The sequence below is a fragment of the Tetranychus urticae genome, chromosome 3 (assembly GCF_039701765.1).
Source record: "Tetranychus urticae isolate SD_2017Ah chromosome 3, NJAU_TeUrti_SD_1.0, whole genome shotgun sequence".
Taxonomy (NCBI): Eukaryota; Metazoa; Arthropoda; class Arachnida; order Trombidiformes; family Tetranychidae; genus Tetranychus; species Tetranychus urticae.
Window position 1 is genome coordinate 17355545 of NC_142960.1, and position 71632 is coordinate 17427176.

Consider the following 71632-nt stretch of genomic DNA (forward strand, 5'->3'; position numbering starts at 1 on the left):
AAATCGTGCCTAATTGGCAACCCAACTGAATCGATTTGATTCGTGTAGATACCATTTGCTTTAAAGCTAAATGAGATCTGACTATTGGGTTTAAGTAAATTAATAATTTAATCACTATTTGTGAGGCATATATTTCTACGTTATTGATTTAAATAGGATGCTTAGTGATTGAAGAAATCTGATTATAAAATTTCCATTGAAATTAGGTGATTTATCAATTGTTATAATGATACTTAAACCCCTTGCTAATATGATTGCAATACTCTGATTTATAATTTTAATATATTTTTGAACTAGCTTATGAATTAATTGATAAGGTAAAGGTTAACTGCATTCCTCATGATTTTCATTCGTTAATTGTTTCATCATAATTATTTGCTTTTGCAACTAAACTGTTGCTCGATAATTTGTAAGCTAATAGGCGTAAATGGAATCATAAGATAATTCCGTGTCCGGTATGAAACCACACCAGTTTCAAAATGAATAACTTTATTTTACTATAAATAAAGTCAAATTAATTAGCTATTCATCCACAAAAAATCCCGCGTTTATTTGCTATAGTTCAACAAATAAAGCTCATTACTCCGACTACTTTTCATTTGATTTGTTTCCGTTATAAAATCTGTTTTCAATCGTGAAAAATGAATTTCCTAGTTTTAATTGTTTGTTTGTTTATCAACTTCTCGGATGGATCTGTGATCAATTGTGAAAATGGATGCTTGGACAGGCCAATAATGCTCAGTTCAAAGGGTATATTTAAATTCAAAATATATACATTGGTAACTGACCCCAAATTAAACGGAACTCAATTCACTTTGGAAAGAAGTGGTTCACAAGCAAGAATAGTTAATATCAATCTTAATGATACAAAAAGTTCGCTTACAATAGTTGGTCAATGTAATTTCGGTAATTCGTTGGTTGACGGTTTCATTATTTCAAATAAACAAAAATATCTATTAAGCCCTCCACTGGATAAAAAAAGCAAGAGCATCGGTAACGATAGATGTTCGTGGTTGTTACCTTTGAATGTAACAAACCCAATAACCAAGAATCAATACCCAACTAGAAACGCGACTTATTGGATGCAAGTAGTAGCTGATGGTGACGTTGTTTTGGAGGACAAAGATTTCAGTCTATCATTCACACCATCAACACTTAGAAATCTTCTGACGACTATATTTATGATCTTATTAAGTTGGGTCATCAGCTGAACATTTCATGCTTCTCTAATGGAGTGGAATTGGATTTTATTGACATTTCAACATTGCAAATGTACACTGAAATATTGTTGACATTGTTGCTAACAAAAAGATAAAACAAAATAAAATTGAAAATGTTATTGGTTTTCCGATTTTAAAGAATAAATGATTTATTTTTAAATGCTTTAAATTATGCCAGAGTCTTTATAACAAAACTTATACTATCAAATTTAATTGATACACAGAAAAAATATTTGAAAAATTAATATTGTTACAAACAAAAAAATACTATACAAAAACAAAATCACAAAACAAGATTTGCTTCTTTGGCTAATGAATAGAAAATTGAATCTTTTTTATCCAACAATGCTTCAGGTGTATCAAATTCAGCAACTTTTCCTTTATCAAGAACCAAAACTCTGTCAGAATCCATTATTGTATTTAATCGATGGGCAATCGTTAAAATTGTACAATCTTTGAATTCACTACGAATTGTTTTTTGAATCAGTGAATCAGTTTCCAAATCAATAGCAGCAGTAGCTTCATCGAGAACTATCAATCAAAAAAAATATTGAATTAGATATTGAATCAAATACTTTGAATATGTATAAAATAAGACGAAATACTTACATAAAATTTTTGGTTTTTTAAGCAAAGCTCTTGCTAAACATAAAAGTTGCCTTTGACCAACACTTAAATTTTTACCTTCTTCAGCAATTGAATAATCAAGACCTTCACCGGTATTTGATACAAAATCTTTTAGATGTGCATGAGATAGAGCATCCCATATTTCATTATCAGAATAAATATTAAATGGATCAAGATTAAATCTCAATTTACCACCAAAAAGAACTGGATCTTGAGGTATAATTGCTAGACGAGATCTCAAAGGATGCAGAGGTAAATCACTGATATTGTATTGATCAATAAAAATATTTCCTCCAGCTGGTTCAATTAATCTGAATAATGATAATGTAACTGTTGATTTACCGGCACCAGTTCTACCAACAATTCCAACTTTTTCCTTTGATTTAATATCTGCTGTTATACCTTTTAAAACCAATTCAGTTCCTTCTCTATAACGAGTCTCGTAATTATTAAATTTAATAGATCCTTTTTCAGGCCAAGAATCATCTGGTTTAACTTTAGCTTCATACCAATCAGCTTCACTTTGTATCTTACAGTATTCCAATATTCGTTCAACAGCAACAATATTAGTTTCTAACTCGGACGACATTCGAACCAGCCAATTCAATGTAGCTGTGATGCTCAAGGCATACGAAACAGAAAGACCGACTGTTCCACTATCAAGTTGTTTTCGTGAAAAGACAGCAAATAATGCAGCAAATAATAAAATCATGTTTCCACAGAATTCTAGTCTTATTCCTAGCCATCGATTTGCTATCGCGTTTGGATAATAACAGCATAGATTGTGGTCAACTTTATCTGCTGATTCTTGAATGAATCTATCGGAAACATCAAATGCTCTTATAGTACTAACTCCATTCAAAGTTTCTCCAAAATGTGAGTAAATCGGAGATCGAGTGACAGATTCAAGTCTCTTGAGTTGACGAGATGAGGCGACATAGATACGTTGAATAAATGCATAAACACAACAGATTGGAACGAGAGCAATGATGAAAAGAGGTGTACTGTATGAAATTATCACGAAAGTGGATAGCACTTGAAAGAAACACAATAACCAAGACCTGGAAGTAATGTAATTGAAGATACATTTAGATATATATATCAATCATATGAAAGTTAATTTGAGAAATAGATTATCTTAATCTGATTATTACCTTAGGTTTTGAGGAATAATTGAATCAACGGTATCAATATCTTTTGAAAACCTATTGACAATGCGCCCAGTTGGGGTTGTATCAAAAAATGACATTGGTGAACGAAAAATTTGATACAATAAGTCTCGATGAAAACCAACTGAAGCACGAATAGTACCAACAACGAGTAACCAAGAGCCAATAAAGGTAACAATACCTAAAATTAATAAAAAGAATATGAAATTAATCGTTCAAGAAAACTCGATATTAATAAATAACACGTTACCTTGTCCGAGACCAAGGGCTCCATAAACTTCGAGTCTCATTTTGGTGTGATCTAAGGTATAGTTAGCATTGTCCGAATCACTTGTCCAAGATGATAGCCAAACATTGGAGCCAAGTGAGAAACCATTTGAAGTGATTAAGGAAAGGATTATCATAATGAACCACAAGACGGAAACCATTTTGAAATATTCAAAATAAACTGCCCACCGGACTTTACCGGTTTCAGCTGTTTCAACTTCAATTAACTTTTTATTTTTGTTATCGACTGGAGCTGATGAAGTAGACTCTTTTAGACTTTCCTTTCTGTCTAAGGATTCATTAAACGATTCTTCAATTTCCTCTTGTTCAGCAGCACGATTTGTGAATTGTTCAACTAATTCTGAGAAATCACCTTTCGAATCCATCAGCTCTTTAAATGTACCAGTTTCACTTATTTTACCATTGGTAAGGACATAAATACTATCGACTTTGGATAAAATATCCAATTTGTTTGTGACTAGAACTCGTGTTTTATTCCGAAGAAGTCCACTTTTTGAACTAAGTACATTTTTAAATATATGTTTAGCCACATGAGCATCAACGGCACTCAATGGATCATCTAATATGTACAGATCAGAATCACTGTAACACGCTCTTGCTAAACTAACTCTTTGCTTTTGGCCACCTGAAAGGTTGATACCTTTCTCACCAATTTCAGTTTCATCACCTCCAGGTAAATAAGCTAAATCTGGCCCAAGAGCACAAGCTGCTATTACTTTATCATATTTAGTTTTATCGAAAGGTTTACCAAATAAAATGTTATCTCGTAGTGTTGCATTTTGTATCCAAGCTTGTTGAGCGACATATGCTATCCTTAGTTTACCATTAATATTGATTCGACCTTTGACTTTCTCCATCTCACCTAAAATGGCACTTAATAATGAACTCTTTCCTGAGCCGACTGAACCTACGATAGCCACGAATGAGCCGGTTTTAACTCTTATGTTGATCTTTTGTAATGTTGGTTCATCATTGAGTAATGCAGTAGATATTTCACCATTTTCGTTTACATCAACTTCGACCTTTCTTGGTTTTTTGAATAAAAATCTACGCTTTGTCTTTGCTTCCTTTTTTTCTTCTATTTTCTTTCCCCATTTAAAGCAAGCGTCTTCAACTGAGATTGCATCAATCTCATCATTTCTTGTCACATAAGGATCAAGATCATCATAACTTAAAAAGTTGTTTATTCGCTTGATGGAAACTGATGCCTGATAATGAAAAAAAGATAAAAAAATTAAGATCAAGGTAATTGAATAATTAGACAGCAATAATAGTAAAATCTTAATCTCACCATGATATAAAATGTGATTAATTGAGGTAACATTGTCAGAGGAAATCTCAAAATATTGAATAAAGACAGCGAAACGAATGCTTTTTGAGCTGTCAACGTTTCACCCTGGATCAAAACGTAAGCCGCAAATGTAGTCACAGAAACCATTGTTGGAGCGCAGATCCAAAGAAATGATGATGCACATCCAAGATATGAAATATTTTTCAAATGTTGAAGTTCTTTGTTACGTAAACCAGTTACATGTTGTAAGAATGATTTTTCCCAAGCGTAAAACTTGATAATCTTGATTCCGCTTAAAATTTCGTTCATGAATTTAACTCTTTCATCTTTTTGTTTCATCAATTTGATTTGCATATTACGACTCACACTTGCGATGTATCCATTGAACGGAATCAATAAAATCATGACAAGTAATCCAAATAAAGCAGAATAGCCCAGCTCCAAGTAAAGAAAATAGATCGCCAAGACAATTTGCAATGGCGCTGACCAGATCAAGTTGATAAAGGGAATAAGATCTAAAAATCTTTTAGCATCGACAGCCATTAAGTTGACAATTTCACCAGATGTAACTTCTTTCTTTGCTTTATCACCGAGATTAAGAGATTTCTTGTAGATTGTCGCAGTGAGCGTTGAACTAACTTGCATTCCTGTCATAAACATTCGATAAAAGTAATGGTTCACGAAGATACTTTGGATTGTGGAGACTGCAAACATGGCGAATGCAATAGCGAATCCATGCCAAGCTGGCTCTTTTGGATTTTGAGTAAAATTGATCAGTGATCTGTAGAGAGAGCAGAAATATTAATTATTTGAAAAATTCATTTAAATAAGGAAATGGAAACTAACTTTAGCAATTGCGGAGTCACAAATTGACAAATATCTTGTATTAACTTGAAAAAGGAGCCAACAATGAAGTAAGAACCAAAGATTCTCGCGAAAATTGGTATGAAATTAACTTTCTTGACTTTAACAGCCTCATCGGTTGGAGATTTATCAGTGTTTCCATTCAATTGCAGCTTTTGTGTTGACTTTTTCTTTGCTTTTAGCAAAGCTTCTTCAAATCGTGATTCAAATGGTTTAATGAGATTTTCTGTTTTGAGATCATCACGTAGTTCCCAAAGATCTTTAGTAGTTAAATCTTTTCTCCATCCTAAAATAGCCATTTCATTGAACCACCAAAAAGTCAACTGATTGAGAAATGAAGCTCGATATTCTGGACTGATTTTCTTTTTATGCTCTTGTTCTTGTTTAGTGGATAGTTCGTGGTCTTCTGGGGAGGCAACGGCGTCAGCAAATGATGTGACAATAAAAAGAAGAGCGATAACAATAAAATAAACATTGAATAATACTATTTCTGATGAGGTATATTCTGCAGCATCAACCCAGGTTTGATAATTTATAAGAAATGTGCAAAGTGCTTGTAAAAACATATAGATCCATATCACAGGACTAGTATGTATACCACGAAGTCGTTGATAGTACAAGAAAAGAGTAACCAAAGTCTAGAATAAAAAGAAAACAAAAATTAGTCTAGGAATAACATGAAAAGCTAAAATAAAATTGTATCAATCAAGTAAGCTATTTTAAGTGTCATTAAAATTTATCTCAATCAGCGCAGCTATGATCCATTAACAAGTATGAATTAAGTGCAAGCATTTTGAATCTGTTTTTACTAAGTGATTACTGTGACAACAGAAGAATAATCAAGAAGTTGTCAGAAAAAGCATGCACATAGAAATTTATATGAATTTGAGTCAATTGAGAAATATGATAATACTTATCTCACTTGAGTGCAGATCAATCAAAGAAAAGAATCATGAAAATTGACCTTCTATGAAACATATTTTAGTGTTTTTGAATCAAATCAAGAAGCTCAACTTATCTGACTAAAAATCAGATCAAAAGATTCTAGCTTGACCGCTTGTTAAATACTAATTCTCCATTTTTCAGAATAATTTTGACCACAAATATTATAAATAACTTACAAAAGAAGAAATGTTATGATTTGATTAAAGTACAACTATGGTATTCAAGAAGCTTTTGGTACTCAAAAGCTACCATAATGATCACACTGAATTAGAAAGTAATGATTATTATATGCTAATAAACACCACAAATCTATATTGAATGTAGACTGCTTCTTGAAATTGTACAATAAAACAGTAAATTGAAATATTGCAATCAATTAAAAGTTGAAGTAGAGAAATATATCTGCACTGAGTTTGGTAAGTACTTTGTAACATTTTAAACGGAAAAAAATTATCTCAACTTACAAAAGAAGCAATGTTAAGCAATGGTGCATAAAAATCAGATGGAGTCGGTTGATCTGATGAGTTGAAGTATCGATAGATGATGTTGAATAATTGTAAAGTATTAATAAGTATACAAGAAAGGGATAAAATTAAACGAGAACGATTCTGTTTATTCCAAGGAATCGGTTTCTTTTTTATCCTAGCAGTTCTTGTGAGTTCGTAGACGGAGAATAGCCATAAAAATGTTGTGGGTAACCAGTTAAGTATTGTTTGATGGAAACAACGAGTCAATTTGGGAGCTGTCGAGTTCCATGATAAATTGTAATCCTGTTATCCAATCATTGCCGGTTGTAAATGTACATGTAAAGACAAAAGAAAACAATGAAAATATAGTCTAAATACAGAAGCAGAAAGAGTAAACATAACAGATCAAAATTCTTGGCCCTTTGCCAATGTTTTGGCAAATGAGTAAGGTTAAGTATAATAATAAATTACAAGGTTACAATAATTTTAAAAATATCAAGACTAGAACAAACATTATTTTCTCAATATCGATTTTCGACTGCGTGACAGTTCGAAAAATGTATAAAGATAAACAAGTCGCAAGATTTCCAGCAATTTTGTTAAATCTTACAGGTTTATTTCAATGCGGCATTGCATTATGTAACAAAGGAAAAAAATTTAAAAAAGAGGTAAAGAAAGATCCGAGTTTACATGAACTTACCCAAAAAGGTGAATCACCACAAAGAGATTCAAGGTAGACTTGTTTATGGTCCATAATAGATTAACATGAAAGGATTTGGTTTGATAAATAATTTACGATTGATCCAAGTTTTGATTGTCAACTTAATTGTGAATAACTTCTCAACACAAAACAATCAACACAAACTAATGAGAAAAACTAGATTGAAAAAAAACTGAAATGAGCTTTTAATCGAGCTCCAGACTAACAGATTTGTTTCTGAGAAAAAAAAAGAAAACAAATATTACAGTGCAATACTACAAGCGCCATCTAGCGATCACCCAAAAATATACCGGTAAAAAGCATGTTATGCTTGTTGATGAATTGAATGTAAACACGAACGCGAACTCAACTTTTGAAGGTGACTACGAAATTACTTGAAATATGATGAGTAGAGAATAGAAATCAATTGAATTGTCAGGTAAGTAAAAGGTAATCGATTTGGTTAACAATTCAGTTACCATGGTTAGTACAAAATTTATGTTAAATAATAAACTGAAAGTAACCCTGCAAGTCTAACAATCTTTACTTACTAACCTTGAAAGTTTCTTGTCCTTCTCAATTCAACTATTTCTCTTTACTTTCAACTAATGATCGTTTATTTAACTTTTCAATAATTTCATAGATAATTACAGTGTTGACTCTTGCCAGTGTAAAAAATGTCTCTTTTGTTCGCTTTGGTGAGGCTTCATCAATGTTTCAATGACTATTCAACAACACCAAACAAGGTAGGTTTTTGAGGGAAAAATATTCTGAAGTGATTGTAAATGATGAAATGTCCTGACTTTATTAGTCTCTAATTGATCGTTGATAATATGTTACAGCACTTGAATGAACAGAAAATAATGTAATTAGAGCTTGCTTCAATTAACACTATTTTGCTGGAGACTCATATTACACATGTACTTGATCGAATCAAGCTTAACTTGATTTTTCTTGTTGGTTTCACTCAATCTGGTTTCAAAATGATCTCTCATTTAATCTTGTCTTATTCTTTTATAGTGACAGTCAGGCCACTTGACTTAGGCATTGCCATTGATACTATCCATTGTGCCATCAACACCAGGCCTACGACAACCAGTGATTGCAGGTCAAAGATTAACCGGAAGAAATCTTGAGAATTGGATCGATAATGGAACTTGGTCAACCCATTTTAACCAATTATCTGGAGCGAGATAAAGATAAGATTCAAGTAATATTGAAATGCACCAACAAGATGTCAAAGCAATGAGAGATAATCATAATTGAAGTGTTTTCTATTTTTTGATTGACTGGTAAAGATTTGATCATTTTCATCAATCGTAAAGATGATGATTCGAGTAATTATAATCTGGTAACAAATCATACATTTTAATCATCAGACCATCCCATCTTAACTTTGATTTCTTTGGATGTGTAAGGACAATTGTTGAATATCCGAATCCAATCAAGGTAAATTTCACTTATCTATTAACTTATTGATTACTTATTAACAGGAAACAGAATAGATTAGAGTCAGTGTTGAAGCTAATTATCCTAATTTGATCATTAGATTAGAGGTAGGTTCATAGATGAACCTTTTAAGATCCATGAAAAATATGCCAGACATGATTGACAAACGATCTACAATAACAAAGAAGAAAGCACAAACATCATTTCTTTTAATAACATCTTGAAACATTATCTTGAGTATTTACTTCCAACTGAAATCTTAAACATTTCTCAATTGGTAATTCGAATCTTCACGATAATTATAATTATTATTATTTGTACAATTGTAATCAGATTCTGAAAGTATAGAAAGTATAAAATAAAAGGTAGCAAGTGTTGGAAAATTTAGTTTGCAAGTCATCTTTAGACAAATCGCTTTACCATAGTTTTTTGTTTCTCCTTCATTCATCATTCCGCTATTACAATGAGATCTTTAATTATCATTTGTGCTATTCTGTTCACTGTTCAAAATGTTTCAACTTATCCCAAAGGTTTGTAACATTAATAGACATTTATCTAGACTTCATTTACTAATCAACCTTTGTTTTAATTTATTTAGGTTTAACTGTGTCAAATCCGGCGCCAGTTGTAGCTCCAGCTGTAAGCAATGCAACCAAGTTGAATCTTTCAGTAACACCACCGCCACCATCTCAACCTAAGCTCCGTTCTTCAGCTTCTAGCTCCTCTGTTTCAACAAACGCAGCCAGTTCTGATACTACCTCATGTACTTATCGCCGACAAATGGAAACAAATTCAAACACCCGACTTCCTGGACGATTGATCCCTGAATGTCGACCTGATGGAAAGTTTGCTTCTCTTCAGTGTCACGGTGAAGCTGTTGGTGGTGGTCGATTCTGTCAATGTTGGGACCCTGAAGGTAACATTATTCGAGCTCCTTCCAAGAAAATCAAAGCCTGTGATTGTATTCTTCAACGACACCAAATCACCAGCGAAAAACCTAAACGTAAGTTTATTCACATGTTTTTGATACATTTCAAGCTAACTCGTTTCTCTGTATGATTAGGAGTCGGTCATTTTACCCCTCAATGCGAGGAAAATGGTCACTTTAAGAAATACCAATGTCATGCATCAACTGGACACTGTTGGTGTGTACATCCTACCAATGGAACCCAAATTGGTGAGAAATCTCGAACACTTACTGCTGAAGGTTGCGTCTGATTGAATCGATTATCTGAAGTACCACTCTAAATCAATTACAACTGCCAGCACTAAATGTTTAATTGCCCCAAGTATTAGTGTGCCACCGCTTATTGGCCAGTGAGTGAAACTTAGGTTCAATTTTTCAAATAAACATAGCTTTCACTATTGGCTTCCAAGGCCAGTTGCTATTGATTCTGATGCTCTCTAATATTGATACACTTTCTGTAAATTATGCTTAATCATTTCAATAAAACAGAAAATTGCATTTAAATAAAAAAACTGATATTTTTGTCGAAACCTTCTTGTAAATTTTAGAGGTTCACAGTTTCATCAATCCTTCATTTGAAATCAAAAGCTGATTATATTAATGAGCAAATAATTAATTGCCATTTTATAATAAAAATAAAAAGGTTAATCATTCAAATTCAAACTACGTTATCATTCTTATTTTGGTGAGTAAAATGGATTTAAATTTTGACACATTTTTCCAAAACAATGAGGTAAAGGGTTATTTATACATATGTTATATAATATTCATGTTCAAATATAAAATACGAGATAGAAATCTATTAAATTTTAGGTCAATTGACAGTGTTAATTTCAATTTCCATGTTTAATGGTTCTATCCCAGTTTACGATAACGCCTATGTATGAAAGTCGGAAGAATTAGGTTCAAATAGAAAATAAGCAGAAATTTTAATATCTAACCCACACTTGAATCGATGTTCAACCAAATCAACGACTTTTCATCAAACTCAGCATTATGAATTAGGACTATCTTAAATTTTCAGAATATTGCTCAGACTGGTTTGTCTTCTCAATAGGTTTTGAACCAGGTGGAACAATTTTATTTCAAGTTACATTCGACAGAAGTTGAAAATTTTATCCTCAATAGGACCAATCTACTCAATACCTCAATAAATTAGACATAATAAACGCCAGAACTTAATCTTAAAAACGATAAACGAAAACGAAGTTAAACAAATTCAATTTGAGCTGATTCATCAATCGATTTTCATCTGTAAAAATTGCTTGGAACGACTTGTTACGTATGCTGAGATCGATTCCGTTAAAAACATATAGTTTTCAAATCAGATGAGAGATGGCGCGGTCGGCAATTTTCCAGCTCGATATTTGGATTGAAAAAATTAAAAGATCGCCAACAAGATCAACTGGATACTCGACTGGTAGAAGATCGGTAATGAGAATGGTTTTGAGGCAATCAGAATCAGATTTAACAGTAGCATTATCAGTTGGTGACTGTGTAAATTTAAATGAACTTACTGCTATAACACGTAATTCGCGCTTGAAAAAAGATTTGCTCATGTTTATATTTACTGAAAATTTCAGAGCTCTTTGCATAGCAAATGGATAAATCATTTGGTTTAGCCTGAAATTGAATAACTTTCTCCATGTTCCATATTTTAAACATGAATATTATATAACATGTGTATAAATAACCTTTTACATCATTTTTTTGAGAAAATTTGTCAAAATTTAAATCCATATTACTCATCATATAAAAATGATAACGCACTTATGTAAAATATACCGTTTGAATTTAAATGATTAACCTTTTTATTTTTAATTTGTTTTATTATAAAATGACAATTAATTATCTGATCATTATTTTTATAATTATAATCAGCTTTCCATCTCAAATGAAGGATTGATAAAACTGTGGACTTCTGTACTTGAATTAAATTTGAGATCATTACTTGAAGTTTCCTGTTCATTTCGTAGTTCATTTTGTGGCTGTTGAGCATCAGTAGTGATAATTGTATTAGGATTGTTATTGGAACCTTTTGAAAGTTCAGTTGAATCAATTGTAAATGAAAGCGATGCTGAACTGGACAACGGAGGAAATGAAAATGATTTTGATGAGACATTTGAAGAACCTCTGTCCATTTGTGAAGCCTTGATTGCAGAAAGATACAATTTACGAGTTATTTTTAGATAAGTGGTAGTTTGAATAATTTCAACGGTAAAATCAGGTTTGTAAACAAATGCTGATTCCAATTGTTCATTTGTTGATGTTGTTGAACTTGGTAAAATTTTCAATGCATCCGATCCAAATGAAGTAAATGGTCCACCATAGAAAGTCAATTGCTCTTTACCAGCCGTCACTTGAACACGTCCTTCCAATATCATAACAAAATAATCCGCAGGCTTGTCTCGGGTGTAGATTTGGATGCGAGGCTCTAAAAATAAAACGGAAAATAATAAGTATGAGATTGAGATTGTATAATGCAAAGTAAAATTGAAATAAAAGCTTACCTGGATCATCTCTCTCAGGGTCGTAAACGTGATGGAAATAGATTCTTTGACTTAGAAGACGACGTAAAATTGTTTCAGTGATAAACTGATTAGCGAAAGGAGAGCACGATGAGGATAAAAATTGATAAGTTGCTAGGATCATCTGTGGTGAAATGGCAGTATTATCTTGACAGTGTCTCAAAGATGAAAAGACTGAATTGTCTCGTTCAGATGGACGGAAACGGCGCTGTTTTAAACGATTATCGGTATACACATCAGTTTCATCCACAATTTCAGTTTGTAAAATTTCCTCAATAACATCTTCCAATGTTACTACACCAACAACCTCATAATATGGATCTGTATGATCATCATCATCAAAGAGTCGACGAACAAATGATAAATGTGATTTTCCCTCTTTGAAAGCAGCCAGTGCAATGTCCAGTGTTGTATCTTCCCAGGTATAAATCAGAGGATGACGATAATATTCAATTAGAGTAGTTAATGGCATGTTATCATCAGGATCAACAAAGGCCAAATCTTTAACGTACAAAAGACCAACAATGTTTTTCCTATCATCCTTGTAAATGGGTATTCTTGAGTAACCAGATTTTTCAATACGAGAGACTGTATCAAAGTCAAGACGAGTGGCCAAGGGAAGCATGAAAACGTCTTCAAGGCAGGTCATTATAAGGCCAACAGTCTTCTTTTTCAGTTCCAAAGCTCCAGATATAATGTTAACCTCAGCTGGTTCCAATTGTGAATAATCTCGAGTTATCCTAATGAATTCCATAAGACGTTCCCGATCATAAACTTGGCCAATTTCATCACCCAATGCATAGTCTAAAATCTTTGAAATGGGCCAAGAAAGTGGAGCTGTTAAAGCCATGAATAGATATGTTATCCAAATTGTTTTAGCTCCAACGGCAAGACCATGGCGTGAGCATATAGCTTGAGGTACAATGTCACCAATAATAACAATAAGTATAGTTGATATGGCAATTGCCAGTATACCACTGGTAAGTTGATCAAGAAGAACAGTTAAAGTTGAATTGATGGCCACATTTGACAATAAAATGGTACACAGAAGAAAGTTGCCTCGACGACGAAGTGGCTCAATGGTTTTGGCATAACGCTTTTCATCATCATCACCCTTTAAAGCAATCACTTTCAGCTCATTTTTATCCAAAGACATTAAACCCAAATTTAAACCAGCAAATAATCCAGTTAAACAGAGTAGTACACATATGAGTGTAATTTGTAAACCAAGGGGAAGCAGACGTCCAGTTATTTGAATAGTCAGGTAAGGCTCGGTTCCTTGGTGAATCCAGTCTCCAGGTTTAATGACTGTTGACCGTTGAGATGAAGGATCATCACGGAAAACGACAGTGTAATTACTCTGAATCGGTTGTTCAGTTTCATCTTGATACTCTTCATTTCCCTGTCCTTTGGTAAACAAAGAAAGAGCTTTTCCTTTGATTTTGAACTTTGAATCAGATTGTGTAACTGTGTTCTCGCCATCAACACTACCTTGTGACTTTTTTTGTAAACTTTTAGGATTCAACTTTGCCTGACCAGGGCCAACATTTTTAGCACATAAATACAGAGTATCGGTAGATTTGGGTTCTTTTATAGTAATCAAGGCCATTGTAGAGGTCAAATAAGTTGCTTGCATGGTTTCAAAACGGGATAAATCATTACAATTGGTGTTGGCGGGTGAAGCTACTCGGGTCAATGCAATTAATGTATCATTAGTAAAATTGGTTCCAAAAAGTCTGATTGAAGTTTTGGTGTCTGCATAGATGATGTTGACTCCAAGAGAGTCGACTGAAGCTCGATCATTTTCAACATGAATACCAGTAATAAAAGGTCCCAATGGTATTGAATTGGTGGACACATCAGGCGAGTAAAAGCGTAAAACAGATTCAGACGCAATTGAATTAACAGGTGATTTGGATGATACTTTAAACTTTTTACTGTGATTTGGTAGTGAAGATGAAAATAGTGATTTGTGTAATGAATTGGATTCACATGAGGTTAAAGGTAATTGGCAACAAATTACTAACACTGTTAGGAAAATATAAAGGTTAGTTGAGATGAAAAGATTAAAATTGAAATATTTAGAAACATTATTAATGACATTAATCATATTAAAAGTGACAATATGATGTATGAAAACAGTGAATATGATGATGAATCAAGATGAGATGAGAGATTGATGTTGGATGCCAGTGTTAGGCACTAAGAAAAACAATCAAGTTAGATTGGAATTAGTAAACAGACTAAATAATAATAATAATGGAATCATTTTTTCCACTCAATTGTGCTTCATCTACTAATCAATTTTTTTTGTTTTGTATTTGCTTATCCTCTTTCTATCCCCTTCTCATCCATACCAATCTGATGATCATCATCAGTCTTCTGTGTGTGTGTTTTATCATATAATAATGATTCAATGATTTGCCTTTACCATCCAATGTAACCCCAAACACAAGTAACAAGTCAATTGATTATCAATTGAAAAATAAATACTTGTGATTAAGATAGACAAATCGTTTTCATTTGAAGATGCTATTCTCACCGCAATTATCTTAATCATAATCTGGTGTAATCTACTTTGCTCATCGATTGTCCCATCACCAGTTATAACCTAACCAATTGTACATTTTGTATCAAAATGAACTTCAATTGGAATGCACTTTCAAATCAATTAACCGACGGATTGACCTTTACAGCTTTCAACTCAACCTAACCAAGTTAACCATTTACATGTTTATATTTATGAGAGATGTTTTGATAAAATGATGATGATTCATGATCATTCATTCAGGAAGAGTGTCAATGATGGCATGATAGATTCCTGTTCTAATCTTATTGATGATTACATGAACTTGGTATTTAACCTGACTATCAAACCATTTGCATTGAACAATACAAATTGGTATTCCAGTGTTGTTTAGTTGTTTGTGAATCAGTTGATGACTAACAATGAATTATCAGTAACATTATTGGTGTTTTTATTTTCATCAAATTCTCAATTCTATCTTTCATTTAACACCCTTAGTGCTACTGTTTGGTGTGAACCCAAATCGTGTTATTGAAATACATGGAAAAGTGAAAGATTTATAAAGCAATAGTAAACTGATTCAGCTTGGATCAGTTGTAAACATGTAAGATTAACATTCAAGGTTAGAAGTAAGATTATATTAACAATGGATTAAGTTATTTGGTTAATTAATAGTTTATTAATAATAATTTTAATTGCTCAGAAAATTTGGTTCCGCATAATTTGTATAAGATTAGACTTGTGGAGGCTTGATAGGCAGCAAGATCAAGCCTTCAGTTTTTAGTATCATTTTTGTTTCAATGCGATCAGCTTAACTTGATTTCTTACAAGGATAATTTTCTTGCTTTTAAAGGTAACCTTAAATGATTTCAGCCATTATTGCTCGTATTAAAGGCAGATTAAACATAAAAGGAGTAAAGGCAAGGAATGTCGAGTTAAGAGTCGAGACGTGGTGAACTGGAAACATGAAAATAATAACAAAGAGCCTGAATTTTTCACTGACAGAAATAGTATGTGAGCACCGGAAATCCAATGATTTTTTTAATCCGTCGATGGTTCTCTTGACTTTATCGCAAAATAAGTGATTTTCTGGTTGACCGTCAAAAGTTACATCAGACCAATGAGTTAGATGAAAAAAAGTATCCATAGCTGTAAGAGTAGCATACGAATGTACGCTTTTGGGACATGCTGTTAGTACTGGAACGAAATCAATGTTGAAATTGAGAAAAGGTTTGAATATTCATTATAATTTCATGAATTTGTTTTATTATACCAAATAATTTAAAGGCTGTGAGAACTATCTTAACATTGCTAGTAATTGCTAGGCTGTTGGCCTTATAATGACCTGCCTTGAAGACGTTTATCAGCTTCCCTTTGCCACTAGTCTTGACTTTGATACAGATCCTGAATTCAATGGAAACATTAAGTCATTATCAGCCTATTATTGACAAATGTCAAGAGAAATTACATCTTTAGCAATCTGAAGTGACTACATGCTATCATATGCTACACTCAATAAGTTTTATCAATTTTCAAGATTTCGTTGAAATAATGACTGCATTATGTTTCTTATACACCAGATGGCGCGTACCACGATACATTATCAAAACATTCAATGAGCAACTTTAACAACTCTGCTTGTTTGATTTGTTTAACATTTGAATTGAAATAAGTGAAATTGAATTTTGTTCAACCAATTTAGAGGACCCCTAATAAATTCTCGGAATCAATTTAACACAATAATTAAACGGCTTTTTACAGGGATATTAAAAATTGAAAAAGTTTTGAGGTCGGCCTCTTGTATAATTAATTTCAAATATTTGTCTTTGATGAAAGCAAAATATTTTTGAATAACAATGTTTTTCAAGAAATTATATTTAATGTTGTCCAAGGCTTGATATCGCCGTCCCAACCGATTATCTCTTCAAACGGTAGATCTGGTGCTTTAGAAAATTGAATTTTTAAATCTTCATGGCAAGACAAGATTATCAGCTTAAAAAGCCATATTTTTCAATAAAAGTTATGTATTCATTTAGTACCGGATTCTTGCTATTCAAATGTTCTTGGAAGTAACGATTTATCATTTTCATTATTTTTTGGTCATACTTCAGCTGGATGCAATTTCCTGGCGAGGTCAAAATAAGAGAAGAGAAAGATGAGGGTCAGAGAGAGATTCGATCCCAGGGCTTCTGGATGATAGTCAGTACGTTTTTCCACTTGGCTTAGCGCCTTTAAAGCTGATGGCTAGGTGCGAAAAAAGATTTCCCTCTCTATTGAAAATTGCCTGAAAACTCGGTTATCGGATAATATTTTAAAATTTGGGTTGACTTGTGACTTTAAAATCACAAAATAAGAACCGATATAACAAAATTCCATTTTCTATTCTGTCTTATATTTGAATGAAAAAGGCAAAAACGGTTCTTGCTTTTAACTGTGACTTACAGAGGAAATTTACAGTTACTAGTTCGATCCATCAATACTTAATAAAATCGAGTGAAATAAAAAAGTGAAATTAATTGGAAAACTATTTTACTCAGTTTTCAATGAATGAATGACGGTCTCCATCAACAGTTTTCATCTGATAAAATGCTAAAAATTGACTAACAATTAAAACTCATGAAAGGTTCTCAGCAAGACATTGAGTCTTATTTTTCATTATTTTTATCAACTAGATTGTTCTCTCATCTTTTTAATGTCATTTTTTATCACACTAATTAATCTGGTTAATCACAATAAAATGATTTTCCCATCAGAAGGTGCACAACAAGTTCAAAAACAGGTGAACATTAGTTATTATTAAACCAAAATGGACTGATGATTGTTGACAAAAATAACCTTTATCAAATGACCCAAAGCTGACTCTGTTAACAGCTACAATTTAAAGTGATAAATTGCGCAAATCAACAATAAACAATTTGAATCGGCAAAAAGCGACATTTAAACTTGAAAAAAGGGGTTAAAATGAGTTGAAATTAGTGCAAATTAATTCAACACTTTACTATTTCTTTATGCAATTGAAGTTGTTTTTCTGATGAAATGTATTTTCACTCAAAATTAACTTAAATGCTCACAATTACAATCTAATGACAATATCAATTGATATTCCAATTGAACTGGACAAACTGAACAACAGAATTATCGATAAAACTTTTCCTTCTCAACTAAATTGTAACAGGTTTCCATTGAATAGTAAAGATCCATTTTAATGAAAGTGTAACAATAGAAAGGTCAAGATTAATCACGATGGACAATAGATTATGAATAATACTGAACAGTCTATTATCGATATCGATTGCTATCATTAGTAATCATGATAATTACCCTTCTTTAATTAGATTAAATTATGATTCTAACCTTATCCATCCAAATTGGATGAAATAATAGTCATTTCGAGTTAATAACAACAATTGAAAGTCGCTGTAAAACTACAATAAATAAACTTGATCCAATTCTTGCTCTTTATTGACAAATCTTTCATTAATTTCAGATGTTATTGCACCAAAATAGTGATATTAATTGGTTTCAATCCCAATTAACAGCGAAATTGGTGAAAATTTTCTTCCAATTGAAATATTGTCCACAATTTGTTATAAGGAAAGTAATATTGGATTGAAATGGTGATTTTATTGAAGCAACAGTTTGATGTTTAAACTGAATCTTGATGGTTTCTTGGTAAATGCTGATTCTTGGTGATCCCATGAAAAATTAGTGAGAAACTGAGAGTTTAGAAGATTATTTTTACAGTTTTACAGCAATAAATAAAAGCCTAACCCAAGCAATTAAATCTGGTCAATTTAGGTGAAGCTTTGGCTTGTTTGGGTTATCATTTGGTGAAAGGCTAAACTTACCCGTTTCTGGTTTGAAAGATGAACCAGTCTCAATGTCACTTGAAACACTGGAAATGTTTGAAGCAACAGTTTGATCAGAATTTCATTTTATTTTCGATGTTAATATAAAAATCTATTTCTGTAATTGCTTTGTAGCCAACATTGTAACTTGACATCAATTTTGACACCAAATGAAAAGAAATTGGAATTGAAAGAAATCTTTTCACGGTTTTTTCATGTAAATCAAAGATCACTAATGAATGGTCAATACGTTTAACAAAAGATGAAAATGTAATGAGCTGATGAACACGTTTATTAACAGATTAGTTGATAATGAAAATTTGCGTTTCATCTCAATGTGAGCTTAATCTGGTAAATTTATTCTTAATCTTTAACTTATACAATATTAAAGGTTGCGCTTACAATTTGCGGTATTTTTACACGACAAGCCCGTTGTAGGCTGAAGAACAGGAAAAGTTGACCTGAAACAACTATGTTTGACCAAGAGCCTTAAAAGTCTAATGAGAACGTAAATTCACTTTCACTTGGCACACTCTTCCTGAATGTTGTTGATGAGGTTGTTATTGATGGTGATGGCGATGATGGAAAGAGAAGGTAAAATTGACTGTTCGTTAATCAAAAAACCAATGTAAACATTAAAATTGAAGGCCTGAATTTGGCCTGATCTTGTCTAATCTACAACAAGTATTGAGTTACCAATTTTTTTCCGGTTCAAAGTTGGACAAGATTCACTGAAGGAGGGCTTCGCGATACTCTCATGCTTCCGATTTATTCAACTATTCAACTGAGTTTACCATTAAATATATTATTGGTGATCATCAGGGATTCAACGATTGACTTGCAATCAATGTTGAGATTATTCATCTTGTAAAAAACTCGTGTAATGTTTTCAACTGTTGACTTGAGATGCTTCAAGCTGGTTAAATCAACTAACCAAATCAACTGGTGAGAGATGGATATTGAATAATCAATTAAACAATCAATGTAATCACATTGAAGGCGTTCAACAGTAATGTCCAAATCAAGATTTCAATAAAATTACATTAATTGTTCAAATGTAACCAGCAAGTTCAATGTTTCAACCTTTTCATCATCTTATTAACCCGATAATAATTTAAATTTTAACCTTTTTTTCCACTCAATTTCATTCCATTTCACTCATCTTTACATTTCAATCAATTCCAATCACAATCGATAAATCAATAACTTCAAACTATCATTAAAATTAACCTTAAAATAATGTCCATTGATTAACATGGAAATGACAAAATGTTAAGGTTAATTTGTTAGCCGTAATTCACATATTGAAAGATATAATTAATGGTTTTAAATGGTTGATCAGGGACAAGATGATGGTCATCATTTCCTATTATTTAACAGGCAAGAGTCAGCATTGAAAGCAGATTCAATGAAATCGACAAATTAACAGCAAAAAAGAAGAAAAAAATTAAACATAATTGTTAACAATTAAAAGGTAATTTTTCACCTTAAAGTGAAACCCAAAAGTGAACCCAATCTTTGGTAATAATTAATACCAATTAAATCCATTGTCAGTGAAACCCAAATCCAATGTTAAACCTGAAGACAAGGAAGAAGCTGATTTAATCATTAAACATTTGCTTTTAATCAAAATGCACAAATTGACACTCAACTGGAAACCTTTAATTACACTCCAATGATACTAAACAGTTACAATTAAATGAAACAATTTTCAGTCTTTTTTGCCACAATTTACTCTTGTCCAGCTCGAAGTTAAAAAATGTCAAAATTGTTGATTGTAATCAGTTGATCAATGTTTATCATCAAACATGATCCAAATCGACTCAATTACAATCAAAGATCATTGAGCCTGCAAAAGATATTGATTTTTATTTTTAAATTTAATAATAATTCATCATTTTCATCAGTTAATCAATCTTTGAATCTTTGAGGGAATATAATGAATCTAAATGATTATTAAGAATTGATTATTGATCGAGATTTGGTGATAATTTTTTCTTCTTCTTCTTCTCATATATTTTCATCACTTTCAAATGATTCTCATTATAATTGACATGAAATGTTATTTATTTGTTTAATTAACTCTCATCAAGCTGCCAGCTAATTAAAGTTAAACACTTTTCAATCCATTTGAGTGGTTGATGCGCTTAAATATCGTGATTAACTAAGCGTACTTGGACTGTTGGTACCAATTTAGAAATGATTACAATCAAATGTTGTTATTAGCATTACATTTTCCGATTGAAATCGATGAAAATCGGCGATGAAAAAATTCCTAAGCTAATTTGCCTTTTTTTTCAGTTCACCATTTTTTTTTGTCAACATTTTCAGGCCTTTTACCTTTAAGATGAACAATTAATAAACAGACTTAAAACTTTCCAAATTATTGACCATTAATATGATTATTATTAATATCATTAGTTGAATTGGGTAATTGAACTGAAGCTTATAGTGAAAGTGTATTTTAAGTGGCAATACCAATGATGACCAAGTGAAGATCAACTCTGTAAAGGTTAATCTTAGGCCAGTCTTGCTTCAGGCTTAATTATCATTTGGCCCAATTATTTGGTGCCCTATTTCCTGTTGAACTAAATATATTATTGCTAATAACAGGTAATGAAAGGAAAAAGAAGCTCAAATTAAAAGGTAAGAAAAGACAAAAAGACAAAAAAATGAGAAACTCTTTAGTTGACAATCTTTGGGTTTACATTGGAAACATTGACATGACCAGAAAAGGCTTGAAGTCAATTCTGGTTCAATCGAATTTGAAATTTTCTTTTTTTGGTTCGTCTCTTTGGACCTGTAGATGTGAGGATTGCCGCAAGGTTAAAGATTACCTTTTTGTTTCAATGACATAACTTGCAAGGCCAGGGAATCTTGTGATTGCGATGTGATGGGAAAGCGAAAGATGACGATCAAGAGTGATTTTAAGGTACAGTTAGAGAGAGAGAGAAGAAGAAGGAGAAAGATGAATGATGATGGGGAAGGAGGAGATGAAAGGTAGCTAAAAGGGAGGAGAAAGCGATGATAAGGTAGAGTAAGATGATGATGATGGAGTAAGAATGGAAAGATAAGATGAGTGAATGATAAGGATCAGTTGAGGAGGACTTTTTTCCAGGTAACAATTCACGTTAATGTCTAACCCAGCTTGTTTATTGTCGTCGTTAGTTTCAACAAGAAGGTGAACACGAAAAGATTAATCAACGGCAACAAAACACCAATCCATTGAAAAGTTGTATCATTTCAATTTGAACAACTTTTCTCTTTTTTTTATCATCGAACTTGTCTTTTTTTTAAAATTCATTTTTCACTTGTTTGTTTTGTGATCATCTTTACCCATTGAGTATTGGCCTTTCATCTGTCAACGCTTTACCCATTTACATCATTGTCATCATTTACCCTTTACCCACAATGATAAGGTAAGTTGTTTCATCGATTCTTGAAGACTTTCATGACTTCATGATTTCATGATTTCTCTCTTTTTTCTCGTCTCTTGGTGAACTTGTGAGTTTAATTTGTAGACACAATTAATTAGTGCAAACCCAAGTCAACTAATTGTGCCAATCAAAGTTAATTAGATTAAAGAAGTTGACATTTTTTCCCAAGAATCACATTTTTCACTGTAACACAGTTCATTACAATCTCATGTTTTTTTTGTCTCTAACCGTTAGACTCATTTTTCATGAACCAGACTAACATCAGTCATTAGCTTGAAACCTTTGATATCAAAAGCATTGCTAAAAAGATTGAAAAAATGTTCAGATTTAGATTCGTGTTTCCATTATCGATATTGATTTGGTTTATCAATTGCAACTGATTACCATAATAATTGGGATCGTTCAACTCATTTGGACGATATTTTTCACTCTCCTTTTTTGCCTCTTTACGCTCTTCCGATATCATCGATATCATGAAATTAATATTCTGCTGCTTGATAAACCAATTAATTGATAAAAAAAAGGTTAAAATTAAACTTGCATTTTTACCTTTTCTCATCATTGACTGGCGGCAATCGACAGCCTGGAATCAAATTTATCTCAAACCTTTCCTCTCATTTACTCCTTATAATTAAACTTCAATTAATTATAGTATTGATGAAGACGATTCTTTACCTTTCAAAGGGAAGGTAAAAGGTAGCTAAAAGCCGAAAGGCAATGAAAGCCAAGAATATTAGATTATCTCATCTTTTTTCATTCATTTCATCAACATTTGCGTATCTATTTTAATAACCAGTCAAACAGTTTTCATTACAGTTTAACCTTTCGGCCATTCTTGTCCAGTTTTTATATCTTTTACGATTAAAGGCAACCAGAATTGAATAATGATTCATTTGTGTTTTACTTACAGATTTTCCATATTAATATTGAGCTTTGCCTCGATTGGTCTTTGCTCTGATTACAATGACATTGAAAGACCGCCTCATTCAGGTCCACCTTATGGAACTGATTATTCACCAGAATGTGCTTTAATTGTATCAAGGAGTAAACCCTATTCACCTGACCATGAGCCAATCAAAATGTCCCCTGGACTTCATTATATTTCTAATTATGCTCCAAGGTAAGTTGATAATCCATATTTTTCTTATTTAAACTGAAAGCCTTCAAGTTATTGATTGAAATTTCATCAAGTCAATAATTTACAAATAGCGTAACAATTGTGGTTTTTAACAGCCAATTAATCAGTCAATGTAATAACATTGATCATTTGAACAACATTAGAAACAAAACAATATTAATTATTTTCCGTCAATGAAAATTTTACCAAACACAGTCAATACAAAGGGTAAAACCAATGTTAACCAGTTTTGTAGGTAAACCTTTTAAAATCTGGTTTGGGTTAACAATGGTTCAACTGGTTAATTTGATTAATCATTTAATTGGATGAACCTCTTTAATCAGTTCGTCTACCTGGAGCAACATTTATACATTTATGCTTAAGGAAGATTAATATTGATTATTATTGTCCAGTTTTGGTGTTTTTTGTTGTTGTTGCCAAGCGAGGAGATGAAAAAAGGTTAATTATTGAAGATGATTAATCCATTACTTTAATCTGATGGTTGCATTGGAATGAGTCTTCCGTAAATGAGAAAGTTATTGAAAGTTAGTGAAAATTATGATCATCTTCATTTAATCACTAATAATCATCAACAACAAGGCAAGATTATCTCGAGATGAACTGATTTTTGGTGTTTTTTTCGTTATTAATTTTCAATTTCACCTTATTTTGGTTTTGTTTTCGATGTTCATTCTTGCCTTGCCTCTGCCACTTTCAGCTTTCAGCTTCATTTTCAGCTATAATTCATGTATTGTTGAAGCTTGCGGCTATCAAATAATTATCAATGCTCAGTTTAAACACACAAGATAGATGATAAGTTGGTTGTTAGCGTTGTTTAGAGTCGTATCTGATGGATAATAACTTTCCAAGTAAAACATCCAAGTAATGCATAACCAGTAAAATGAAGATAAACTGAACACACATACACAAAAAAGGAGTTCATCTTGTTATTATAAATACACATTTATTAGTGAAGTTTAACCGTTATTTTTGTAAATAAAAATCACTTCTCCAGGCTGTTGATGAGCCACTTTTTGAATGTTATCATCCATTTATTTGTTCACTATTAATTGTAAGCGATAACTTCCCAATATTGGCCAGTTAGGGGTTTCCTTTAGTCTCATTAGATGCAAATTATGGATCCAAATCATCAAGTATTGTCCATCACTGGATAACTTCATGTTATAGCTTAATTGCGAGCTTTTATTTCCAATGGAATAGTTAATTCAATTTGATCCGTATTTGGTTTCCAATCACTGTTGTGAGTCTGAAAATGAAAAGAAAAAAAGATTCATATTTAGTGAGATTTGAATGCTAATTTTAAATGTGATTACGATATTCAGGCTGAATGACATTTATTAATACTTTGAATTCAACTGTTATTAGAGGTCAAACTGAGAGATTACCATGAGTAATTCATTTTCTGTTCAAACCTAACCTTATTAACTCGGCTTAATACATTTCCTTGGTGGAAACATTTCTGACCTCAAATTTTTTTCTAAAAAAAAGCTATCTTTTGTTTTTTGTTGTTTTTTTGCATCATTTTTGTTCATTTTTTTCACCATTTCTTGCTCTGCATCACCATCTTCAGAATCAAAATTTTGAGGTTCATTCCGGTATTACAATTTCATGATTTTCTAGTCAGTATCTTTAACCTGACAACTAAACAATTTCAATTCACTCCTTTCGTTAATTTAATACATTTTTATACCATATAAATATAAATATACCTTAATGAACATCTCAGCGTGAGCTTGGAAGATGTTGAACAGAAAAAGTATGATTACATTGAATGATATTTATCTGATTGATAAGCAGAAGCTTGGTCAAGATGATAATCAATATTGATTAATCAATTTCTTTTTGCTTTCACAAAACAAAATTGGTATAAATAATGTTATTTTGATTAAACTTCACATCATCAAATCAAAGTTGAGCCAGTTAATTGTTGCATTCATTTTTCAATCAAAATAATATTTTTACTGTTTAATACAAAAATATTTTTTTAATTGAAAAAAAAAATGGAAACAAGCTCAAAATGATGGTTTATACCATTTCATCTGACAATTGGCAGGAATCAAAATGATTTTTGATAACGACAAGTTCGCAATTAACCTTCTTAGATCCGTTTTCACTTGATTTTTCATTAGAGACTGATTGCTCAATTAGATGTGATTTGATGATGGATGAGATGAAAAAATTGTGATTTACTCGAGTCAATGGAAAAGTAAAATGGATCAAAATGAAAATGGTGAAAATAAAGGTGACATTGAGGCCGCTTTTCCAGATCAATGATGTATTGGAAAATACAAAGTTTTTACGTCTAAATGGCCAATCTTTAGACCATTTTTTGATCATTTCACTTTTACTGGGCCAATTAACTGCTCTATCCGATAATTGGCATTTCAAGTAAAAGTGAAATTAACGTGAAATAATCATATTTCACGATTTTCTGGCTAACTTTTCATTTCTTTTCACATTTCACTTTTTCATTAAACGTAAAAAACGTAAATATTAATGACAACTGATATCAATAATACTGTTCGTATGATTGTTAACAGTTTACAATCTCCTTTGGGTTTGGTGTGTTTGTTTGTGTCCTCATGTTGGTGTTGATTCTGATGAGGTCCCATGAAGCCAATCAGTTAAGTTACAGTCAACCATCCGAATCGACGAGTAAAATTGAGAGTCTTCAGAAAAGCTGGTTCATCATGATATTGAGTGTGATAAAGGAGAAGCTGAAAAAGAGAAGAAAAATATTGAAACTCGATTGCATGATGAATGTAATAATAATTGGAAAGAAATTGAAGTGAAAAAAGTGGAAAAAAAGGCAAGAAAACGTTCAGTTGATTATGAGATGATGACAATGTTAACAGATGATTGTTAAAAGGTTAACAAGTTATGATCATTTGGTGGTGAGTAAAGTAAAGCGAACGAAAAAGTTCAATATTCAGACAGAATTTGATCATATTTTTCTTATTAACCATTTAATAACCTTTTTTCATCTTCTTACATGAACTTTTACTTTCCTTTTCTAGGTTTTATTGGCTTCAAAATTGTTATTAGAGGTTTGCATTCCAATAAGAGAGTGAAAAAGAAAATGAAAATTTGTATCATTTTCAGGTCAATCAGATTCAATGGTTGAATAACAATTTTGATGTTTTTTTCACTATAAAAAAAGATTGTTTCAATGAATCTTCAAGAAAAGATTGATTTCTGATTGGTTATCAGTCAATTTCAATCTGACTATCAGTACAAATTATCAACAATTTAATTATTTTATTTCACCTCATAATATCAATGATTACTTACTATGTTGATCATGATCTTTACTCAATTATAGTTATGATTATTCAATTCAAATGATTCCAACGTGCTTTCCATTTAATCCAATTTCCAAATCAAAGATATGACCAGAAGCATAACATTAGGTGTAAACAAATACACTCTATGTTTCCAATTATGAGGAAGGAGATGATGAACAGTTGATAATGATGATGATGATGTGATGATAACGAGGAAGAAGGTATAAAATGCAAGTTTAAGTGGTGCAAATTGCGTGGTTTGCACCTTACCATCATTATTATTTATTGATGTCCATCTTGAACAAAATCGGGTTATTTTTTATAACTGCATAAGCAAACGTTTGTATCACTTTAAAGGTTCAAAAATGTATCGATAAACGAAACTGTCACTTTCAATGCAATAATCATATTAAACCCAAGTTACCTGTAAAGATGACAAAAATTTTGATTAATTTAAAAATTGTAAATGATAAATTGTGACCAAATGAGATAAATAATGTCATTTGATTAGCTTACATGCACAAGAGTATAAATTTTATACAGTAGAAAGTGTTACTTGGGTCAGCTGAGAAATGTCGGTAATCTTATTCCAGTCGTCATTAATAGTCCAATTTGTAATTTAGTTTATTTGTTTAGTCCAGTTGAATCTGAAAGAGAGGCAAAAGCTGAGATTAATTAGACACATATAAAGGTTTAACTTTTAAAAATAAAACAAAAAAAACTTACCCAAATCCAATACAAAAAGGAGTAAAAAAAGAAATAATTTCGAGCATGAAAAAAAGGTTGAAAGATACAAGGCTTATTAGTTATTCAAAACGGTGAGAATGGTGAAGATACTGAGCCTGATTCTGATGTCGTTGAGGATGGTGATGATGGCGATGAATAAACAGAAAGAGAAAAAGAAAGAAGAAAAAATAAATTAGAAAAAGAAAGCGAACTGAAATCAAGAGTGAATGCAATGATTCAATCGTATGTAAAGTTAAAAATATTTTAGGGTGCGTCTGTCAATTACGTCCGGAAAAGTGAGAAAGTAATGATTGTTTTGGCGCAAAAAAAGAGATTTAATCAAAAGTTGATTACTGTTACAATTAGAATAGAAGAATCTTAAAAAGATCAAATTTCTATGGTCAAATGGTCAGTAATGATAGATTGTTTGAACAGTAAATTTACAATTATGCTAAAACCAGCTTCGATTTTATGCTTGATGCTGTTTACGCTATTTGCTTCAGCTGTTGTTTATGCTTTTTGCTTTTATTGTCTAACAGTTTAAGATTTTTAATTTTATAAATTAACTATGTTTTGTAATTCCCTGATTTATTAATACTCAATGAATCTGTATATTCAGTGGTTATTCTGTTGAAAAAGACTTGTAAAAAGTGCAACTGACCATTCGAAATGTCTACCAAAAGGTGGATTGACCATTCAGCCATTTCTTCTGGTTTCTGTGATCGCTCTTTACTGCTGACAACAAACGTGGCTGGTCAATGTGAAAAAAGTGTTTGAATTTTTTCATTGATTCTTATTATTATTGATTTTTAAACGGTTGATTAGCTAATATTATCTGCTAAAACAACTGTTAATATAAGACTTTGTCTGTTTGCTGTTGATAACTACCGGGTTGATGTTAGTTAAATAAGATGTAGCAACAACGATTTTACAAATTGATGTCTCAGTCCAACAAGATCAATTAGATGTAATCAACAGGTTAAAAAGGTGAGTCTGCCTTTTCGTGATGCTTATTGCTGGACTTAACTGTAACACGGTATAAATTGGACTAATCACCATGATTGGATAGGTGATGGAAATCATAAAACAGAAAGTGAAAAAATAATGTTGTGAATGCAAACCAATCCAGAAGTTGAAGAATTAAAAAATGTAGCAAATAATAAAAATAGTCAGTGATGAATGGTATAGATTGTTGATTAATGTGTTTTGATGATGATAAAATTAGATGAACCGCTAACCGTTGGTTGTATAATTTTTAAAGTCTGGTTTGAAAAAGCTGAAGCCGTTTGGATAGCCTTCTGTAATTGACTAGCTAAAGGCTATAAAAACATGAAATGTAGTATTATAAAAGGATCAGGATTCGCCTTATGAGCATGATAAGAATCATTGATTTAATGAATTAAAGTTTAAAAGTTGACAATTGTCGCTTCAATTTCCCAAGGAAAAGCAGTCCAATTTTTCTGTGTTACACAGTTCATTACAACAAGCTTTACTTTCTGTCTCATGCCTTTTCCACTAATTTTTACCTCATTTCATCATGCTCATGAATCTCTTTTTTTCTGTACTTTTTTTCATGTATTGTCTTCAATAACTGTTGGCTGAACCGGTTGAGACAAAATGAATTGAACTCTCCTTCAGGATCTATTAGTTAACTATGAAACTAATCAGATAAATATATCTAATAATGTCTTTTGTTTTGCTGCGTTCTAATGGTCAAAAACAATAATCTACACTCACAAGATTGGCACAGATTGAGGGAAACAAGATGAACACGATTAAAGACAAATAAAAAATTAAAGAAAGGCCTAAGAGACAATTACAAGAATCAAAAAAATGGTGGAAAATAGTGAATTTTCAACTGAATAATGAAACTTTCCTCTGAAAACAAGATCAATTGTCCACAAAAGTGTGTACTTTCTTCAGGCTTGGCCTTGTGAGATTTTACTGATTTTGTTTTCCATCATCTGATATCATTATGCTAAACAATCAACTCACAATATAAAGAAATTCAATTTTCTTGTTGTTCATCACATTTTCATCATTATTTTCACCTCATTCTCATTCTTGTAATATGTTCTTACAGTCTTTTTGTTTTGTGTTTTTTTTCATGACCATTTTTTTGCCGTTATCGTACAAACTGATGTAAACTGGTTACAATTTGACAATCTATTTAACAATTTGTTTCATAATCAAATTTTTATCCTTAATTTCGTGGTTAACTGGTAACACGACAATACATAATTAGATGAATTACCATTAAGATTGTGAGACCAGCAAAATAAGATTGTTCATGAGCCTTATAAAAACCATGGGTGCAGCTAATATCAGACAATCACGCAAATTCAATGGTTCACAGTTTCTCAATTATTGGATTTGATTACAATAGATTCATCTAAATTTGGATTATCTAAATCAACTGTCCATTGTAATGTACCTTTGGAACCTAAACCCAAAATCAAACCCAAAAATCAAACCTAAAAATTGAAACCTTTATCAGCCTTTCAAGGTCTGCACTTGTCTGGACAAATGTTGAACCATTATGGCTGATTAATTGTTGATTATAATGTTAATTGTCTGACCGAGACATTGTATTAAACCAACACCTTTTAATCCAATTTACTTGGTAATCAATTGAAACTCACTAATTGTAATGTAGAGTGAAAAACAGTGAGAAATAATTAGCCTTTTGTACAAGCTAATTGACTGTTTCATCACAACATCGACAGCACATGATTTTTCAACAATTTAACAACCATTTAAATCAATTTTGCTTCTTTTTTGTTGTTACTCTTGTCAACTCATTTGTTACTCTGGTTTTAGTCAGTAATTTAGCTGCTTTTTTGCTGTTATTTCATCGCTTCTGTTCGCAACGCAACTTGTCATTAAATTGTTACCCGGAAATTTTACAGCCAGTAAAGGTGGTTAAATGATAAGTGTCTGTGTTTTAGTTTTAATCAAGTTCAGGGTTAAACTCATCTTCATCTGTTGGTTAAACTCGTGTTGACTGTCATCATCATGATAATTATCAACATCATTATCCAAGTGTTAGGCAACAATACAAAAGCAATTACAAAAAGATCATGAAAGGAAAATATTGAACTCAATCTTTTCAGTGTCTTATTGTAACTTGAAATTGATTAACAGTTTTTAAGCAAAAAAATTGATCACTTTAGGCCAATAATCTGACCATTTTTGAATCATTTGTAGCAACTGTTACAATTGATCAACTGGAAGGCAATTCAACATCTTTTCATGATTACAATTACCAATAGACCAACTTTCACCCATCAAATTGAACTTCAATTTGTATTCCTTTAAACCTTTGAATTAACCTTTTTGATTAGCTAGTATTGAATACCATAATTTGAGTCAATTTAATGATCTTTTAAAGGTATTTTCACTTTAAAATGGTGTTCCTTTTGTTTACCAATTGACACAATATTTCTTGGTCTATTACATTTAAAACAGATCAATACATTTGATTAAACTCTTGAATGTAAGCCAATTGTTTATCAATTGATTTACCTTCAATTGTCTCTCAATTGTGTAAATCATCTAACCTTTGGGTCAATTGTATTTAACAAACTATTAAGTGTGGTTAATGAGTTACCGTTTAAAGTAAACCGCAATGAAAAGTCCAACTAAATTGAGTTAACAAATTATATATTGATTAACCAGTCTAATTGACTTTCATGTAAATCATAACTAATCATGTTAAATACTTTGAAATTGATGAAATTGCTTTCCCTCTTTAAGCATCTCATTTACCAAATTTAATTTTAAACTTCAGCTGTTTTAAATTAAGGAAGCATAAATTGACAGCATAATTAGGCAAATTTAATAACCAGATTAATTTACTAAATTTTATTGGATTATACGTTAGAAGCGTATTTAAAGGTAACAGTAAAGCTAATCTGGTTAATTTGTATTTGTCTGGTTCATTGGGTTCATTTTTTGCAATATTAAACCAAATTTTTCTCAACCTTTACTTTTCAATTTTCCGTATCACAACCAAATTGCTTTCACTTTTCATTTCAAATCAACATTTTAAATTGAAAAAGTGTTTAAAATTAGAAATTAACATTTAAATGCAATCAGTTGAACCATTTTTTCAAATTCAAATAAACCGCAAAACCTTCAAACACGCAAATTTCCAAATAACAGAGAAAGTCAATTTTAAAGCAAAAGCCGAGCCTCACAATGAAATCGATTAGAGTTGGTAGACATTAATATTGTTTTCGTTCAATTCGGCTTTTCTTGTAAAATTGATTTGCCGAAACGCCAAAAAGATCAAATCCTCGCATTTCTTTGTGAATATTGACTTCTTCTTAACAAAGTGAGGTGAAAAGATTCCGCTTCTGTTTATCGCCACAATTTGTTTACGCTTTTTTAGGTGAAAATTTAATGTTTCAACCAATCTTGAGAATTCCAATTTTTAAAATTCTTTTCTTTTCTTTTGTCCATTTAGATTGAAGCGCTCTTCATATTATCCAGGAGAGGGTCAAATCTGTATCACATATGAGGACATCAACCGAGCTGTCCATGAAGCCAAAGTACGACTTGGAAGTTATGTTCCAGAAGAAATCAAAGAATTGTCTTCTGATTTACCCAAAGAAAGTCACATTTCAGTTTCAGCGGAAATTGTTCTCGAAGCCACTCGAATCTTAGCCCAATGGTATGACCTTTCCAAGGAGACAATCCTCTTTGGACTTCCTCGTATTGACACTTATCGAACTGCCATCCGAGACATTTGTCCTTCCTTCTTGAAACCAGTTAAATGTGAAATCTCCAAATATCGTACTTTAACCGGAATGTGCAACAACTTGGACTATCCATCATGGGGTTCAGCTCGTTCCGCAATGGTCAGATTCTTGCCTCCTGCCTATGCTGATGGTAAGTAATAAAAGAAAAGGTTAAACTTGCGATTTTGAGCGATTGAGGGTACCTCTTGTTCACATCTTATCGTTCAATCATGAAAGATTCACTTTCTTCTGTTGTCAACAATTTACTCAACAAACATCAATTTTTAAGGCAAACATTAACCAAATTTTCATTCATCCATTTATTACCTTCATTATTATCATTTTACTCTTAATTTAACTCTCAATTATTATTATCATTATCATTAGTATTATTATTCAAAACTAGTTTCAATCATTCATCATCATTACATTTATGTTTATTTATAACATTATAATTTTTCAGACTCTCTCTCTCTCTTCGTCTTCTTAGCTATTATTTCATTTGATTATCTTCATTAACTGTATTACAAATTAGTCTCAATTGTCGTTGTTGTTTATGCTTGTCAGTGCTAATTTGATAAAAAGACACGTTCCTTTTGTTTTCATTTGCTTCATTTTTGTTCATTTGTTTCCTCTCGATTCACATGTATTCATGATTGTCACTCAATGTTTACCTTTTTTTGTCATATACAGCAATTGTAGCGTTTGTTGTTGCCGTTCATTGATACCTTTTGCACAAAACAAAAAGAGTTAACCTTTCAAGTTGAAAAAACAAAAGAGCAGGTAAAAGTTACCAAAATAGAGAAACCATTTTCTTCTTCCAATTTTGAAATTGTGCCTGCTCAGTATTCATGAGTTTCATGATGAGTTGAAGGAAAAGCGAAATTTCCAGAGGGCGAATGTTGTCCAATTGTCGCAATTGACCAATTGAAACAATTAGAGGCATTTAATGATGAGGATAAATTAGGCTTGTGGACAATTAAAAGGCTTCTAATTGTTCAATTGTTGAGGCTTGAGATGACAATTAAATGTAAATTTTTCCAAGTAACTGGAACAGCCAGAAAAAACAGGAGATTCATTGGAAGGTGAATTTTTCCTTCTGTAATAATTGATTGATCCAAATTTTTTGATTAACTTAACCACAAGTTGACACGATCGAGACAAATTTTGATAAATTGTTGATAATTTTGATGAGTTTAAAGTGTTAAGGTTAACTTGATTTGCCATTTTTTCGTGTATCAACTATTCAATGTTTACAGCAAAATTGTTGAATTTAATGTTGCTTATGAGTTGCTTTCTTTCGCTGGTTAAAACCATGTCCCAAGATGTTCAAATTAATCAATTTTCGGTTAATTATTTTAGCCTTAAATCATTCCAGGCCTGACAGGCACAGCTGAGTAAACGTATTGTGGTGAAAAAATTGTCAGACGTAAATAAATACATTGCCATTCGATATTAAATTACTTGAAATGTGACCTTTTATCATGTTTGCTTTTTTATACATTTTGGTGAAATCTATTCAGGTCGTTGATGATCAACCAGAAGAAATGGCAAATAAAATTGTATTGAACTTTTCCTTTTTGAAAATTTACTTTTCTTTTTCAATTTAACTTGATTTATCAACGTCCCATCTTCATGTTAGCCTTTACGGTTATTCCCAATCATGAATCTGTGTCGTTACATTTATATCACAACCGCAAGGCATCATCAAAATGATCAACATTATCATGAAACAGACCAAATGATGATCATCGTTTTTATGCCGACTTTTTACTCTTTTCACCATTTTACAGGCCTTTCAAATTTCACAACATTAATTGTTACCAATTTCCCTCTTTCTTTAATGATACAATTTAACACTTTCCCTTTAAACATGTTGAAAGATCCACAATTTGTGTTGTGCCAATTGTCATGATAATAATAGTGTTCACTGGGTATGTTTCTTTATTAATAATAAGGTGTTTATCCTGCTTTAATGGTCATCATAAATGATTTCACATTAATTAGAAACAATAGTTTGCTCTAATTTCCCATTCACTGAGAATTGTTTAATTTTCACTTTAACTGGTTTAACAATTAACACGACAATATTATGATTAGTTGACCGGCTCCTGTGACCTTTTCAGTTTACCAAGATATGGCCAAGATAAAGTATCGATTGTTTAGCAATGACAATAATAGAGATGATCTTTCTCCCATTTGACATTCATAATCGTTCAAATGCTTCCTGTAATTTAATCACCATCTCATTTGCATTTCATCAGCTTAATGAAGATTACAATGTTGGTTATAATTAAGATGATGATTGGACTCGATTCACAGTTTACAATCAGGTTCGTTAGGCTTTAGTCACAATAGCTATAACGGTGATGAGATGAGGATGAGAAAAAAAAGTGGACAAGAAAAACAACAGCAAATGTTGATATTGGTGTCATTGAAAAGTAGCCTGAGGATGAACTGTCATGTCAAATGTCAGGTGATTTAGTAATTCTTGCGATTGTAAAAAACATTCTTTTTCTACTGTCTTTTTTCCTCTCATTACTTTTGTTGGTGATGATGAAATGTGAACCGGGAAGAGATGAATTCCATATTATCGTAAAAAGTTATCAGCAAAAATATTTGAAACAAACAAACGAAACCAGAAAATTCTATCGATGAATTTAATGATTTTGATTTGGTAGATTCAGTGATTTTATAGATGATAACAAGAATCAGCATTTTGATTGTCTTTTCTTTACCCAACATCTAATAATAATGAAATTAGTCTTGAATTCATCCAGTAATATGTCAAGCTATTGAGTTTTGAAAATTTCTCGATGAAACATCTCTTTTGTTGGATCTCGATTATGTTGCCGGTGCTTTCTAGCAATAATCCAAATTGTAACGGCATGAAGAAAACATTAAACTTGACTGTTACTTGATTAATAATTGTAGAAATGATCTTGATGGTAATGATAATGATAATAATGATGGTTAAATGTTATGATTGTGATTATGGGCAAAGCTTTTGAATCGCTTGTTTCTTTATTTAAACCATCACGTAACATAATGTTTAAATTTTTTATTTTCATAAGGTATTTCTGAGCCGCGACGATCAGCCGATGATGATTCTGAGCTTCCATCACCACGTTTGGTTTCCTTCATTATCCATCAAGATGTTTCCGAACGTGATCAATATATTACTAATTTGTTAATGGCTTTTGGGCAATTGATTGATCACGACATGACTTTTGGAGCAACCGCAACAAACGAATTTGGCGATATCTTGAAATGTTGTGAAGAAGAAGATTCATCTCATCCAGCTTGTTTACCCATCAAAGTACCTCGTGATGATCCTTTCTACAAATTTTTCAAGCGAACCTGTATGAGCTTTGTTCGTGTTCTTGCCGGTCTCAAACCAGGCTGTCCATTGGGTCCTCGAGGTCAAATTAATGCCATTTCAGCCGTTCTAGATGGTAACTTCATCTATGGTTCATCTCAAGAAGTATGCCAAAAATTGAGAGCTCTTAAGGGTGGTCGACTCAAGACAACCGCCATGTACAAAGAATTAGGTCTTAAAGATTTACTTCCAATGAAAACATCTGATCCTGATAAGGGTTGTGAAAGAAGTGGTCGACCTCGAAACATGTTCTGCTTCGAAGCTGGAGATAGACGTGCCAATGAACAGCTTGGTATTACCACTTTACACACCATTTTCATGAGAGAGCACAATCGTATTGCTGACTATCTTGCATTTGCCAATCCACATTGGGACGATGAAACTGTTTTCCAAGAAACACGAAGAATTGTTGTCGCTGAGATTCAACACATTACATTCAATGAATACCTTCCAGTACTCTTAGGTCGTGAGAAAATGTCCAAATATGGTCTAGATTTGGTTGAAAACGATTTCTACAATGGTTATGATCCAAAAATTAATCCAGGAATGAGACTTGGTTTCCAAGCAGCTGCCTATCGTTTTGGTCACTCAATCCTTCCCGATGTCATTGAAAGATACAACAAATATCACGATAAAATTGGTTAGTAGATGAATATTTTTAAATACAAGTGAAATCGAAAAACTATAAATCACCTAAAATGATTTAAGTTTATTAACCAAAGAATGATTGTAATTATGAAAAGGAGTGTAAATAATTTTTTTGATTTCCCGGTTTTTTTGCAATGCAATTGATTTTTAAAACAAAATCAAACCAATTTGCTTACGTAACCGGTAGATGGAGACTCACGAATTTGAACAAATGATTTAAGCGCAAAAAAATTGAATTGTTTTGAAATTGGAATCAGTCATGAAATATTGTATAATCAATTTCTGGCATTCTTATTGCTTGATGCTTTTTATATTACCAAACTTTGGTTCACTTTAATTGGTTTGATCTTAATTTTCTCAATTTAATTGTTTTTCTCAATCTTTCTATGTTTTGCTCATCTTTTTTTTTCATTTATTTTCAGAATCAATTCGCTTGTCCCAATTACTTTTACAGCCTTATGAGCTCTACAAACCTGGTTACCTTGACTCATTTATTTTGGGTTTGGTTAACCAACAGGCCAACAGAATGGACCCGGAAGTTTCCACTGAAGTAACTAATCATCTTTTCGAGAAACCTGGAGATCATTTTGGTGCAGATTTAGCTTCAATCAACGTTCAACGAGGACGAGAAGTTGGATTACCCGGTTACAATGCTTACCGAGAATTCTGTGGACTCAGAAAAGCTAAAGGATTCTATGATCTTATTGGAACCTTCGATAACAAAACTGTTCACAGAATGGCTAGTATTTACAAGTAAGTAACATTGATAATCACAGCAAATGAAATTTGTTAATCTCATTTTTGCCTCTTCTTTCTATAGACATGTTGATGATATTGATTTATGGTCAGCCGGTGTTGCTGAATATCCAGCTCCTGGATCACTCATCGGACCTACTTTCGCATGTATAATTGGTGAACAATTTGCCAATCTTCGACGAGGTGATCGTTTCTGGTATGAGAATAGCGGTTGGCCATCATCTTTGTCTCTTGAACAACTTAATGAAGTTCGTAAAGTTAAATTAGCCAAATTATTATGTGACAATGCTGATGACATTCAAACAATTCAACTTTATCCACTTCTTATGCCTGATCATCATTCGTGAGTTATTCTAAATTTTTCATTTCTTTGTTCGAAATGTTACAAAATTTACTAATAACTTATTTTTCTTTCATTTTTTAAATTCAGAAATCCTTATGTTGAATGCCGTGATCTTCCAGCTATGGATCTATCTGTTTTCAATGATTATTCATACAAATCAAAAGCAAAAGCAGCAGCAGCAAAAGCTCGTGGTGCCTAAACACTAGCGAGATAATACAAAGTGCCCAACTGATTTTACAAATCAAGTCAAATTCACCTCAAATTTCATCCTTTCTTCTTTTCCCTTCTCACTTTCATCTCTTTTCTGTCCTCTCAGTCCATTCTGGATACCATATCTTCACGGCTTCTTCAGCTTTTTTTCATTCTGAGCCAGTCGAGGTTTCGTTAAACTTCGCCTGGCAAAATCGTTGCCAATTTCTTATTTTATTACTTCGCATTACCATCAAAATCATTATTATTATTATTATTGTTACAACCACTTGCCATGTTAACAACCATCATCGTTAACATTGTCACCATTAACTTTGTCACTCGATATTTGCTACTCATATTCACACATCTTCATTTTCATTATCACCAACTCCATACTCATTCGCACAACAATCACTTTAATCAAATTACAAATTCATTTTTTTTGCATATTTCATCCAAGCCATCACAGCCTGTAGCAGAAGTGATCAGGACAAGTTGACAGTTTAATGAAATGGCGATATCGATGGCAAAACTACTAATAATGAAGATGATGCTAATTATATTGATAGACTAAAACAAAGGTCTAATTAGATAAGCAAAGAAGAGTTTGAGAAAAGCCAACCAACATTAATAGTTATTAGATTAGCTATTAATTTGTTTTCATAAAAATATTAATTTCAGTCTTCCAATGTAAATATTTAATTCTCTTCATCATCTTCCATTCATCCATTCACTCATTCACTCACAGGTCTACCTTTTTCTTCCTTTTGTGTCTTACTTTGTGCCTTTGTGATATTCACACAATTAAAGCCTCAAGGAAACAACCATTCGTACTGATAACTGAATCAAATGCGTTTGTATTTTGTGGTCTTCAAGGAACATCTTTTCATCTTTGGATTCAAAACAATCAAGCCACATTTTTATTTTTCAATATTGTATTATCAATATTAACATTAGCAATCTCTCTTTTTTTCATAATAATTATTGTCAAAACTGAAATGATCAAAAAAATCAATCTGACATATCTGTAATAATTATACTTTACATTTGGTTTGATTTTTGATAATCATGTTTAAACATTGCCCATTGTTATATTAAATCAATTGCTCATTGTAACTCGATAACAGATCATGATGGTAATCATTTGATACTGAATTATAACAAACTATAACTTTGTGCTAATGTGGCAATTGATTTGGTCAATTGATTCCATGATTATATTACAAATGTTTGCTTTTTCAAGGAATAAAATTTAATAAAACTCAATTTTTTGCTTAATATTTCAACAGCAATATCATATGGAGTGAACACATAAATTTAGTACATACATGAAGGTTTTTTATACATTGATTGATACGATCGATATTAATATATTGCCAATCTTCGTGAGTTATCAATATTAACAACGCAGCAACACTTTAAATGAATGATTCAACCAGGTATTAAAAATCAAAGTTATTGTAATTTCGATAGATACAACTGTTGAGATACAGATGGCATTGTGCTCCATGATTTGTTCAGTTTACTCGATGGTCTAGTTTGAATGGTTGAGTCGTTTATTGTGTTCATGTTAGAAGGTAATATTTGTGCTTGAACGCGTGTTACAGCGCTTTTAGTTTCAAAAAATCCTCTTTTCTTTCTTGAAGTAGAAAATTTTCTTGCATTCTTATTTGAATCATATTTATATATGTTTTTGAATTTTTTCAACTGTTGCTTATTGCACCTTATATAGCCTATCATCAAGAATGAAATTAAAAGTAAACCTAAAAATGATAAAATGACTATTGACGAGTAATCAACTTCGGGCGCAACAATATCAACCGTCTCAGTTGATAGAGCACTTAATGTTATTGTATCAGCATATCTATCATTTCGTAGACTAACACTGATCTTGAATTTACCCGATTCAGATAAGCGCATCGAGCAATTGAAGATTGATCTGTTCTGATTTGGTTTTATGTTGGTGCAATGATTAAGTGGACCAGCTTTGATATCTAAGTACTCTTGAGATTCAGTAAGGTCTAGTGGTCTATCGAATTGAATTGTCAAAGTTTCAGATGAGGAAGAGTTGAACATTAAAGGTGAAATACGAGCCACTTTAAAGCAGATATCTACAGATTGTGTAACATTGTCTATTTTCTTCTTACATCTTGAATCAGACCAAATACAGTCCGTGCTTATACCATACATCAAACAGTGAATGCAACTTTTGTATTCGGGACAAAATAAGTACGACCCAAAAGCTATTTGATTGGTATCTTTAGTAACTTGTAAATATCCTAATGGCACACCATTAAAATATTGATGAAGTTGAAGATCGTCCATAGATGATATATCATTTTTATAGCATTTTAAGTATTGGTTGTTGTTTCGTAAACAATAGCGACTTTCATTGGAACGAAAACTGTTATATACTAAATGTAAAAGATTTACAGGATATCCATTAAACAAAGCTTCAACATTCTGAATTGAACTATCGTAATTGAAGTTTGTGTGAATTTCAATGCAAATCTGTTTATAACCAATTGTTTGATGGCAAAAATGAGTTTCATTGATGTAATTATTGTAATCATCTTCAATATTTGGATTAAAGCTAGTTCCATAAGCAAAAATAAAATGATAGTCCAATATTTTGCTAAAATTGAGCTCAACTGAAGGTACAATATTCTTATTAGAAGAACAATTTTTATGACAAGTTTTTTGGCAACTACGAACTTCGGATCTCAAATGGTATCGCATCAAGGTGTGATTATTTGCACCTGAAGCACATTCTTTACCAGTTTCATCAAACAATGAAACAAAATGATCGATGAAATATCGAGTATGAATCAAACTCTTGTTGGAAGCTTCTTTTGTTATTAACAGTAATATTTTTTCGGGTTTATAAAATGTTAAGCAAATGAAAATTGCTCTAGTAATTTGATTAGTTTGAAACTCTAGACGATTATAACGAATCTCAATTGCACTAGAAATAAGTTCACTTCCTTTGTTAAGACACAATCGTATTATTGATATCTCTTGAGTAACATTTTTGGTCTTTTCATTCCAAATACTTCGCTTTATTAGAAGGTACAATTTATCGTCGAAATGAATATAATCCATCATTTTCCATTCTTTAATGAACTTCCAATCATCTTTGAGCCAAGGTAAGGATCGTTTCACAGAAACTTTTTCATTTTCATCATCGAAATACAACAATTCAATATAATTCCACTCAGGAACTGGTTCAGTTAAGTTTGGATTGAATATTGTTGGAACATGAAGAGCTTCATTATCACCAAAAGCTATTATTGAACCACTTAATTTACCAGAAAATTCCATATCTTCGATCCTATTTTGATCAATCAGAATTCTAGGTTTATTTTTATGGACAAACATCAATTGATCTTTTTTGATATTAACTACTTTCCAATTGACGATGTCGGACACATTAACTACACTTGTTGGAATGTCAATTGTTATTGTTTTACCAGCCACAGAAATACCATAAGATGTTGTGTGATTGTCAGGATTCGTCAAGAAAACGCTGTCTAGTGCTTTGTAGTAAGTCAATCGATTTTGTTTAAATCCTTTGAACGAATATGAATACTTGATCGATAAAACGAGTTGCATGATCGTAATAAGATTTGGAATAAGCATTTTAAGTTGTTGATTGTTACTGAATCAAAATAAAAGATAATAAAGTTTAAGGCAAATGAATACATTGAGTGTTATAACACATTCCAGGATTTCATAAACTGTTCATAAAGGGAGAGCTTCATAAACCATTGTATTATTAATATTATAATACTTGTTAGTTGTTTAATAGATTGTGCGATTTAAAATGTAAGACAAATGATCTACTAACAATTGTAAGTTTGAAAGAATCCAAGGACTTCAGAAAAACTGTGAGTATAGTTTAATGATTCATTGCATTCGATGTCCACCTGAATGCGAAACACAACAGAAACAGAGACTTGAACGAATCCTTATTGTTTGAAAAATAAAAAACATCAAAATTCCATATTTTTGGCTTAATACAAAAATGAAACAATGATGAAGTTCAAATCATTAACGAACTTTCGTGTTGAATCATCTCACAATTTACGTGGCGGGCTCATAATGATCTTTAGTTTAACCTATGCGGAAAAACTTTGAGACAATGTTTTTGATCGTTGATATCTTTTTAGTCAATTACTCGATTATTTCAATTGAAATCAGGTGAGAGTCTAGTTATACGGACACATATAATAAACAGTGCTATAGATTCAAATAAATAATCGTTTATTATCGCGCTCTAGGTTGGTCTAGGTTAGGTTAGGTTAGATTAGGTTAGGTTAGGTTAGGTTAGGTTAGGTTAGGTTCGGTTAGGTTCGGTTGGGCTTGGACGGCCTGGGGCCTCAATTAACGCCTTTGTTATTGTTTTGTGTCCGTATAACTAGACTGTTACCTGAAATCATCTATTCAATAGTGATGCGTTGAAGAAACAATTAATAAGCTATTAGACAATAGATTTGTGAGAAAATTGGCAAAACTTTTGATCTCAATTTTTACTGCAATTCGCCATTTGCAAGTATGTTGAATAAGTTTTAAAACAAAATTTATTTAGACAATCTTTACTCAAATCTAGAGCATTATTTTAAAGCAATAATCTACAGTTTGTGTAGCATTGTGTTTCTCCTTTATGCATATTGAATCAAATATGGACCAAATACAGTCATCATTCGCACCATACGTCATACAGTGAATGCAACTTTTATTTACAATTATGGAACCACAGGGAGAATATTCGATTGGTATCTTTAGAAACTGGAAAATATTTCAATGATCGATGATTAAAATATCGATGAAATCGTCTGTGAGTGTTCTGTCCTCTTCAGTACACTCAATTGGGTACACTGGCCACTTTCGAACACTGGCCATTAACTGTTATACACCAATCAAAACTCATAATAAGGATACCTTGAAAAGAAGGCTGAATGAACTTTATTTTCGCACTAATTTGATGCTACGCAAACAAGCCAGCTAGCTTTGGATTTATATTATAACCAAGCGAGTTAATGAGTCGAAATAATTGTAATCATTTATTTTAATAGTGATTTGTTGAAGAAACAATTAATAAGCTATTAGACAGTAGATTTGTGAGACAATTGACAAAACTTTTGACCTCAATTTATACTGTGATTCGCGATTTGCAAGAGTGTTTAATAAGCTTTTGAAAAAACAGTTGGTTAAAATATCTTTGCTAAAAATTTAATCAATCAATAAGTGCAGGTTAATACAAGAGTTATTGACGATTTAAAAAATTGGATAAGAAGCATAACCCGCAACAGCACACATGTTGTTACCTCTGTACATTCTGAAGTAACCTGATTCACCGAAATCTTCACCCCAACTGTTCTTGAGAATCCAATATGGAGTACCGTTTTCAGAGCCATATCCGACAATAACTACACCATGGTCAAGATCTTTAGGGTCACTTGAGCACTCGTCGGTATTTAAAATACCACATCTAGAGGAAGAAAATGATGAACAAATCAAAAAATTGCTTTTTCATTGGTTGAAAAGACTAACTTACTCATAATCTTGTACTGGATGAGCATCAATGGCAACTGAAATAACAAGTTCAGCAACTGCAGATAAAAGGGATTTCTCATCATTTTCTGGTATATCAACAAAAGATGAGATTGAAGCACCCTTGTTTGAAGCAGTGTAACGACATGTGTGATAATCTTCTCCGTCTCCAGAAATAAAAGGGTAAGACTTTTCGGTATCAACACCCTTGTTGGCTTTGACATATGAGAAAGCATTGTCCATCAAACCACCACCGCATCCTTTATGATGATCATCCTGATGTTGATGGTTCGAGTCCGGTCAGGGTGCTGCGTTTACCTTTACCTTTACTTTTCCGTTACCATAAATTGAATCATTTATGTATTTATGGTAGATCAATTATTACTCATTTTTCGGGAACCGGTCGAGACAAAGGGTTGCGATTCTCAGGAATCTTAAATACAATGATAATTGATATCCAGTAAAAATTTGAGAATTTGCAAACAGTATTTCAGAGTTTATGCAACATTTTGGAAACACGCGCGTCGCTAATATATTTTACAAAATAATTTTGATCGTAAATGAGAAGTTAATTTCAAAGTTCTCTTATCCCCTTAAGATTGCTGAAATCAGGCATACTGACCCATTTCTGATTAAAATCCATCCTAAATTTTATACTGGTAGCTTTGTGCTGATGATTATATTTGCAAACATTTGTAATATAATCATCAGGTTCCCGAAAAATGAGTAATAATTGATCTGCCATAAATACATAAATGATTCAATTTATGTAAACGGAAAAGTAAACGTAAAGGTAAACGCAGCACCCTGACCGGACTCGAACCATCAACATCAGAATCGTTAGACTCTGAGTTAACTTATCTTGCCCTTGATCAGGGCAAATTAGGTACCGAACCGACAAACCTTTCACCTTAACATCTTCTAAGTAGAGAGCATATGTGGATTTTTTGGAGTTTTTTTGAGATAGTCCCATTAAAATTCCATGGTCAATGTTTAGGCCATTGTAATTGTTCCAAAGTTATTGTCAGAATAATTGTTATCATAAGTTATTGATACAAATGGTACTGTGCTTCAACATTGAACTGGTTCATTGGTTCATTTAGGATGCTTAAAGACATTTATTTTGGAGGTTGACTTCTTAGGTGAACTTTTCGGTGACGTTTTAGGTGAACTTTTCAGCGCAACAGAAAACTTTTTTAATTTCATGCTTTTTGAAGCAATTTTCATAATTCTTGTTGATCTTTTGAATTCAAGAAACTCATTACATTGTTTGTTATTATAATTTGTATAAGTTATTAATAACAATGAACCAAAGAGTAAAGGTAAAAATAACAGCAAAAGCCAAAAACGACCTTTGGAGACGACAATATCAACCTTTTCAGTTGATAGAGCACTTAAACTTATGGTATCAGCATATCTATCATTTTGTATACTAACATTGATCTTGAATTTACCCGATTCAGATAATCTCATAGAGCAATTGAAGATTAATCTGTTGTGATTTGGTTTTATGTTGGTGCAATGATTATGTGGACCAGCTTTGATAACTAGATACTCTTGAGAATCAGTGAGTTTCAGTGGTTTATCGAATTCAATTGTTAAAGTTTCAGGCGCTGAAGAGTTGAACATTAAAGGTGAAATTCGATCCACTTTAAAGCAATGCTTTACATTTCGTGTAACATTGTCTTCATCTAGCGTACAAATTGAATTGGACCAAACACAGTTCATACTCAGACCATACATCATACATTGAATGCAACTGGAATGATATGCACAATGTACATAAATAAAGCGAGTAATAAAATTGGCAACTTTAGAAACTCGAAAAGATCCAAACGGTCGGTGATTGAGATAACGATGAAGTTGGAGATCTTCATCATAAGTTATTCCGCTTTTAAAACAATTCAAGAATGAATTCTGCTTTTGATAACAACTTCTACTTTCATTTAAACGCACATTGATATATATTAAATGCAACCGATAAACAGGATATCCAAAAAAGAAAACTTCAACTTTTTGAATCGAATTATCGTAATTGAAGTTTTTGTGAATTTCAATACAAATCTGTGTGTAGTAACTTCTTTGGTGGCAAAAATGAGTTTGATTGAGGCTATGATTGTAATCATATTCAAGTGGTGGGTTAAGGCTTGTTCCATAAGCAAAGATAAAATGATAATCCGATATTCGGTCAAAATTGAGCTGAACTGAAGGTACAGTATTCTGATTAGAAGAACAACTTTTATAAGTAGTTTTTTGGCAACTTTGAACTTCGGATCTTATATGGTATCGCATTAAGGTGTAATTATTAGCACCTGAAGCACATTCTTTACCAGTTTTGTCAAACAATGAAACAAAATGATCGATGAAATATCGAGTATGAACCAAGCTCTTGTTGGAAGCTTCTTTTGTAACTAAAAGTAATATTTTTGCGGGTTTATAAAATGTTAAGCAAATGAAAATAGCTCCAGTAATTTGATTAGTTTGAAACTCTGGTCGCTTATAACGAATCTCAATTGCACTCGAAATAAGTTCACTTCCTTTGTCAAGACATAGTCGTATTATTGATATCTCTTGAGTAACATTTTTGGTCTTTTCATTCCAAATACTTCGCTTGATTAGAAGATACAATTTATCGTCGAAATGAATATAATCCATCATTTTCCATTCCTTAATGAACTTCCAATCATCTTCTTTAAGCCAAGGTAAGGATCGCTTCACAGAAACTGATCTTTTTTTATCATCGAAATGCAACAATTCAATATAATTCCACTCAGGAACTGGTTTAGTTAAATTAGGATTGAATATTGTTGGAACATGAAGAGCTTCATTGTCACCAAAAGCTATTATTGAACCACTTAATTTACCAGAATATTCCATATCTTCGATAGTCTTTTGATTAATCAGAATTTTAGGTTTATTTTTATGAACGAACATTAATCGATCTTTTTTGAGATTAACTACTTTCCAATTGACGATTTCGGACAAATTAACTATACTTGTTGGAATGTCAATAGTTTTTATCTCACCAGCAACATAAAAATCATACGATGTAAGATTCTTCTCACTTCTAAAGGAAACACTATCTGGTGCTTTGTAGTAAGTTAATCGATTTTGTTTAAATCTTTTGAACGAAAATGAATATTCAATCGATAAAAAGAATTGCATGATGATAACAAGATTTGGAATAAGCATTGTAATTTGTTGGTTGTTAAACTGAATTAAAATAAAAGATAATAAAGTTAAAAGACAAATGATTACATTGTTAGTAAACACATCCCAGGATTTCATAAACTGTGCTTAAAGGGAAAGGGATTCCATTGTAATACTTGTTAGCTGCTCGGATAATAGATTGTACGATTTAAAATGTAAGACAAATGATCTACTAGGTTTGAAAGAATCGAAGGACTTGAGAAAAACTGTAAGTATAGTTTCATAATTCATTGCGTTCGATGTCCACCGGGACGCGAAGGAATAGAAACTTGAACGAGTCCTTATCGTTAAAAAATATTAAAATCGTTATGATTTTTCTTTATTTATCTCATATTTTCGTCTTAACACAAAAATGAAACAATGTTGAAAATAAAATCATAACGAACTTAAGTTTGGTTCATCGCGCGATATACACACCGGGCTCATAATGAACTTTAGTTTATTTTCATTTGAATGGCCTCCATACCGCCTGGATTTAATCCTTGTGGTTTTTTCTTATGGGTCTTTCGAAAGACAGTGTTTATAGAGATTCACCGAAAACCTTAAATGACCTCGAAAAGGCAATCAAAAACAAATTAGCTCAAGTTGACGATGAGATGCTGAACAATGTTTATTCATCATTTGTTAGTTGCAATATCTTTGCTCAAAATCAATCAATAAGTTCAGGTTATTACAAAAGTTTTGTTCTGAAAGCACAACAAGTTTACCGTTATTTTTGAGCGTTTGTTGATTCGATAACAGCGATGACAGAACAATGGGCAGTTTTACATAGGCTTTCTGTCACCCTCCTTTAATCAATCAATAAGTTCAGATTAATACAAGAGTTATTGACGATTTAAACAATTGGATAAGAAGCATAACCAGCAACACTACACATGTTGTTACCTCTGTACATTCTGAAGTAACCTGATTCACCGAAATCTTCACCCCAACTGTTCTTGAGAATCCAATATGTAGTACCATTTTCAGAACCATATCCGACGATAACTACATCATGGTCAAGATCTTTAGGGTCACTTGAAAACTCGTCAGTATTTAAAATACCAGATCTAAAGGGAAAAAATGTTGAAAATAAGAAAATTGCCTTTCTTCAATTACAAAAAATAACTTACTCATAAAGCTGGACTGGATGAGCATCAATGGCAACTGAAACAACACGTTCAGCAACTGCAGATAAAAGGGATTTCTCATCAGCTTCTGGAACATTAACAAAAGATGAGATTGAAGCACCCTTGTTTGAGGCAGTGTATCGACATGTGTGATAATCTTGTCCGTCACCAGAATGTTCAACAAGTTTACCGTTTTTAGAGCGTTGGCTGATTCGATAAAAGCAATGGCAGAGAAAGCCCAGCATGAACCACATTGCTGATGATCTTTGATTTCACTAACGATTCCCTTGGTTCAAACAACTGAGGCTGGAGCTTTTACGGTGTAGTTTGCGTTGTGAACAAGAGGAGCGGATCGACGAGCGGGCTTGTATCCAAGGTGTTTTGCTTTGAATTCCTCGGCGGTCTGCAACAAATTCAATGAGTTAAATTATTTGAATTATTTGATAAATTCTTGAGCCTTGATCTTTTCCAGTTTCTGGGCAAAAACATTTCGTCTGTAGGTTTCTTCTTCAGCCGAATCATAAGATTTGCCGTATTTAGTCTGTTGAGCAATGAAACAGGAATAAGAATCAACTCACGAATCAAGTCAATTTGGTAAAATAGACTTACCTTGAATGATTCCCATTGGGAGTCAAGGGAAAGGCTGGCAGAAGCGGCCAATGCAAATAAAGCAATGAATATAGCAGCTCGGATCATTTTGATTGGTAGTTGTTGGGTTAACAATAATTAATTATTAAACTAATGATTCTTAGTGACGCTAGCTTTTGCTTTTATATGATGGACTAGTCTGTGATTAAACATTGAATAAAATTGTGATAAACACTAACAACAATGAGTTTAAATGTCATTTTGTTTTGAATTAACCAAATCACCAAAAATCACGAGCTTTCATCAAAAAATCAGAAAGATGAGACTTTGATTACAAAATTCATCGGAATTATTCATTTTAATTTATAATTCCATTGTTTCACGCACTATCTTACCAGCAATAATGAAAACATATCAAATCTAATCATATCACTAAGATTTTATCTGAAATTAACTGATCTGTCGGAGATAATTCGTACGGAGATCGTACTTTACACTTGGTGCACATGTAGTTTTATCACAAATCAGTCAAGATCAATAAGCAAATGTCAATTGATGGTAACCTTTGAAATTTTCACAAATAGCAAGTATTAATACAATATGCAAGTACTGTCTCTTTTTATTAACAACTTTGTTCTGATTTTAAGTCCATTCGATGTCCACAAAACAGATCTCGTGTCGAGCCTAATGCATTTTATGTGTAAATAATGAAATCTAAGCGACAAAAATTTTTCTTCCCTTTAACATGTCATGCTACACAAAATGTTTACAAAGAAAATTGTTTCAGCTGATCACAAAAAAGTCACTGGGCTTGATGATTAATCATTAATATGCAATGAATTCGTAATTGCTTCAATTTATGTAAAATTAAAATTCCAGGGTCAATCTTAAAGCGATTGTAATTGTTCCAATAAAGTTATTATTAATAAAAATGATATTGTACTTTAAAACTTAACTAGTTCATTTAGGTTTATTTGAGACACTGATTTTGGGCTTCAACTTCTTCGTTTTGCGTTTAATTTTCATCACAACAGGCGAACTTTTTGATCTCATAATTTCTACATCAATTTTAGTTGATTTTTGATTTTTAGTGCTCTTCAGACTGGGGTTGGAGACTTGACTTTTCGATACATCCAATTGTTTCGATACAGATGGAATTGAACTTCGAGATTTAACCAGTTTACTCGATGGTTCCTTTTGAATCGTCGAGTCTTTCGTAGTTTTCATTGCAGAGGATATTATTTGTGCTTCAACACGCGTTACAGCATTTATAGCTTCAGCGGATCCTTGCTTCTCTTTTGAATCAGAAAATTTTCTTATATTCGTATTTGAATCTTTTATTGGATCTTTTGACTGTTGCTTTTTAAACCTTACATAAATTATTATCAATGATATTAAGGTTGCACCTGAAAATAATGAAATGATTATTGGCAAATAATCAGCTTCGGGCGCAACAATATCAACATTTTCAGTTGATAGAGCACTTATACTTATAGTATCGGCATATCTATCATTTTGAAGACTAACACTGATCTTGAATTTACCCGATTCAGATAATCTCATAGAGCAATTGAAGATTGATCTGTTGTGATTTGGTGTTATGTTGGTGCAATGATTATGTGGACCAGCTTTGATATCTAAATACTCTTGAGTGTCATTAAGGTTTAGTGGTCTATCAAATCCAATTGTCAAAGTTCCAGGTGATGAAGAGTTGAAAAGCAAAGGTGAAATTCGAGCTATTTTGAAGCAGATATCTACAGTTTGTTTAACACTGTTCATGTCCTTTTTACATATTGAATCGGACCAAATACAGCTTTCAATCATACCATACATTATACAATGAGTGCAACTTTTATATCCTTCACAATAATTTTTAAATGTAGAAATGGTAAATATTTTATTAGTCTCTTTAGTAACTCGAAAATATCCTATTGGTCGGTGATTAATAAAAGTATGAAGTTGGAGATCGTCTACCGATGTTATGTTATCCTCTTTCAAACATGTTAAGTATCTATTAATGGCTTGGCCACAGTGGCGACAATCATTGAGATTTAAACTGTTGTACGCCAACAAAAACTTAGCAAATCCTGGATTAGGATATCCAGAAAAGAACGCTTCAACATTGTGAATTGAACTATTGGTATTGAAGTTTTTGAGATTTTTAATACATTGCTGTGCCCAGCCACTTTTCTGGTAGCAAAAATGAGTTTGAGTGAGGTTTGAAGTGTAAGCATATTCAATTTGTGGAATTGGATCTCCTATAATACCATCAGCATCACCAAAGATTAAATGATAATCTAATATTAGGTCGAAATTGAGTTGAACTGAAGGTACAGTATTCTGATTAGAAGAACAATTTTTATAAGTAGTTTTTTGGCAACTAACCTATGCGCAGAAATTCTTGGACAGATTGGTTAATTGCTTACAACTAATCAGTGAATTGATATTTTTTAATTTTTTCTTCAGTTAATGTTAATACAATATTAGAGGTATTCACGGATATAGTTTAATCCATTTTGACACGAAAGGTCAATTTTATTTTTTAAGTTTTTCATTAGCCTCTTGAAATAGGCAGAGTCAAATTTTTTTATTTGACTTTTAATTCTAGCAATTAATTCCTCGGTATTTTTAGCTTGAAATCCCTCAGCATAGACTCGTGCTTTCAAGTGGGACCAGAAGGTTTCAATTGGTCGAAGTTGAGGCACATTAGGAGGATTACAATCCTTCGGAACAACGTTTATTGAAAGTTGTTCAAGTTTCAACAAAGTTTTTGCTGCATAATGCGAAGAAGCTAAATCGGGCCAGAAAATAACTCTGTGTTTACCATGTTTTTCAATGAATTTTTTTAGTCTTTTTTCAATGCATTCACTGATGTATATATCAGAATTCATTGCTCCATTGGAAACATGATAATACACATCTGAGATCCCGATCTCGCTAATTGCTGCCCAAATCATCAGTTTTTTTCCAAATTTTTCTTGATATCTGAATTTGATATCATTAGGAACTTGTTCATTATTAATGTAAGAATAACGAGTTCCACCATGAAAATTATGCCCATTTAAGTCAAAATAAGTCTCATCATCTAAAATCACTATTCGATAATTCAATTTTACCTTCAATTTAGGAATTCGGTCAACGATCACTGATTCTTGTTTTTCACTAACTTTTGGAACTTTTTTTCTTTTTTTGATATTCACATTGAGTTGCTTGCAAATTTTTTTAGCAGTCGCACCAGTCACATTCAATTTTCTACCAACTGCTCGAAATCCAGGGAAAATCTTGTTCTCTGTAATTCCAAGAACTTTTTTCTTGACCGATGGCGTAATTTTCATGTTAGGTCGACCAGAATTTTTCACTAAAAAATTTTCAACATTTTCTTTCAATAAATTATACCAAAGATTGGCAGTTGATCGAGGGACACCGAATTCAACAAATTTTGCAACGATTTTTGACCTAGATAACTTTTCTGAATTGCACAAAAAAAAGTTTTGACACGCTGGTTTTAGATGCAGTGAAGACATGATGAATAACTAGTGAATTAGGTGCCTGAAAGTTCTGAGCTTTATATACAATCATAGCCCAATGTTTAATTAATATTCTTAGAAAATTTCAATGCCGTAGGTCAAACAGATTCCGAGAAAAAAGGATTTAACTAATCTGTCCAAGAATTTCTGCGCATAGGTTACGAACTTCGGATCGTAAATGGTATCGCATTAAAGTGTAATTATTAGCGCCTGAAGCACATTCTTGACCAGTTTTGTCAAACAATGAAACAAAATCATCGATGAAATATCGAGTATGAATCAAGCTCTTGTTGGAAGCTTCTTTTGTTATTAACAGTAATATTTTTTCGGGTTTGTAATAGGTTAAGCAAATGAAAATAGCTCCAGTAATTTGATTAGTTTGAAACTCTGGTCGATTATAACGAATCTCAATTGCACTCGAAATAAGTTCACTTCCTTTGTCAAGACACAATCGTATTATTGATATCTCTTGAGTAACATTTTTGGTCTTTTCATTCAAAATACTGCGTTTGATTAGAAGGTATAATTTATCGTCGAAATGAATATAATCCATCATTTTCCATTCTTTAATAAACTCCCAATCATCTTCTTTAAGCCAAGGTAAGGATCGCTTCACAGAAACCTTTTTATTTTTAGCATCGAAATACAACAATTCAATATAATTCCATTCAGGAACCGGTCCTGTTAAATTTGGATTGAATATTGTTGGAACATGAAGAGCTTCATTGTCACCAAAAGCTATTATTGAACCAGTTAATTTACCAGAATATTCCATATCTTCGATAGTCTTTTGATTAATCAGAATTTGAGGTTTGTTTTTATGAACGAACATCAATCGATCTTTTTTGAGATAAACTACTTTCCAATTGACGATGTCGAACACATTAACTACACTTGTTGGAATGTCCATTGTTATTGTTTCACCAGTTAAATAAATACCATAAGATGTTGTGTGATTATTGGGATTCGTCAAGAAAACACTATCTGGTGCTTTGTAGTAAGTGAATCGATTCTGTTTGAATCTTTTGAATGAATATGAATACTCAATCGATAAAACAAGTTGCATGATCGTAATAAGGTTTTTAATAAGCATTATAAGTTGTTGGTTGTTATGTGAATTTAAATGATGATGTTTATAAATGTTGATAAATGTTTATAATAACTTCTTAAGGAAACACTGTCTAGTGCTTTGTAGTAAGTAAATTGAGTGTTTTTGAACTTTTTGAACGAAAATGAATACTCAATCGATAAAACAAGTTGCATGATCGTAATAAAATTTGGAATAAGCATTATAAGTTTGTTTGTGGTTAAACTGAATTAAAATAAAAGATAATAAAGTTTAAAGACAAATGAATACATTGAGTGTTAACATATCCCAGGATTTCATAAACTAAATTATATTAAATTAACAAGGATTGTATTTATAATCCTTGTTTGGACTAATAAATCATGCATATAATTCATTGCGAGCAATAACCACCTGGATGCGAAGGAACATAAACTTGACTATTAGTTGATTATTCATTTTTTGTTCAAAATGTTTAAAAATTTACTAATAATTTATTTTTCTACCATTTTCAAATTCTGAATCCTTATGTTGAATGCCGTGATCTTCCAGCTACGTATCTGACGGATCTATCACAGGTCTACCTTTTTCTTCCTTTTGTGTCTTACTTTGTAATAAATTCGTAAAATACTTCAATTTTTGTAAAATTAAAATTCCAGGGTGAATCTTAAGACGATTGTAATTGTTCCAATAAAACATTGATACAAATGATATTGTACTTCAAAACTTAACTAGTTTATTTAGGTTTATTCAAGACACTGATTTCGACTTCTTCGCTTTAGATGAACTTTTCATCGTAACAGGCAAACTTCTTGATCTCATACATTTTACAGCAATTTTTGTTGATTTTTGATTTTTATAGTTCTTCAAACTGGGGCCGGAGACTTGACTTTTTGATACACACGCTTGTTTAGATACAGATGGCATTGAGCTTCGAGATTTAACCAGTTTACTCGATGGTTTCTTTTGAATGTTTGAGTCTTTCATAGCTTGCATTGTAGATGATATTATTTGTGATTTAACACGCGTTACAGTTATAGCTTCAGCGAATCATTGCTTCTCTTTTGAATCAGAAAATTTGCTTACTTTTCTTGTTGAAACTTTTTTCGGACCTTTTGACTGTTGCTTTACAAACCCTACATAAACTATCAATGATATTAAGGTTGCACCTGAAACTAATGAGATGATTATTGGCAAATAATCAGCTTCGGGCGCAACAACATCAACCTTCTCAGTTGATAGAACACTTAAGCTGGTAGTATCAGCATAGCTATCATTTCGTAGACTAACATTGATCTTGAATTTACCCGATTCAGATAATCTCATCGAGCAATTATAGATCGATCCGTTGAGTTTAAACACATCCCAGGATTTCATAAACTATTACTGCATATTACATTAATATTAATAATCCTTGTTTGGACTAATAAATCATGCATATAATTCATTGCGAGCAATAATCACCTGGATGCGGAGGAACATAAACTTGACTATTAGTTGATTATTCATTTTTTCATTTTTTCTTAAAATGTTTCCATTTACTAATAACTTATTTTACTTTCATTTTTCAAATTCAGAAATCCTTAAATTTAGTAAAACCGAATTTTATGCGTGTTATTGCAAAGGCGATCTTATATAGAGGGAACACATGGTAAATACAATATACTCATTTTTAATGCAGACAATAAATCGAACAAAGTAATTTGGATTAATCAATTGATACATTATGCTACATTTTCAGTTTTGTGAGTTATGAATATCAACATATTCCCACTCTAAATGAATGATTCAATTGATGAATAAAAGAAAATAGGTGTTCTAATTTCGATAGAAGTTTTTCAACTGTTGCTTATTGATCCACAGGGAAAAAATTCGATTGGTATCTTCAAAAACTGGAAAATATTCCAATGACCGATGATTAAAATATCGATGAAATCGTCTGTGTGTGTTTTATCCTCTTCAGTACATGTTAAGAATGTATGGATTGAGAACACTGGCGAGATTCATTGAGACGTAAACTGTTATACTACAGTACATCAATCAAAAATCATATTAATGATAAGGATACCTTAAAAGAAGACTGATTTTCGCACTAATTTGATGCTACTCAATCAAGCCAGCTAGCTTTGGATTTGTATTATAACCAAGCGAGTTAATGAGTCAAAATGATTGAATTATTTATTTTAATAGTGATTTGTTGAAGAAACAATAAATAAGCTATTAGACAATAGATTTGTGAGAAAGTTGACAAAACTTTTGATCTCAATTTTTACTGCAATTCGCCATTTGCAAGTATGTTAAATGAGTTTTTAAAAAAACAGTTGGTTAAAATATCTTTGCTCAAAATTTAATCAATCAATAAGTGCAGGTTAATACAGTTATTGTTGATTTAAACAATTGGATAAGAAGCATAATCAGCAACACCACACATGTTGTTGCCTCTGTACATTCTGAAGTAACCTGATTCACCGAAATCTTCACCCCAACTGTTCTTGAGAATCCAATATGGAGTACCGTTTTCAGAGCCATATCCGACAATAACTACACCATGGTCAAGATCTTTAGGGTCACTTGAGCACTCGTCGGTATTTAAAATACCAGATCTAAAGGGAAAAAATGATGAACAAATCAAAAAATTGCTTTTTCATTGGTTGAAAAGATTAACTTACTCATAAAGCTGGACTGGATGAGCATCAATGGCAACTGAAACAACACGTTCAGCAACTGCAGATAAAAGGGCGTTTTCATCATTTGCTGGTATATCAACAAAAGATGAGATTGAAGCACCCTTATTTGAGGCAGTGTATCGACATGTGTGATAATCTTGCCCATCACCAGAAATAAAAGGGTAAGACTTTTCGGTATCAACACCCTTGTTGGCTTTGACATATGAGAAAGCATTGTCCATCAAACCACCATTGCATCCGTTATCACCATACTTCCATGAGCAATCAATCAAGTTTTGTTCGGAAAGCTCAACAAGTTTACCAGTTTTTTGAGCGTTTGCTGATTCGATAGCAGCGATGGCAGAGAAAGCCCAGCATCCACCACATTGCTGTTGATTTTTGACTTGACTTACGATTCCTTTGGTTCGCCAATCAACTGAGGCTGGAACTTTGACGGTGTAATTTACGTTGTGAACGAGAGGAGCGGGTCGACGAGCAGGCTTGAATCCAAGATGTTTTGCTTTGAATTCCTCGGCGGTCTGCAAAAAATTTAATGAGTTTAATTATTTGGTATTAAATTCTTAAGCCTTGAAATTTCACAGTTTCCAACTCACCAAATCAGCGAACTTGTTGACTCCTAATCTGTAGGTAACTTCACCATTGGCTGCTCTTTCATTATGAGCCTTGATCTTTTCCAGTTTCTGGGCAAAAACATTTCGTCTGTAGGTTTCTTCTTCAGCCGAATCATAAGATTTGCCGTATTTAGTCTGTTAGACAATGAAACATTAATAAGAATCAACTCACGAATAAAGTCAATTTGGTAAAATAGACTTACCTTGAATGATTCCCATTGGGAGTCAAGGGAAAGGCTAGCAGCAGTGGCCAAGGCAAATAAAGCAATGAATAAAGCAGCTCGAATCATTTTGATTGGTAGTTGTTGGGTGAACAATAATTATTAGACTAATGATTCTTATGGACGTTAGCTTCTATTTTTATATGATGGTCTAATGTGTGATTAAACACTGAATAAAATTGTGATAAAAATTAACAACAATGAGTTTAAATGTCACTTTGATTTAAATTAATCAAATCACCCAAAATCACGAGCTTTCATTAAACAATCACGAAGATGAGACTTTGATCACAAAATTCATCGGAATTGTTCATTTTAATTGATAATTCCATTGTTTCACGCACTATCTTGCCAGAAATAATGAAAACTTCAATCATATCACTAAGATTTTATCTGAAATTAACTGATCTATCGGAGATAATTCGTACGGAGATCGTACTTTACACTTGGTTTACATGTAGTTTTATCACAAATCAGTAAACTCAATAAGCAAATGTCAACTGATCGTAACCTTTGAAATTTTCACAAATAGCAATAATATTAATACAATATGCAAGTACTGTCTCTTTTTATTAACAACTTTGTTCTGATTTTATCGACTTATGGTCAGCCGGTGTTGCTGAATATCCAGCTCCTGGATATCTCATTGGACCTACTTTCGCATGTATAATTGTTGAACAATTTGCCAATCTTCGACGAGGTGATCATTTCTGATATGAGAATAGCGGTTGGCCATCATCTTTGTCTCTTGAACAACTTAATGAAGTTCGAAAAGTTAAATTAGCCAAATTATTATGTGACAATGCTGATGACATTCAAACAATTCAACTTTATCCACTTCTTATGCCTGATCATCATTCGTGAGTGCATCTTAATATTTCATTTTTCATTCAAAATGTTAAAAAATTTACTAATAACTTATTTTTCACGGCTTCTTCAGCTTTTTTTCATTCTGAGCCAGTCGAGGTTTCGTTAAACTTCACCTTGCAAAATCGTTGCCAATTTCTTATTTTATTACTTCGCATTACCATCAAAATCATTATTATTAATATTATTAATATTACAATCACTTGCCATGTTAACAACTATCATCGTTAACATTGTCACCATTAACTTTGTCATTCGATATTTGCTACTCATATTCACACATCTTCATTTTCATTATCACCAACTCCATACTCGTTCGCACAACAATCACAAAATCACTTTAATCAAATTACAAATTCATTTTTTTGCATATTTCATCCAAGCCATCTTAGCCTGTAGCAGAAGTGACCAGGACAAGTTGACAGTTCAATGAAATGGCAATATCGATGGCAAAACTAATAATAATGAAGATGATGCTAATTATATTGATAGACTAAAACAAAGGTCTAATTAGATAAGCAAAGAAGAGTTTGAGAAAAGCCAACCAACTTTAATAGTTATTAGATTAGCTATTAATTTGTTTTCATAAAAAATATTAATTTCAGTCTTCCAATGTAAATATTTAATTCACTTCATCATCTTCCATTTTTCCATTCACTCATTCACTCACAGGTCTACCTTTTTCTTCCTTTTGTGTCTTACTTTGTGCCTTTGTGATATTCACACAATTAAAGCCTCAAGGAAACAACCAATCGTACTGATAACTGAATCAAATGCGTTTGTATTTTGTGGTCTTCAAGGAACATCTTTTCATCTTTGGATTCAAAACAATCAAGCCACATTTTTATTTTTCAATATTGTATTATCAATATTAACATTAGCAATCTCTCTCAATTTCAGTCTTCCAATGTAAATATTTAATTCTCTTCATCATCTTTCATGCATACCTTTCATCATCTTTTAAGAAAACTGTATTTTTTGAATTGAAGTTGCTTTTGATGCGCTGAGATACCAAAAACATGGTATAACTTTATTTTCTATGATGTATAATCATTAATAGAGTAAAACCATGAATGGTCGAGAATCTTGTTATTTGATAGCTGCATTAACTGGTGTTTTGCACCTGTATTTATTCATCGCCTGTATCGGATTCACGCTGAGATCAGACAACAAACAAATTCAGGCGATAGAACTACACCTGAAGATGAGGCAGTTGATGGCAAATTTCATTGGACAAAATTATTATATAAGATTTATAACAAATATCACAAAGTATCTGTGAAAGGAAGGCTGAGCTTGGAAAATGTAAGCGCCCGAGCTGAAAGATTGAAGAAAGCCCCTTTGGTTTTTACGCCATACAGTAATAATCAAGATGATCTTGTTTTAGATGATTTGCTGATATCCAAATTATGTGTATCAATGCGTGATTTCTGTGATAGCGATTATGGAATTCCAGACGGATTGGTTGATAAAGCATATTGCTAGATATTAACAAAACTAACAAGTGAGTATCCAGGTTGGATCAACGATTTTTATTTTCAATTGATCTGCTCTACAGTTTGCGACTCTTGTAACGGAACAGTTGTAGACGCAAAATACATAATTGCAGTTCTAGCGTTGCCCATCGATTGTTCATTTTAGAAGGCGCTGTTCAACCTAGAATCGACTATCAAAGCTCAGCGACTGCATTGTCGGGCTCTGATTCATGGGGTTCAATGTAATGGTTTTGTACGAGATGCCTCAAATGTTATCTGCAACAATTTCCTGAAGTGATTTGTTGCAACGTTGATTACAGGCAACGTGATCGTTTTAAGATACCTGACAATCTAGTTCTGCCTTGCCAAAACTATCGTTTCTATTATTCGCGAATTGTGAATTCAAACTCCATTACGTGCTATCGTAGCAGAGATGGAGTGGATTGCGACGACATGTACCATCGGAATAAGGAAGGAGACATCGTTTTCGGATATCATACTTTTCTAACATTCAAAACTCCATCCGACCTGTATGATGTTAATAATAGTAAGATTTATACTTGTCATGAGGACTTGCAAGATAAGATAACAGAGAATAGTTTTCATTTCTACCAAAGAACAAAATATGATGGATTAAACTCATCAACCCTTCAACTGTAATTAATTTACCATCATCGTAAAAATTTTTTGTAACAAATAAATTGCGTTTAAAACTTTTGATATCAAATAGCACTAAATTTATATTTTATCGAGCTTCTTTTCCGCTAGCTGGCACATTATAAAGGCTGGCTAAAGCAAATTATAGCTGACTGAGCACTCCCAGCTGTTACTCTCATCTTATGGAAAGCCCATGTTATACCTATCTGGTTGCATTTTTGGTCCAACATCTTGAAAGTTTGTTGACTAGCGACCTCAGCATCGTTACTTGAGATATGTAATTAAATAGTATAAATATAATTTCAAAAAGATAGGTAAACAAGAGTGAATAAGTTTTGTCAATTTTTTTTAGCTGGACGGGTGATGAAGCAATTTTCAGTGAAATGTTCCAAAAAGAACATCCAGTCTGCAATCCCTGTATCCAATCTCCAAATTATGCCAACAAGGTATCTTGCGTCGTCAGTTGTAAAAGTATTTTCACATACGCAGCCATCGATCCAGCAAGTCTTTGTGTTTTTGTGGCAATATCTCCTCGTAAGGCCGTTAATGTATGAATTGATGTATATGCACTGTCTCTTTTGGACATAATTCTGAATTTGATTGATTTTCTTGGATCTGTGTTGATTTTTTGCTATCTGTTGCAAAGAAAAATTCCAAAGTAAGCGCCAGTGCTGTGAAAAAATATAATTAAAATTGATGAATGATGAATAATTTATGATTATGTGGAATAGAAGTGAAAAATAGAAATATACAAACTCACAAGTATACAAGTTGATAAAGTTTTCTACCGTACAGTTTAGGTGCAATTAGATCTCTGAAGAGAACAAAAAATTGTGATCCAGGAATTCAGTGAAATTAGCGATTGAAATTAGCGATAGTCTGGAGTGACGTAATTGTTGATGAGAAAGTTACAAATAGTCAATGAACTTTTCGTCCAGTTTTTCAATAATTGGGATAGAGTCGGGATGCTCTGTTCTCGCTTTCTTGGTTTGTTGCTAGGTCATGTCCAATACAGTGTTAATTATGTGACGACGCACTGTCATGTCATTGTGCGGATTTTTGAAAGCACATTTACCTTCGCAAACAGGAGCTTTGCAAACAACCATTTTATTGTCAGTAATTTCGATTGGCTTCGAAACTTCGTCGCGATTGTGTTCTACTACTGAACTCTTATAATAATAAGTTTCCGTGCACAAAAGCCTAACTATATCGTCGCTGTAAAAAAAGGAAAAAGTGAATTAATAAACTTGATGACTTGATAATAAAGTTTGATTACTTACATGAAATCATAGTTATTGGTTCTTTTCAGAATTGAACATCCTTTTTTGCTTTTGAATATTTTTGCTTTTGAATATTTTTAAATAATGCAAAGTGAAATCAAAAAGCAATTTTTATTAGGAAAATCAACAGGCTTGCGAAGCCAATTTGGAAAATCATCTGTATCATCCACGTCTTCATCATTCACTGCAACATCTTTCATCGAACTGAAACTTTGTGAATGAACATAGATTCCTCAGGTGCGATGGCAAATATTTTTGTTAACTTTTTTTTGTCGTGACCTAGAGCAATAAAAAATACAGTAATTAGAGTTACTTTAGTTTAACTTAGTTACTTGAGTTAACTTACTTATATCGACGAGTAAATCTGGCCAGCGCTCATTTGGATCATCCGATTTGACTGTCCAAGGTTTATTTCGAACTTGAATGCGTGCCAATTTTAGAGGTTGATCGCCATCATAAAGCGAAATATCTTCTAGAGAGTCGATATGATATTTTTTATTTCTATTCTCTGGGCCATCCTTTGTAGAGAAATAATAAGCATAGAATTGTTTATTCTTTTTAGGAGCCATGTTTGGCAAACGCTTCAATTCAAATATTCTGATGAACTAATTGCGTTATTCAACGTAGCGAACTTAAAGCACGGAGAAAAGGATTTTAATAATTAGTTAAAAGTATACAATGATACAAAAGATACAAAGATTCCTCAAAATCACAACAATGTTTTGTTCGATATATCGTTACCACCTATCGATCTCTTATATAAGTCAGAAGTGAGACTGCATGCTAAATTGCTGTAATTATGTGTTTTAGTGACTTTAGTTAATCTTCCTAAAAGTGATTAAATTAATAGTTATGGCTTTAACCAAAATCGACGAAATTACAACAACAGCAGATACTATAAAACTCCTGAAAACAGCCCCTAATTGGTATACAGACGAGAATATTAATCCGTGGTTTCGTCTGCTTCAAAGTTTACCGATAAAAAATATTTGTGTTAATACTTTTTTTATACTCGTTTTGCCCCTCAGGAAGTTTCAAAGTCAAAAAGCAAAGAAAAAGGTCGAGGAAAAGGTCGAGGAAAAAGTCGAGGAAAAGGTCGAGGAAAAGATCGAGGAAAAGGTCAAGGAAAAGGTCGAGGAAAAGGACGAGGTGAGGTTGTCAATGATGAGGAAAGTGATTTTCAGAGCGAAGAACAGTTGCAAGAGATAAACTGGCCATCACCAATCGCTGATCACGAACTAATGTTGTTCCCAACCCATTCTGACGGCCACTGAGTTTTAGTTGCGCTCGACAATCGGAACAAAACTGTTATCATTAATAGAGTGAAACTTTTGTCCAAAATACACTCAACACAGGTAAATTAACTATAAAAACCAATCGAAAACTTACTGATAAAATTTGAAAATTCTAATCATCACATTATCTAATTGAAAATTTATAATAATATAAGCATAATAAAAGTTTCATTTAACATTCAATATCCGTAGGAAGGATACTTTTAAAGATTTGATGATTTTAAGGGTTGATGAAAATTTTAATGAAAATCTCATAGAAAATCGACAAAAAAAGAAAATTTTATGAACAATCAAACAGAATAATTAAATAATGGTGATGATCAGAATTTTCAAATTTTTTCAGTAATTAAAGATCAAAGGATTGATCATTTCTTGAATTAGATGGATATGGATAAATGAGGATGCTCTTTTTGATCGTAATATTTGGAATCACCATGCAAATTATGGAACTAGAACTACCAATCACCTCGAAGGATTCCATTACAATTGGTGCGAATTAAAGAGCAAATATTGATTGTTTTCAAAAAAATCGAAACCATCGATGTTAATTAACCATTTGAAATCAATTTTTGAAAAACTGTCAAAGACTTTGTGGTTTATTTAATGATAAGTTATTGACGCGCTAACAGAATGGCAAAATTCTTAAATCATTACGTTAATGTATTCAAATGTTATGAATTATGTTACATAATTCATATGTATAATGAAGGTCTAAGATAATCTGTTTGAGGTGAAGGCTTTCAGAGAAATTTAGAGTATCAAAAACTTAACTATTATCGTCTTCAATAGTTATTTTAATCTTGACGGATACAACTGTTGGGATACAGATGGCATTGTGCTCGATGATTTGTTCAGTTTACTCGATGGTCTAGTTTGAATGGTTGAGTCGTTTATTGTGTTCATGTAAGAAGGTAATATTTGTGCTTGAACGCGTGTTACAGCGCTTTTAGTTTCAAAAAATCCTCTTTTCTTTCTTGAAGTAGAAAATTTTCTTGCATTCTTATTTGAATCATATTTATATATGTTTTTGAATTTTTTGAACTGTTGCTTATTGCACCTTATATAGCCTATCATCAAGAATAAAATTAAAAGTAAACCTAAAAATGATAAAATGACTATTGACGAGTAATCAACTTCGGGCGCAACAATATCAACCTTTTGAGTTGATAGGGCACTTAATGTTATAGCATCAGCATATCTATCATTTCGTAGACTAATACTGATCTTGAATTTACCCGATTCAGATAAGCTCATAGAGCAATTGAAGATTGATCCGTTGTGATTTGGTTTTATGTTGGTGCAATTATTTTGTGGACCAGCTTTGATAACTAAGTACTCTTGAGACTCGGTAAGGTCCAGTGGTCTATCGAGTTTAATTGTTAAAGTTTCAGGTGATGAAGAGTTGAAAAGCAAAGGTGAAATTCGAGCTATTTTGAAGCAGTAATCTACAGTTCGTGTAGCTCTGTCTATATCCAATGTACACCTTGAATCGGACCAAATACAGTACTTGTTCACACCATACATCAAACAATGCATGCAACTTTTATAAAAGCGACAGATATTGTAAGGCTCAAAAAATATTTGATTGGTATCTATAGTTAATTGAAAATATCCTAATGGCCGGTAATTGAGATAATGATGGAGTTGGAGATCGCCTAAAGATGATCTGTCGTCTTTATAACATGTTAAGTATTGATTAATGCCTTGGAAACACTGGCGACTTTCATTGCGATGTAAACTGTTATACATCAAATATAAACGATTCAAAGGATACCCTAAAAAGAAGGTTTCAACATTTTGAATGGCAAATCTAAAACCACATGTTTAGAGAATTATTTTTGACTTTTCATGATAGTGTCCAAGGCGCTGAACAATATGTACTAGGTGAGAGGTGGTCCTCATAGGGTTTTTAAGAAACGCCACGGCTTTATATATTCATTTGCAGCATGCAAAACTTTCAAAGTAAGATAACTCAAAAAGCCACAGGGCTAGAGCAACATACATAGCATCATTGGAATTGTCATGCAAAGTTCTATCTGAAAAAATATGTCTGAGGTGGTCCTCATCGGGTCCCAAGGGATTTGCTGAATAACTCCCCAGGGGATACGAACTTTGACCTGATTTTTAGGGAGGCATACTCTACTCATCATAAGCTTTCGATTGATATGTGGTTGAACAAATTCTGAATCTTGGGCCGATTTGGCTATTGTCCTTTGGATTGAATATTGTTGGTACGTGAAGAGCTTCATTGTCACCAAAAGCTATTATTGAACCAGTTAATTTACCAGAATATTCCATATCTTCGATAGTCTTTTGATTAATCAGAATTTGAGGTTTGTTTTTATGAACGAACATCAATCGATCTTTTTTGAGATAAACTACTTTCCAATTGACGATGTCGGACACATTAACTACACTTGTTGGAATGTCAATTGTTATTGTTTTACCAGCTACAGAAATACCATAAGATGTTGTGTGATTGTCAGGATCCGTCAAGAAAACACTATCTGGTGCTTTGTAGTAAGTTAAATGATTTTGTTTAAATCTTTCGAACGAATATGAATATTCAATCGATAAAACAAGTTTCATGATCGTAATAAGATTTGGAATAAGCATTATGTGTTGTTGATTGTTACTGAATTAAAATAAAAGATAATAAAGTTTAAAGGCAAATGAATACATTGAGTGTTAACACATCCCAGGATTTCATAAACTACATTAATATTACTTAAACAAACTTACAAAACAACAAATAAACTTACATTATATTACATTATAATAATCCTTGTTTGGACTAATAAATTATGCATATAAGTCATTGCGAGCAACAACCACCTGGATGCGTAGGAATAAAAACTTTCCTGTTAGTTGATTGATCATTTTTCTTCAAAATGTTGTAAAAGGGGTTCATGGTGCCTAAACACTACGGGGATAATACAAAGTGTCCAACTGGCGTCATTCACAGGTCTACCTTTTTCTTCCTTTTGTGTCTTACTTTGTGCCATTGTGTTATTCACACAATTAAAGCCTCAAGGAAACAACCAATCGTACTGTTAACTTAATCAAATATGTTTGCATTTTGAAGCTTACAAGGAATTGACATATTTTTAATAATTATACTTTACATTCGGTTCGATTTTTAATAATCGTGTTCAATTATTGCCCACTGTTGACTCGATAACATGTCATGGAGGTTATCATTTATACTGAATTATGGCGAACTATAACTTTGTGCTAATGTGGAATTGATTCCATGATTATATTACGAATGTTTGCTTTTTCAATGAATAAAATCTAATAAAACTCAATTTTTTGCTTAATATGGAGTGAACGCAATAAGGGTGCAACGATAAAAATTGAAGATTATTTTAATTCGATAAGAATTAAGATGAAAAAGACAGAGTGGCAAAAAAAGTTCGATATTTAGCAAATGTTTCAACTTTTGTCCGAGTTTCGAAAGTATAATAAAAAAACAAATATATTGAAAATTCCCTACTGTTTATTTTGAGTCTGGAATAGACCTCAAATTGGAATTTATTGAAGGGTAGAAATCTTAGCTTACCATAAGAAACCTTAAACAATCGCTCTCACAAATCAAGCTTTCGACTGATTTAGTTTGAAAGCGGAGCAAAGTCAAAAATAAAAAAGTCACAGAACTTATTGATTAATCATTAATCTGCAATAAATTCGTAAATGCTTCAATTTCTGTAAAATTAAAATTCCAGGGTGAATCACAAGACAATTGTGATTGTTCCAATAAAACGTTGATACAGCTGGTATTGTACTTCAAGACTTAACCATGTTTAGTAGTCCATTTAGGTTATATTTGAGACACTGATTTTGAGCTTCGACTTCTTCGTTTTGCGTCCACTTTTCATCACAACAGGTGAACTTTTTGATTTCATACTTTTTACATCAATTTTTGTTGATTTTTGATTTTTAGTGCTCTTCAAACTGCGGATGGAGTTTTTACTTTTCGATACATCCAATTATTTCGATACAGATGGAATGGAACCTCGAGATTCAACCAGTTTACTCGATGATTCCTTTTGAATTGTCGAGTCTTTTGTAGTTTGCATTGTAGAGGATATTATTTGTGATTGAACACGCTTTACAGTTATAGCTTCAGCGAATCCTTGCTTCTCTTTTGAATCAGAAAATTTGCTTACTTTTCTTGTTGAAACTTTTTTCCGATCTTTTGACTGTTGCTCTTTAAACCTTACATAAACTAATATCAATGAAATTAAGAGTAAACCTAAAAATAATAAAATGACTATTGACGGGTATTAAAAATCAAAGTTATTGTAATTTCGATAGATACAACTGTTGAGATACAGATGGCATTGTGCTCCATGATTTGTTCAGTTTACTCGATGGTCTAGTTTGAATGGTTGAGTCGTTTATTGTGTTCATGTTAGAAGGTAATATTTGTGCTTGAACGCGTGTTACAGCGCTTGTGGTTTCAAAAAATCCTCTTTTCTTTCTTGAATAAGAAAATTTTCTGAAGTTTTTCAACTGTAGCTTATTGCGCTTTAAAAAGCCTATCAACAAGAATGAAATTAAGAGTAAACCTAAAAACAATAAAATGGCTATTGGCAAATAATCATCTTCGGGCGCAACAACATCAACCTTTTCAGTTGATAGAGCACTTAAACTTATGGTATCAGCATATCTATAATTTTGTATACTAACACTGATCTTGAATTTACCCGATTCAGATAAGCTCATGGAGCAATTGAAGATTGATCTGTTGTGATTTGGTTTTATGTTGGTGCAATGATTATGTAGACCAGCTTTGATAACTAGATACTCTTTAGAGTCAGTGAGTTTCAGTTGTTTATCAAGTTCAATTGTTAAAGTTTCAGGCGATGAAGAGTTGAATATTAAAGGTGTAATTCGATCCACTTTAAAGCAATTATTTACATCTTTTGTAGCTTTTTCTTTATCTTGCGTACAAAGTGAATTGGACCAAATACAGTTCATACTCAAACCATACATCATACATTGAATGCAACTGGAATAATCTACACAATGTAAATTATTAATGGCAGTAATATAATTGGCAACTTTAGAAACTCGAAAAAATCCAAATGGTTTGTGATTGAGATAACGATGAAGTTGGAGATCTTCATCATATGTTATGTCGTCTTTCAAACATGTCAAGTATGAATTCTGCCTTTGTTGACACCTTCTACTTTCATTTAAACGCACACAGTTGTAAAATAAATGTAACCGATAATAAGGATATCCAGAAACAAAAACTTCAACATTTTGAAACGAATTATCGTAATTGAAGTTTTGGTGAATTTCAATACATTGCTGTATGTAGCCACTTCCTTCGTGGCAAAAATGAGTTTCATTGAGAGTATGGTTGTAAGCATCTTCAAGTGGTGGATGATGGCTTGTTCCATAAGCAAAGATAAAATGATAATCCAATATTCGGTCAAAATTGAGCTCAACTGAAGGTACAATATTCTGATTAGAAGAACAATTTTTATAAGTAGCCTTTTGGCAACTACGAACTTCTGATCTTAAATGGTATCGCATTAAGGTGTAATTATTAGCACCTGAAGCACATTCTTTACCAGTTTTGTCAAACAATGAAACAAAATGATCGATGAAATATCGAGTATGAACCAAGCTCTTGTTGGAAGCTTCTTTTGTTATTAACAGTAATATTTTTGCGGGTTTATAAAATGTTAAGCAAATGAAAATAGCTCCAGTAATTTGATTAGTTTGAAACTCTGGTCGCTTATAACGAATCTCAATTGCACTCGAAATAAGTTCCCTTCCCCTATCGAGACACAATCGTATTATCGATATCTCTTGAGTAACATTTTTGGTCTTTCCATTCCAAATACTTCGCTTGATTAGAAGATACAATTTATCGTTGAAATGAATGTAATCTGTCATTTTCCATTCCTTAATGAACTTCCAATCATCTTCAAGCATAGGTAAGGATCGAAGCACAGAAACCTCTTCACTTTGATCATCGAAATACAACAGTTCAATATAATTCCATTTAGGGAATGGTTCAGTTAAATTTGGATTGAATATTGTTGGAACATGAAGACCTTCATTATCACTGAAAACTATTATTGGACCAGTTAAAGGATTAGTACCAGGTTTCAATTTCATCGGTCTGATGGTCTTACCATCAATCAGAATTTGAGGTTTGTTTTTGTAGACGAACATCAATCGATTCGTTATTAGGTTAACTACTTTCCAATTGACGATGTCTGTCAAGTTAGCTACACTTGTTGGAATGTCAATAGTTGTCGTCTCACCAGCAACATAAATATCATATGATGTTTTTTTATAATAACTTCTAAAGGAAACACTGTCTAGTGCTTTGTAGTAAGTATATTGAGTGTGTTTGAACTTTTTGAACGAATATGAATACTCAATCGATATAAAAAGTTGAAAGATCGTAATAAGATTTGGAATAAGCATTATAAGTTGTTGGTTTTTAAACTGAATAAAAATAAAAGATAATAAAGTTTAAAGACAAATGATTACATTGAGTGTTAACACATCCCAGGATTTTATAAACTGTTCATAAAGGGAAAGCTTCACTATTCATTATAATATATTCAGTTGCTTTTTTAAGACAGTAGGAGTCAGGCTTAAGTTAACAAAATTTATTGAAAATTTCACCTTGTTACAAGAATAGCGATACCGATCTCCCAAACGACTACACTCGGTAAGAAGAGAGTATGCACTCGGGTTGCACCGCTAGATGCTTATGTGCGACCATTAAAGGGAAATACAAATGATTACAGTGTTTATGGCAGAGTACATATGATGGGGAGATTATAATAAAAATTGGTAATTTAGATGATTTACAATAACAGAAGCAGCATAAAAATTCACATACAGTCAATCCTCGAGTTTTTTGTTTTTTTGGAGTGCTGACATCTATGTGAACTACAGGGGGAAAAATTAAATTTTACAGTTTAAACAATGCATCCAGTCTAATGATTCCCCTTTAGCCTGTCTACTCTTCTCCCTTCAGGGGGGGGGGTCATTAGAGTGGATCAATTGTTTAAAATGTAAAATTTAATTATTTCCCCCTGTAGTTCACATAGATGTCAGCACTCCAAAAAAACAAAAAACTCAAGGATTGACTGTAATCAAAGAGGAGCAAGAGATAGCACGACGAGGTAAAGGGTGTAAAATGAGATAAGGGCTAACTTAAACTCTCGCTGATAGAGGGCATTGAAGGAAGCTAAAAAAAGAAAGACAATTTTGAAAAAATTATAAAAAATTAATTTTGAATTAAAGAGATTAATTTGCTTTTTAATCTCTCTCTCTCTTTGCCTTTCTTTTTTATTGCCATCTATCAGCGAGAGGTTAAACTAGCCCTTATCTCATTTTGCACCCCTTACATCATCGTGCAGTCTCTTGTTACTCTTTGACTGTAATTGAATTGAATTGAAAAAAGAAAAAAGGACCCTCTCCCATCCAAAAAATTTATAAGGACGAAATTCAAAAGAAAATGGCCTAGCAAAAGGATTAAAGATAGAAACCAGTTCGCTCGCACAGACCACGCCAACTTTCGACTGTATCAGTCGGAAGTCAAAAGTATAAAGTCACTGCACTTATTGATTAATAATTTATCAGCAATAAATGAATTATTCAATTTAGGTAAAATTAAAATTCCATGTCAATCTTTAGGAGATTTTTATTGTTCCATTGTCATTATCAGAATAATCTTTATTATAAGTTATTGATACAAATGGTACTGTGCTTCAACATTGAACTGGTTCATTGGTTCATTTAGGATGCTTAAAGACATTGATTTTGGAGGTTGACTTCTTAGGTGAACTTTTCGGTGACGTTTTAGGTGAACTTTTCAGCGCAACAGAAAACTTTTTTGATTTCATGCTTTTTGTAGCAATTTTCATGATTCTTGTTGATCTTTTGAATTCAAGAAACTCATTACATTGTTTGTTATTATAATTTGTATAAGTTATTAATAAAATTGAACCAAAGAGTAAAGGTAAAAATAACAGCAAAAGCCAAAAATGACCTTTGGAGACGACAATATCAACCTTTTCAGTTGATAGAGCACTTAATGTTATAGCATCAGCATATCTATCATTTCGTAGACTAACACTGATCTTGAATTTACCCGATTCAAATAATCTCATCGAGCAATTGAAGATTGATCCGTTTAGATTTGGTTTTATGTTGGTGCAATAATTATGTGGACCAGCTTTGATATCTAAGTACTCTTGAGTGTCATCAAGGTCCAGGGGTCTATCGAATTCAATTGTTAAAGTTTCAGGCGATGAAGAGTTGAACATTAAAGGTGAAATTCGATCCACTTTAAAGCAATTAATCACAGTTCGTGTATCATTGTCAATTTTCTTTTCACATATTGAATCGGACCAAATACAGTTCGTGCTTTCACCATACATCATACAATGAATGCAACTTTCGTATAAATTACATAAATTATAAACTTCGTAAAATATTCTATTGGTATGTTTAGTAACTCCGAAAAATCCTGGTGGCCGATGATTGAAATAATTGTGAAGATGGCCATCGTCTATGATCGTATAATTACTTCTATAACACGATAAAAAAGTATGATTTAATTGATTACAAGTTTTACTTTCATTTAAGCGCACATTGATATATATTAAATGCAATCTCAAAAGAGGATATCCAAAAAAGAAAGCTTCAACTTTTTGAATCGAATTATCTTGATTGAAGTTTTTGTGAATCTCAATACAAATCATATAACCATATGATTCATGGCAAAAATGAGTTTGATTGAGGCTATAATTGTAATCATATTCAAGTGGTGGATTATCACTTATTCCACGAGCAAAAATAAAATGATAAGGCCATATTCGGTCAAAATTGAGCTGAACTGAAGGTACAGTATTCTTATTAGAAGAACAATTTTTATAAGTAGTTTTTAGGCAACTACGAACTTCGGATCTTAAATGGTATCGCATTAAGGTGTAATTACTAGCACCTGAAGCACATCCTTGTCCAGTTTTGTCAAACAATGAAATAAAATGATCGATGAAATATCGAGTATGAACCAAGCTCTTGTTGGAAGCTTCTTTTGTAACTAAAAGTAAAATTTTTTCGGGTTTATAAAATGTTAAGCAAATAAAAATTGCTCCAGTAATTTGATTAGTTTGAAATTCTGGTCGATTATAACGAATCTCAATTGCACTAGAAATAAGTTCAGTTCCTTTGTCGAGACACAATCTTATAATCGATATCTCTTGAGTAATTTTTGCGGCCTTTTCATTCCAAATACTTCGCTTTATTAGAAGGTACAATTTATCGTCAAAATGAATATAATCTGTCATTTGCCATTCTCTGATGAACTTCCAATCATCTACAATCCAAGGTAAGGATCGAAGCACAGAAACCTTTGCATTTTTATCATCGAAATGCAACAATTCAATATAATTCCACTCAGGAACTGGTTTAGTTAAATTTGGATTGAATATTGTTGGTACATGAAGAGCTTCATTATCACCGAAAGCTATTATTGAGCCACTTAATTCGCCAGAATATTCCATTTCCTTGATAGTCTTTTGATTAATCAGAATTTGAGGTTTATTTTTATGGACGAACATCAATTGATTTTTATCAAGATTAACTACTTTCCAGTTGACGATTTCGGAAAAATTAACTACACTCGTTGGAATGTACATAGTGATCGTTTGACCAGCAACATAAATATCACACAATGTAAGATTGTCCTCACTTCTAAATGAAACACTATCTGGTGCTTTGTAGTAAGTTAAATGATTTTGTTTGAATCTTTTGAATGAATATGAATAATCAATCGATATAACAAGTTGAAAGATCGTAATAAGATTTTCAATGCGCATTATAAGTTGTTGGTTTTTAAACTGAATTAAAATAAAAGATAATAAAGTTTAAAGACAAATGAATACATTGAGACTAAACACATCC

General features: G+C 32.2%; 7 protein-coding genes and 3 long non-coding RNA genes across 11 annotated transcripts; 3 read left to right on the forward strand and 7 right to left on the reverse strand.

Moving 5' to 3' along the window:
• Positions 1-1343: 1343 nt before the first annotated feature.
• Positions 1344-7799, reverse strand: LOC107363063 (multidrug resistance-associated protein 1). The gene is made up of 8 exons (XM_015930233.3): positions 7572-7799; positions 6869-7174; positions 5442-6097; positions 4596-5376; positions 3267-4512; positions 3002-3197; positions 1830-2908; positions 1344-1751 (listed from the first exon to the last, which is right to left on the reverse strand). Exons 1-8 carry the CDS (start codon positions 7623-7625, stop codon positions 1504-1506), a joined length of 4566 nt encoding a protein of 1521 aa, XP_015785719.2. The 5' UTR covers positions 7626-7799; the 3' UTR covers positions 1344-1503.
• A 1615-nt stretch (positions 7800-9414) lies between these two features.
• On the forward strand, positions 9415-10499 carry LOC107363065 (U20-hexatoxin-Hi1a). Its single transcript, XM_015930235.3, has 3 exons — positions 9415-9550; positions 9619-10023; positions 10084-10499. Exons 1-3 carry the CDS (start codon positions 9484-9486, stop codon positions 10236-10238), a joined length of 627 nt encoding a protein of 208 aa, XP_015785721.1. The 5' UTR covers positions 9415-9483; the 3' UTR covers positions 10239-10499.
• A 1281-nt stretch (positions 10500-11780) lies between these two features.
• On the reverse strand, positions 11781-14721 carry LOC107363275 (unextended protein). Its single transcript, XM_015930481.3, has 2 exons — positions 12498-14721; positions 11781-12421 (listed from the first exon to the last, which is right to left on the reverse strand). The coding sequence occupies exons 1-2, from the start codon at positions 14623-14625 to the stop codon at positions 11865-11867; spliced, it is 2685 nt and encodes an 894-aa protein (XP_015785967.2). The 5' UTR covers positions 14626-14721; the 3' UTR covers positions 11781-11864.
• A 7122-nt stretch (positions 14722-21843) lies between these two features.
• LOC107363157 (salivary peroxidase/catechol oxidase) lies at positions 21844-38801 on the forward strand. Its single transcript, XM_015930337.2, has 7 exons — positions 21844-22309; positions 23238-23447; positions 31944-32368; positions 35292-36236; positions 36667-36997; positions 37065-37343; positions 37431-38801. The coding sequence occupies exons 1-7, from the start codon at positions 22302-22304 to the stop codon at positions 37540-37542; spliced, it is 2310 nt and encodes a 769-aa protein (XP_015785823.1). The 5' UTR covers positions 21844-22301; the 3' UTR covers positions 37543-38801.
• On the reverse strand, positions 25430-27764 carry LOC107363159 (uncharacterized). The gene is made up of 5 exons (XR_016199654.1): positions 27476-27764; positions 27266-27396; positions 27020-27173; positions 26757-26892; positions 25430-26182 (listed from the first exon to the last, which is right to left on the reverse strand). It is a non-coding gene; the product is annotated as an uncharacterized LOC107363159 (long non-coding RNA).
• Positions 28040-29664, forward strand: LOC149093509 (uncharacterized). Its single transcript, XR_016199656.1, has 2 exons — positions 28040-28462; positions 29114-29664. It is a non-coding gene; the product is annotated as an uncharacterized LOC149093509 (long non-coding RNA).
• On the reverse strand, positions 31832-35298 carry LOC149093510 (uncharacterized). Its single transcript, XR_016199655.1, has 3 exons — positions 33012-35298; positions 32892-32945; positions 31832-32362 (listed from the first exon to the last, which is right to left on the reverse strand). It is a non-coding gene; the product is annotated as an uncharacterized LOC149093510 (long non-coding RNA).
• Positions 38802-42745: 3944 nt separating the features above from the next.
• Positions 42746-47758, reverse strand: LOC149093511 (uncharacterized). Of its 2 annotated transcripts, none has more exons than XM_089268869.1 (2): positions 47411-47742; positions 42746-43026 (listed from the first exon to the last, which is right to left on the reverse strand). In XM_089268869.1, exons 1-2 carry the CDS (start codon positions 47659-47661, stop codon positions 42813-42815), a joined length of 465 nt encoding a protein of 154 aa, XP_089124995.1. In that variant the 5' UTR covers positions 47662-47742; the 3' UTR covers positions 42746-42812. The 2 variants fall into 2 exon arrangements, with proteins under 2 accessions (XP_089124995.1, XP_089124996.1); XM_089268870.1 differs by lacking the exon at positions 42746-43026 and adding an exon at positions 46893-47347 and having other exon boundaries at positions 47411-47758.
• A 66-nt stretch (positions 47759-47824) lies between these two features.
• On the reverse strand, positions 47825-48173 carry LOC107370643 (crustapain-like). The gene is made up of 2 exons (XM_025162608.2): positions 48017-48173; positions 47825-47948 (listed from the first exon to the last, which is right to left on the reverse strand). The coding sequence occupies exons 1-2, from the start codon at positions 48101-48103 to the stop codon at positions 47844-47846; spliced, it is 192 nt and encodes a 63-aa protein (XP_025018376.2). The 5' UTR covers positions 48104-48173; the 3' UTR covers positions 47825-47843.
• A 6740-nt stretch (positions 48174-54913) lies between these two features.
• LOC107370642 (crustapain) lies at positions 54914-56249 on the reverse strand. Its single transcript, XM_089268868.1, has 4 exons — positions 56090-56249; positions 55869-56021; positions 55258-55793; positions 54914-55191 (listed from the first exon to the last, which is right to left on the reverse strand). Exons 1-4 carry the CDS (start codon positions 56174-56176, stop codon positions 54978-54980), a joined length of 990 nt encoding a protein of 329 aa, XP_089124994.1. The 5' UTR covers positions 56177-56249; the 3' UTR covers positions 54914-54977.
• Positions 56250-71632: the final 15383 nt, after the last annotated feature.

Bases quoted from the DNA above. Each gene is read 5' to 3' on its own strand.
- LOC107363063 (XM_015930233.3), bottom strand. From the start codon at position 7,625: ATGGACCATAAACAAGTCTACCTTGAATCTCTTTGTGGTGATTCACCT. The intron at 7,175-7,571 runs GTAAGTTCATGT...ATTGGATAACAG, and splicing joins GTGGTGATTCACCTTTTTGG to GATTACAATTTATCATGGAA. The intron at 2,909-3,001 runs GTAATAATCAGA...CATTACTTCCAG, and splicing joins ATTATTCCTCAAAACCTAAG to GTCTTGGTTATTGTGTTTCT.
- LOC107363065 (XM_015930235.3), top strand. From the start codon at position 9,484: ATGAGATCTTTAATTATCATTTGTGCTATTCTGTTCACTGTTCAAAAT. The intron at 9,551-9,618 runs GTTTGTAACATT...TAATTTATTTAG, and splicing joins TGTTTCAACTTATCCCAAAG to GTTTAACTGTGTCAAATCCG. The intron at 10,024-10,083 runs GTAAGTTTATTC...CTGTATGATTAG, and splicing joins CACCAGCGAAAAACCTAAAC to GAGTCGGTCATTTTACCCCT.
- LOC107363275 (XM_015930481.3), bottom strand. From the start codon at position 14,625: ATGATTAATGTCATTAATAATGTTTCTAAATATTTCAATTTTAATCTT. The intron at 12,422-12,497 runs GTAAGCTTTTAT...TTTTATTTTTAG, and splicing joins CCCTGAGAGAGATGATCCAG to AGCCTCGCATCCAAATCTAC.
- LOC107363157 (XM_015930337.2), top strand. The intron at 36,237-36,666 runs GTTAGTAGATGA...ATTTATTTTCAG, and splicing joins CAAATATCACGATAAAATTG to AATCAATTCGCTTGTCCCAA. The intron at 36,998-37,064 runs GTAAGTAACATT...TTCTTTCTATAG, and splicing joins AGAATGGCTAGTATTTACAA to ACATGTTGATGATATTGATT.
- LOC149093511 (XM_089268869.1), bottom strand. From the start codon at position 47,661: ATGTGGTTCATGCTGGGCTTTCTCTGCCATTGCTTTTATCGAATCAGC. The intron at 43,027-47,410 runs GTAAGTTATTTT...TTCTTCCTCTAG, and splicing joins CATCCAGTCCAGCTTTATGA to ATGTGGTATTTTAAATACCG.
- LOC107370643 (XM_025162608.2), bottom strand. From the start codon at position 48,103: ATGATCCGAGCTGCTATATTCATTGCTTTATTTGCATTGGCCGCTTCT. The intron at 47,949-48,016 runs GTAAGTCTATTT...ATTGCTCAACAG, and splicing joins CCCAATGGGAATCATTCAAG to ACTAAATACGGCAAATCTTA.
- LOC107370642 (XM_089268868.1), bottom strand. From the start codon at position 56,176: ATGATTCGAGCTGCTTTATTCATTGCTTTATTTGCCTTGGCCACTGCT. The intron at 55,794-55,868 runs GTGAGTTGGAAA...AATTTTTTGCAG, and splicing joins TCAACAAGTTCGCTGATTTG to ACCGCCGAGGAATTCAAAGC. The intron at 55,192-55,257 runs GTAAGTTAATCT...TTTTCCCTTTAG, and splicing joins CATCCAGTCCAGCTTTATGA to ATCTGGTATTTTAAATACCG.